The sequence below is a fragment of the Benincasa hispida genome, chromosome 8, assembly GCF_009727055.1.
Source record: "Benincasa hispida cultivar B227 chromosome 8, ASM972705v1, whole genome shotgun sequence".
Classification (NCBI taxonomy): domain Eukaryota; kingdom Viridiplantae; phylum Streptophyta; class Magnoliopsida; order Cucurbitales; family Cucurbitaceae; genus Benincasa; species Benincasa hispida.
Genome location: NC_052356.1, coordinates 40521247 through 40593335, shown reverse-complemented (window position 1 = coordinate 40593335; position 72089 = coordinate 40521247). Strand labels below are relative to the sequence as shown.

Here is a 72089-nt window from a genome sequence, read left to right as displayed (position 1 = left end):
CGACAACCAATTTCAGGTTTTGACAACCACCTCTGATGACAATTCTGGTGACCAAACTTCGAGGACCACCTTTGGGCGACCAACTCCGATGACCAATTTAGGCTTTGACAACCACCTCTGACAACAAACTCCGATGACCAACTCCAACAACCACCTTCGCAAGCTTCGATAACCACCTCCGACAAACTTCTTCAACAACTCTTGTTGAAAGACCGACTTGCTCAATAACTCTTATTGGTCTATCTGTAGCTTTTTTGAAATTTTACTCAATCCTAGTTTACTGCGAGATTGATGATCTTTCACGTGGTCTTCCTTTAAGAATGTAGTGTTTGTCGGCACAAATACTTTGTTATCTTGAGGATTATAAAATAAACCACCTTTTGTCTTTTTGGGGTATCCTCTGAATAGGCACAATTTTGAATGACGTTCCTGTTGGGTTTTATGCCCTAAAACTCGTAGATAGTAAGTGTTGTTAATTGACCATCATCAATAAAAAGTTATAGATGTTGATTCAATAAATATTAGTGTGTTGTATTTTATTTTGTCTTAATAACCATAAATCCAATAAACTAATATCCAAGATTGCCTTATGAGTCTTGAATTGTATGTGGAGACATACATGGATCAATGTTCAAGATACAATCTAAAGGGTCTATAGTATAGGGATAAGACTGGCTACCTTATCCTGGTAGCACTATGGATATGACCCACTTTGTATTTGATACAAACGCAATGATCTAACGCTTTCATATAGGTGACATGTGAGTGGGAGTATCCTATGCAATGAGTTTGTATAAGATCGGATAGCAAAATAGTAACCACTAGATGTAACACCATTGACTAGTTAAGTTTCTATTTCTCTAGGATGACCTAGGCTACTTAGTCTTAATCTTGAGTATATTATGAACTCTTGTTCACAAGAGATTGTCCTTTGATTTGTATGGTTGAGGTTGGCTAGTTCGCCAACTCAATATGTCTACCATTTTGGGGACAAGACCGAGTTGGGAACATAATAATACAAGATGGAATTTACTCCTTCCTGTCTTAAGGGTAAGTAGATGAGTGTTACCTTAAGTGGTGTCTCCGGGACTTTACCAAAGAGCCCTATACTCTCATTGGCCCGGGAGAGGTTTTCGTTTAAATAATTTAATTAATAATTAACACCAATCTCGATCATGAATCCTTATTCATGTGACCAATATTTAAATCATATTTAAATATTTTCATCTCTTCAAATTGTTTAATTCATAATTAAATAATAATGCTTATTTCCTAAGCCGAATTTGAACAATTTAAATTCTCTCATCACACTGTTCCAAGGTTGGTTCGATATGAGCTAGTAGGGGACCTAATGGACCTATAGATCATGAGATCCAACAAATCGAGATTAACCGGCTAAACTTTTTAACCTAGTTAACTAACATTCTTTAACAACCGAAACACTCTACTATAGCTCAATAGCTGCACTCTCCTCACTGTAGATATATTTTTGTCCACTTGATATAACCATGATTAGTAAGTTGATCCTTCATAGGTTGTTCGTAATTACAGCTGGGTCAAAATTACCATTTTACTCCTGTAACTACTTATTGTTCCTTAAGTCCCACTGATCCTCTAATGAACAATTGGTTTGTGGTCCAACCACCAAAGCGAGTCCCTCTCGAGCCAATGAGAGGGTGGAACCCTTTGTTCAAAATATAAAGTCAGCACTTAAAAGAACAATCTATCTATTATCCCTAGAATCAGGTAGGAGGGAATTCCATCTTACAGGACTACGTCCCTAGCCATCTACCTGGTCTTATCCCTAAAATGGAGGGCTTCTTGAATCGGCGAACTCGGGCACTCTCACTCATACAGATTAATGGATAATCCCGAATAAACAAGAGGTCATAGTTAGCTCAGAATTAAGATCAAGTTACTTAGGTCATCGTATTGAAATAGTCAATCTTAACACTAACAGCGTTATAAAGTAAAAGTGACTATTTCGCGGTTCGGTCTTATGCAAACTCATTTCATAGGACATATTCACTAGCATGTCTCCACATGAACGATTCAAGATCATATCGTTTGTATCAAATACAAAGTGGGCCGCATCCACAGTGTCCCTAGGATAGGGCTAGCCTTATCTGATACTATAGACCATTTTGGTTATTACTTGAACTTGATCTACTTTTATGTCTCCACATATAGTTCAAGTATTTATGCTAAAGTCAGAGGTTCTTAGTTTATTGGGTTAGGGTTTTTAAGTGCAATTCACATATTCAATAACATCTTTATTGAATAAACCTAAATAACAACTTTATTGTAAAATATAATTTATTTATTGTTTATAAACCACGAGTTTTAGGACATAAAATCCAACAACTCATATCTCTGGACAAACACCTGAGCTACAGTTATTTATGATGGTTTTCTATTTTGTTACTTTATTGGTTTTACAGATTTTTTTTTGTTAATCATTAGAGTTTTCCAAGAAGATAAAAAATAATAGTTATAGTGGGAGTAAATCTTAAAATTTGCTAAGATGATAAATTTTCGTTACAATGGGAAGTAAGATTTTCGTTTTGTCGGAGATTGTTAGGAAAAATGGAGAGAAAACTCCATCTCTTATTTCTTAACCCAATAAGCAAGATTTTTATTGGTCAACGAGGGAGGTATGATTTTTCTTAAAAGAAAAATTGGGTCGGTATTAAAAGGAAATAATGCAGAAATGAAGTTGACCCATTTCTATTCTAATTAACCTCTATAAGCAAGTACTCTCATTGGCCATTTGATAGGCATGTCATGATTGAAGGAAAACAATTGATGGTGGAACTCTCTATTTAATGAAGCAAAATTTTGAAGACATTTTGCAAGTGAGCCAAGGGTATTCTTTTGCCGCCGAAAAAGAATAGAAGGCCGAGAGCACCAGAACTTTTTATTCTTTAGCATTTTAGTGCGGCAATGAGCATATTTAAAGAAAATACATGATGTATTTTTCTTGTTGGATCGAAGATTTCTCTTATTATTTATTCTAAGTTATCGAGTTGTGGTATTAGATTCAAATAGTTCGTATTAGGTTATTTGGAAAGAGATTTGTAAGTGAGTTCGAGGGTTATTTACAATCTTCATCATAGTAGAACTTGCAGTTGTAGAAGAGCAGACGTAGTCCTGAGTTTGGGACGAACTAACATCTTTTTCATTGTCGTTCTCTTTTTTCCTTATCCTATCTATTTTCTATTTTATGATTGATTACTTATTTGGCTCTAATTTGTGAAGTGAGAGTTTGAGATATAATTCAGTTTATTTCGTATTTATTTATATCTCGCATAAATTTCCAACAGTTTGTCTATCCACATTTATTTATGTTTCACATTTCCTTATCCTATTTATTTACTATTTTATGATTGATTACTTATTTGGCTCTAACCTGTGAAATGGGAGTTTGAGATATAATTCAGTCTATTTCACATTTATTTATATCTCACATAAATTCCTAACGGTGGGTCCATTCATGCCTCCACGTCGGAACTGTACAAGAAGTCCCAAAGTTTCAAATTGGTGTTGTCCTCCATATTTTCCCCCCCATTTCAATATTGTTGCTTTCAAAATAGACAATCTGCAGATAGTTAGATCCCGAGGAAAATAAAACTAAACTAATTAGAAATTTAGGTTCCGTTTGGTAACCATTTGGTTTTTTATTTTTGTTTTTGAAAATTAAGCTTATTTCATCCACATTTTTTACAATAATTTACATCTTTCTTAAGTATCGTGGTTGAATTCTTAGCCAAATTCCAAAAACAAAACTAACCTTTTGAATGCTACTTTTTTTAGTTCTCAAAATTTGGATTGGTTTTTTAAACCATTAGTGAAAAGTAGATAACAACGGAAGAAATCTAAAGGTGGAAGTAGTGGCCATAAGTTTAATTTTCAAAAACAAAAACAAAAGAACAAAATGGTTATCAAGCGGAGCCTAAGAAATTAACAATTTTAAAAACGTCTGCAAAATTGTAAAAGCAGAGAAACTAGATATATCAAACAAATCCATATCCATTTTTTAAATTTTAAAATAAAACCCTAATTGTTTATCGAAAGTTCTTTAGGTTTCTTATTTTTATTTTCTCAAAATTATAAATTTAGTTTCCGAGCTTTTGAACTTTTAAAAATTTACCGATTTAGTAGACACAAAATTGAAAATTTATAATCTGTTTGATAATCATTTGAGACTCTTTTGGTAATAATGAGCTTCAATTGATAATCATTTCATTATTTTTTTTTGGTTTTTGAAATTAAGTTTTGCTCTCAATTCATACCATAACTTTCATTTTTTTAAGTAAAAATATTGAATTCTTAGCCATATTTAAAAAAAAAAAGACTTTAAACAAAATCCTTTGGTAACCATTTTGTTTTTTGTTTTTGTTTTTGAAAAATAAGGCTATTTCATCAATATTTTTTACAATGATGTATATCTTTCTTAAGTACAATGGTTAAATTAAAAAACAAAGATAATTTTTTGAAAACTACTTTTTTAGTTCTCAAAACTTCACACTTCGCTTGTTTTTTAAATCATTGTTGAAAAATAAATAACAGAAGTAGAAATTTGGATGTGGAAGTAGTGTCCATAGGCTTAATTTTTTTAAAAAAAATAAAAAACAAAATAGTTACCAAACGGAGCATTAGATTTTAAAAAATTAAAGTTATAAACTAATGATTGTATTAATTAAAACTAAAAAAAAAAAAAAATTGGGACATTAATCTCACTATCTTTGCTGCCCATTTTTTAATTACTTTTTTTTTTTTTTAAATTATCTACATGAAAAATGCATGATATAGGTATAGTTTATAGGGCCCACAATATAAAAAGTGCAACTGTGTATTAGCCTCACTATCTTTAGGCGTGTTTGGGGGTAAGAAGTGGGATTGTGAACTTAGCCCTGAAGTCTAATGGGAGGGTTTTTTTTTTTTTTTTTAAAAAAAAAGAAATATCTAAGAAGTTAATAAGACATAAAATTGATATTTTTTAATTGTAGGATTCACGAATCCATGAGTGGAATTCACAGCTCCAGATTTTTCAACTCCATGGCCAAGGTTATTTGACTCGAGAAGTTAGTGTAGTTAACTCCACTTCTTGTTTGTGAACGATTGTGGACCTCACAATAAAAAAAAAATCAATTTCATGTCTTATTAATTCTTTATACATGGTGCCCCAACTACTAAACAACTCTCGATGTGCTTTAACCATTTAGTTAGAGTACAATGAATCATTCAATCCTTATTCAGCATGTACTTAAATTGAAAAGTAATAACTAAAAAAGAAATCATCCGCTGTGTTGAACTAATAACTAAAAAAGAAATCATCTGCTGTGTTGAACTCTCACTTTGCCAAGAATGTAAATGGTTTATTACCCAATAAAGTAAATCCATATCTATTATTGGAAAAAATGGTACGAATGGCCCAATTTTTGGGTCCAAAATGTCAAATGACCCTCTACTGACATCATCACCATACCAAATTATGTAAATTGCCCTTACTTCTTCGTCTTCTTACCTTTTTACTGAGAACCCACCAAAACTAAAAACTCTTCATTTAGATTTCCCAAGGTTAATAGCTTCATATCGCTCATAAACTAAAAAATCTTTAGAATCCATCATTTCGGCTTGTAAACGATTCTACTATCGCTGAAAAATCAAATCTGATCGGTAAATCTTTCAATCTGTGCCTGAAAATGTCTTACACTGATCGGTAATGGGGCTTTGTGGGTGGGTTTAGAAATACTGTAAACATATGGGTTTTTTTTTCCAATGTGTTCTGTGGTTGAAAACGAGTAGAAAGAGTTTGTGAGCGAGATAAGTGAGAGTGAAATCGGTAGAGCGATACTAGAGAAAGCGACATCAGAAAGGGTGGGTCGTTTTGGGGTTTAGAAATATTGTGAACCTATGGTTTTTTTGTTTGTTTTCGATGTGTTATGTGGTTGAAGATGAGTAAAAAGAAAGAATGTGAGCGAGATAAGTGAGAGTTACTAGAGAGAGCGACACCAGAGAGAGCGATATCGGAGAGAGCAACACCGGAGAGAGCGATACCAGAGAGAGCAATACGGGAGAGAGTGATACTGGAGAGAGCGATACCGGAGAAAGCGACACCAGAAAGAGTGATACTGGCGAGAGCGAATCTATCGAGATTTAAATAGAATGTTGTTTACAATTTTTTTTTAAGGAGGGAGTGATTTAAGATGGAAACACGTTTCAGAATACCCGAAGCCGACCGATTTCCTAGTCAAGTAACGAGCTTGGCCCACATTGCTGATGCAAACAAGATTGTGAAGGAGAAGCTTACGCCAAGGCAGTTAGACATGTTCAAGAGAACAGTTTTTGGGTGATTTGTAGACGTTGACATGGTGTTTAACAACCCAATTATCCATCACATGTTGCTGAGAAAAGTGAAGAGGACGATATCAAACTCAATGTCATTTTCTGTTTGTGGAAAGGTTGTCACTTTTTCGAAAGATGACTTTTTGTTGATGACTGGTTTATGCCAATCCCCAATATGAGTTGATCAGAACCAGCAGTCCTCGTATGAACTTGCTATCAAGTATTTTGGTAATCGAGTGACGAATGACACCTTACATCTCCATCAACTTAAAGAAAAATACAAGGAGTTGGAGTTTGAAAATGATGAGGATACTGTGAAGATCATAGTAGTCTACTATATTGAGGTTGTAATGATGGGGAAAAACAAATAGAAAAATGCAGTGGACCTCAAACGTTTTAAGGACGTCCAAAACTTAGAGTACTACAATAGTCTTGATTGGGGTACCATTATTTGGGAGAGGACATTGGATGCCCTAAAGACTGCGTTGAATGATAAAAGCAGTCTATACAAGACGAGGGTCAAAGGAAATAAAAATTACATTATGAAGTACTTTCTACGTGGATTTCCACAAGCGTTCCAAGTAAATTTGCTTAACATAATAATCGTGTTGTTTGATTTAACATTACTATTGTTCTTAATATATTTTAAATTTTATTTAGGCATAGACGTATGAGATCCTAGCTGCATCAATGGCTGGGAACATTGCGGAGCGAAGGAGCAAGGTGGCTTTGCCCTACATATTATGATGGTCATGTTCCCACTAAGTATCCTTCAAAGTACTCGAGAGAGAGATATTCGAGTCTAACAATGTACGTTTACTCTATGCATAATATGTTTATCTGGTTGTTAAATTGACACTAACCAATTTATTAGGTTGTTAATGTAGATAAATATTAAAGAGGGTACAGTCATGTCAGATGCTGAGAGGGAGTTTCGGGATACCTCAATGGACAGACAACCTATATTTGATTTAGGTGCAGATGATGATAGTTCTGAAAGTGGCAATAGGTCGACTAATGATTGGGGTAGTCCTGAAAGTGAAAGTGACGGTGATGATCATCGTGGAAATGACAATGATGAAGTTGTCGGGGTGGAGGAAGGGGATGAACTTGAGCATTCCGAGCACGAGGATGTTGAATATGGAAGGGTGGAAGGGGGGACATACACACCTAGTGATGATATGTTCCATGATGTGATGGGAGACGTACACGATGAGAACAGTTGAACCAACTTGATGTCTATCTTGCGGACTCTTGTAGAGAACGACATGTGGATGAGGAGTGTCCTGAGTTTGCTCCCGCTGCAGGGAGGGAGCCAATCTTGATGATTCTATTTATTCGTACCTGCGGACCATTGATAGCTTACTATCGAGGTTGGATGGCCATATATCGGGTTTAGATAGTCGTGTATCTAGTATGGAGGAAAACATGACGGACATGAAAGGGCAATTGTCGGCCATCCTATCACTGTTGCAGTCTATGTGCAAGGTTTGCATTTACTATCATTTTATGTCTTTATGTGTTTGGTTTTTACGTGTTTGTGAACTTATCATTACTTTACTAATTGAAGGGTTCCACGATAAATGAGGACACGACAAGGTCACCCATCCCATATTGGGATCCCGATACCAATAATATGACTGCCTCTGACACTCTCATCTCCCCTCTACAGCTCGATACCACCACTTTACGTACTCTCATGCCCCATTTACAGCCCAATACCACCACAACATCACCAACTGACGTCCAACCTATAGAGGCTGATGTCCCACAAACAGAGCCCGACATGTCTGTCTTACTCACCATGCCACATACAAAGACTGACATGTCTGGCATCCCAGAGGCCGACACGTTTGGGATTGTTACGACTATAGAAGAAGTTACACTGGTGAGTAATTTATTGATCAATAATCTTTGTTTATATTTTTATATTTCCTGATGAGTAATCTTTTGTTATCTATTTATGTAGGAATCTCGAAGAATTAGTTGTAAGAAGAAACCTGTTGATAAATATACACCTTTAACTCAAGTAAAGATGAAAAGTGTAGTTAAGCATCCTCTCTCAAGTGTAGCTACGTCACTATCCAGAGAAATCGTCATATATAATGTAGCACATGATGTTCCACACAATATCCTTACAGAAATGATGGGTTGGATCTTGGATGACAATACGAACAATAAGGTTCGAGAGAACTCCTTTAAACCACTCGTCAAGCAATTCTTCAAGGAATTGATTACCCCGAGTTCATGGGTCGAGTGCGATGTAAGTTTCCTAGTCTTGACTTCTTTACATGTTGGCTATCTTGTACTTTTACTGGCATAATAATTTTTTGTGTAGACCATAAATACTTTATTTTATTTTATGAAAGAAAAATTTTATATTCGGCCTGACATGTGCATGCACAAGTTCACCATCTTGCCAATTGGTGTAACGGTAAATTTTGATATTTCTTTTCTTAACTTCTCATTATATTTTGTTACTTAACTTCTCATTTTATTTGAAAAAGTCACCTTAATGCTCGTGGTGGGATATTTAAACGAATAAAGAATAAGACACTTCTAGAGGCTACCCTAGCATGGGAAGATGAAGACACGTATAAGGATTATGTCACTGGTAAATTCGATGTCAAATGGGCAAATGTGGATTTCGTTTATACGGCAATGAATATCAGTGACCACTGGATTGTTCTTGCAATGGACATTAATAGAGGCCACATATTCATGTTCGATTCACTTCCGTCATACACACCAATGACAAAGCTGGTGAATTAGATAGAGCCATTGACTGTCACAGTATCATCCCTACTTCACTACTGCGACGTGGATCGTTCAAAACTGGACCTATCCACAACCCGTTGGAAAATCTCGCGACCTATGAACGTCGACATACAACACGAGTCGCTTGATTGTGGCATCTTTGCAATCAAATTACTAGAACACCTGGTGACTGGTGCTGATCCGTCTGTAATCACTCAGAAAAAGATGAGTGAATATAGGATGCAGTTAGCGTGTCAACTATGGGCAAACACTCCATGTTTTTTATGTGTATTGAACATGTATTTTTATGTATGTAAAAACATTTATTTTTTATGTATGTAAAAAAATTTATTTTTTTTATGTATAATGGAGCTACTGCTTTTTCATTGTATAATTGAACATGTATTTTTTATGTAAGTTCAAAGTTCAAAGTTCAATATCATAATTTTATCAGAACATGTATAATTGAGCTACTGCTCTTTTCATTGTATCAATGGTAGTAGAACATTATGTGGTTCAAGGTTCAAAGTTCAAACATTGAGAGAGCAAGATTTTGATAGAGAGTGAGATTGAGAGAGTATGAAGTTATTGTTTTTTGTTACATGTATGTAGGTTAAGAGAGTATGAAGATGGAGAGAGTATGAAGATCGCTATTATAGAAATACTCCAGCTTGTTATTGTTTTTGTTTACAAGATGAAAGTATGAAGTATGAAGTGTTACAAGTATGAAGTATGTTACAAGTATGTTACAATTATGACGTATGAAAAACTAATCAATGTTATTTATAACAAATGAAATGTTACAAGTTAGTTACAAACTAAACTAGATGAGGGGTGTTTGTGTCACGGTCTCTGGCATTTTCAGAACGTCTCACGGTTGTAAGCGGTTTAGTATAATTTTGGCGGCTATGCCCCCACACCGACCACATTTCATTTGTTTGCAAAATTTTCCTCTAGATGATATATAGGCACCGCATACGCAATCATTAGAGAGTCCACTGTATAAAATTGACTGCAAAGACTGTGGATGGGTATATTTCGTTCCTTGGCAGCAACAATTATATGCGAACACGGGATACCAAGTGAGTCGAATTCCTTACACGTGCATTTCTTCGTAGTTGAAGATTGACTACATACCATCCAACCAATTTATCTCGCACGTGTACCCGATAACAATCAATAGGCTCAACTCGGTATCGTCTGTCCTTATCTGTCTCACTTGCCAATCGGGTTTCACAGAAGTCAGAGTGCAATGTCGTTCAAGATGTCCAATAATTCCTCCGTTTGTAGAACCACGACTGGAGCATTCCTCTAACATGTTCAATCAAGCATACTATGGGCAATAATCGATACTCTTTAGTTAACGAATTGAAACACTCTGCACTGTTGGATGTCATGTTATCATATCTTCGTTTTATTTGGCAAACTCATGCCCACCTTTGAAGACCGATGTCTTCCAAATATGTCGTGACAACACCGTCTCGAAAACTACAGAGTTCATCCATTTTGTCTGAAACTCTATCATGCGAAATACCCTTGCTGCATCTCTAAATATCCCAACAACGGTGCTATCTTTAATGTTTGTAACCAGATTTTGTTCTATATGCCATGTGCACAATCCACGAAATGTCGTAGGAAAAAATGCACGAATAGCATTGCCGATAGATACCATCCGATCAGACACAAACACCAGATTATCGGGTTCTCTGATACTACATTTCAAGTTTAACATAAACCATTTCTATGATCGATCGGTTTCATTGTCCACTATTGCATATGTTAGTGGGTATAATTGATTGTTCTCGTCTATAGAAACCGCAACCAACATGGTGCCTTTGTATTTTCCTTTCAAGTGCGACCCATCAACAAAAATACAAGGCCGACAACTTGCGAAACCTCTAATACAAGGCCTTAATATCATAAACATATACTTGAAATGCATCTCATCTTCAAGTTCGATCTCAAAGACTGTACCCGGATTCTCTATTTTTAACACTTCTCCATAAGCATGTAGTATGGAGTATGAGTATTCTGGAGTACCTCTAGTGAGATCATACGCGGCTTCCCTTGCATGCCACGCTTTATCATAACTTTTTCACACCATAATCTCTCATCATATCCTCAACGATATGACAAGGTTTATAAATACGTCCTATTCTTGTGAACTTATCTTTAATGAGCTGACCAACAACCGTAGCAGTTGCTTGTCTATGGCCGTGATTTAGAATTCCAATGGAACATGTGTGCGAACTGCAGTACTTTGTGATCTTGAATATATCAAATCCTTCCATTTTGACTGCAAGAAGGCTCCACTTACATGTCTCTCCAATACATTTGACAGTGAATAAAGATTTGGTTGATTTCCTGACCTTAAATTCCAAATTTTTGTTGATGGACAGAATAGATAATCTCATTTTCAAGTTCTTTTTGGTAAAAAAATAATTGACCAACTTCAACGTCCTCTGTCCCAGATGAAGAGGTGCCAGGCATAATCAACTCTATCCTATGACTTGAAGACACAGATGGTGGAACCAAGCTGCTGTAGAACGACGCACATCTCCATGATTTTACGATCCATTTCATTCAATCATGCTGGTTGCTCATTCACATCCACTGAAGGACCACAATCCATATAATCGAATCTAGATGGTCTCTCATTACCAACAACTGAAGTACCGCCCAATTCTGAATTCAATCTTGCTGGATTAGTGCGGTTGCTGTCTAGTGATAATGTTGATGGTACAATGTTGGTAGACAATGAAATATCATCCTCTTCTCGACGAAGCTGATATGATTCCTCGTATTGTCTGTCCACAACCGTATCATCATAACTCACATTTTCAAACTCCATTCCAATATTTTCGTCCTAATTAGATTTCAACATTAAAACTATCTGAAGTTTACTAAGCTCTTCTCGCAAAAGAAGGAAGCGAACATCATCATCATTCCTTATGCATTGTGGAGGGGCTTCAAATTCAAGCTTATATTTAACTTTCAGTATAAGATCAAACTATGAAGAACTGACATTTGTAACCCTGTAAATGTGAGATTTAAGTTCTTCATACTTCAATGTATGAGGCACAATAATTCCTTTCAACTATCCCCCAATATACGAACTTTCATTCTCATCCCAATCACCTCAATATCGAATAAGTAGACACTTTTCTATCATCCTACAAAGCAAGAGAACATTTTTCATTAAGTTGTACAAGCATATGAAGTGTACTCTCACCCTCTCTCTTAATCTCACCCTCTCTCAAAATCTCACTCTCTCTCGTAATCTCGCTCTCTCTCTTACTTTTCCTCTTTCTTACTCTCTCCCAATACAAAATTTTGTAATGCTACATTTCCAGAAATAACACAACAAAAATAATTAAACAGACTCAAAATAATGGAACACTTTTCTGAAAAAGCTGTTTCGTTCTGAAAAAGCCTCGTCTTGGAAATCCCCCTTCGAAAAATCTCCGTTCAACAAAACGCCATCGAAAACCAGAGAAGTAATCACCTTTGAAATGAAGTTTAGAATTTAAAGAAATCATCATTGTATTGTGTTTAGGTATTATTGATTTGATTTGAGGCTTCCGTCGTGAAAATTGTTAAATCATTCGTACACTGACGAACAATCGCATCAAACTGGGAATTTCAAGCGAGAGCGAGGGCGTTTAATCAGACGAGAGCGAGATTTACCTCGTGTGGCTGGCGTAAGGGCAATTTATGTAATTTGATATGGCGATGATGTCAGTAGAGGGTCAATTGACATTATTTTTTAAAAATTGATCATTTGACATTTTGGACTCAAAAATTGGATCATCCGTACAAATTTTCCCTATTATTGGAGTTCCATCGGCCAAGGAAACCAACAAATCAACAAAGATTTTATCCACAATAGAAACGAAAATAGTGATCAATTGGTGAAATAATGTGATCAACTCTTCTTAAATAAAGAAGAAAATATAAAAGGGAGTTTAAAAAAAATTAGTATCTGACTTACAAAAGTATCAAAAAGGTCCAAAACTTTTAATTTAGTACTCAATAATTTCTTAGATTTTAAAATTTCATTGTCTAATAGATTCATGAACTATCCATTTTGTATTTAATAGATCATTAATATATTCAGTTTTTTTTTTTTAAAAAAAGAACAATTGATAGTTGATGTATTAGATATAAAATTCAATTTTATATCTAAAGGAATCCTAAAATTTCAATTTTTTGTTTAGTAGATAAATAATTTTTTTTTTAAAAAAATATGTTTAGTAGGTCAAGAATCTATTAGACAAAATCGAATGTTTAAGAATCTCTTTGACATTTTTTTTAAATTAAAAAATTTAATTGATATAAAATTAAAAGTTTTTTAAATTTATTAGCCAGTTTTTAAATTGAATAATTGGTTAGACACAAATTTAAAAATTCATGAATCTCGTAGAGACTTTTGAAAATTTAAAGATCAAATGGATACAAATCTAAGTATTTCACGGACTAAACTTGCTATTAATCCAGTAAGAATAATAAATTAAAAAAAAAAAACTGGAAAGTCGCCACTAGGACTCTACTAATTATGAAATTGATTCATTTAAGGTCAGGGGTATACATCAATTTTTTCCCATAGAATATAATAGTAGTTGCGAACATGAACATAATTCAATCAATACTAAGTATATACACTTTTATGGAGGTTTTTTTAATTTTAATTATAATAATAATAATTATTATTATTTTTTTTAAAAAAAAAAATAATAGTAATTGATGCATGCTTGATTAGGAGGACATTGAGAAGAAGATCTACGACATCGTACTCATGGGCAGAGAAGACAGAGGCAAAGGAAAGAATCTCGTTGATTGCATCCTCTTCAAATAATTTGTTCAACCCTCTATTTACAGCGAGGACTTCCAAATTTCAGTGAGGATCGTTTCAGTTTCTACTTCACATAATTTGTAAGCTATTTGCTTTTTAAATATGAGAAGATCAATGAGAGAGAAAAATAGTAAGATTTAAGATAAATCTAAATAAGAGTAGTTTATTTCTTAATTCTTGACGTATATTCGTAATTTTTTTTTTATTCATAATAAAGATTTTGATTTGATTTTATGAGGGAATGCTCCTCTCTTAAGGTTACAACGTATGATTTTGATATTTTATTTTATTTCAAATTTTCTGAATTAAATGGAATGTGTCAAAATATTTTCTTTTTCCTGAGAAAGTGTCAATATCTGTTTGGTAAAATTCATAATTATATTTGTTGAGATTTGGTAAATGAAAGTCTAAAATTTTGAAAACAACGCTTTGTATGTTTTTAGCATTTTCAGATATTAAATTTGAGATATGAAACCAAATTTTATTGGGCGAGAGACCTGAAATTTTTACAATAACGTTAAATCCGAAATTTGCAACTTTTATTTATTTATTTATTTCTAAAAAGAAAAGGTATGTTGCAAAAATAAGAGGTGATAGTGTAATTATCACTCAAACTTTCAATGATAAAAGTTGAACATTCAAATTTATATCATTATTAAAATTGGATCCTTAAATATGCATAGTGGTAGAAGTTGTAACGATTGTATAAATATGATGGTTCGCATCTTTTTATCCTTTGTGGGTCCAATTTTTACAATTATAAGGGTTCAATTTTAATATTTAGAAAAATGATAAAAACTACCCTGAACTATGAGATTGGTTATAATCGGACTCTTGAACTTTCATGGATCAAATTGAAAATTCATGAGTGTGATTGTGACCAACCCCATAATTCAGAGATGGTTCTTGTAATTTTCCAAAATATTAAAATTGGACTTGTAAAAAATTGACCAATTGAACCGATATAATGGTTCTTGCATTTAACATTATCTCAAATATCATGATCCAATTGGATCAAGTTACCTTATTCAACCCAATGGACTCAACGAACATGATATTATCGAGATTCGTTTATCTCTTCATTTTTAACTCGAGATAGTAATTAGCTCTAAATTGTACGAACAAAATAGCTCTAAATTTAATGATTTATATCCTTTTCCGTCTAAGAAAAAGAAAAAGCTTTGGGGCCGCCGCTTTCAGACAACGTCGTTCGCCTTCGCTGGGGGTAGGCGTCGTTTGTCCAGTCAACGCCGCTGATTCGAAGTCGTGGTTCTCGTTTCGTTCTGGAACTGCCGAATTGTTCCGCAGTGATCAGCCCGCTGATCCGAGTTTTTTGTTTGTTCTTGTTGATCAGTTCGTTCATTCGTTGGTATAGTCACCGCATTGATTCATTGTTCGTTCGTTCGTAAGCAGCCGCGCCTCGAGACAGATGATGAGTTCTTTTGGTAAACGGTGACGTTTTTAGTCGCGACTTTGGTACGTTCTGGATGGTGAGGTTATAGCAGAAACAGAGGTTTTTGCTAGGACTGATTTTGGATAGGCGTTTAGATCTGAGGTTCGGGCATTGATAGATTTGAGGTATTGTGGTGTGGGTTTAACCACGGTGAGAGCTGGTGACGATGGTGCATAAGCGGTCGCCTTTAAGACTGAAGGAGAAGAATGGAGGTCGAGTTGCTCGACAACCCTTTTGTCTGCTTAGACCGAAAATCGATTCGGGATTGGGTGCTCGTTCTTCGGAGGTGAAGTATTTTGGGTTGTCTGACAGTCGTTCTGAGGAGGGTGAAGGGTTCTGGTATGAGAAGTGTTGCCAAAGTAGGGCTGGGGAGGTTGACGGTAGGTGTTCTGGAGACGGTCGAAGGGTTGAAGAAGCCTTTGTCCTCTAACCTAGAATCGGAAGAAAATCGGGTTGTGAGAGATGAACCGGGTGGGCTGGGTTTTGGGTTAGTTGATAGGCAGGGGAGTTTAGGCTCGAGTGGAGTTGGGGTCCAGGATGTGAAGGGTGTGTCTGGGAGCCTTGAAGGTGTTGGGGGCCTAGAAGAAAACCGGGTTGTGAGGGGTGTTGGTTAGGCCTTGAGGGAGCTGGGGTGAGCGGGCCTGTTGGGAGTGGGCTGAGGCTGAGTGAAGGGAGTGGACTGAGGCAAGGGGAGCTGGGAAAAGGGTTGAAAGGCGTGGGGACTTTGGTGGATGGGCTGCGTGGTGCGGGCCGAAATTGGGAGGCTCGGGGGGCAGAAGTCAGGCCATGAGAAGGTTTCACAGGCTGGGCTTTTTGGAAACGAGGGTCGTTCGGTGGACACGCGAGATTTTCGTGAGCAGGAGGAGCCAGTTCTCAAAACCAATTTAGCTAGGGGTTTTGGTCCAAAGTCAGACCGGTTGGAGGAGCGGTGCGGTTCTGGTTTCGGCGTGAAAGGGGGAAATTCGTGGGCGACCCTTTTTTGGGTATATATTTGAGGGAAATTTAGAGTTCATTCTCCCATTGGTTGAAAAATGAAAAGTTATTGTTGAGCCTTCTCAGGAAGATTATTGATGAGGTGTTTGTTTGTGGGAGAAATCTTTGGTTGGCCAGTTTGTGGATGCCAAACTTTCGTATTCTGTTATTTGTCGACTTATTCAGAGAATTTGAAGATGTGTAGAGATGCCAACTATTACTTTTTGTGAGAAACGGTTTAATTATCTTTAAATTTCAAAAGGTAGAGTCATGGGATTGGGTGCTGGAGAATGGTCCGTGGAACTTGGGTAGCAAACCCATCTTATTACGACAGTGGTCTTGAGGTATTATTCCTGAAACCTTTTTTTTTTTTTTATTTTGTTCCTATCTGAATTAAACTGGAGCATGTTCCCCTGAAGTTGTGGATGGATAGAGGTTTAGTAGTGTTAGCTAGTGTCGTGGGTAAGCCTATCTCTTTTGATGTTGCAAAAAGAGAGCGACATCGGTTATCGTATGTGAGGGTTTGTGTTCAGGTGGATGGTGATTCGTTATTGCCCCCTTTAGTCATTGTTAGAATGCGGGGTCAGGAGTTTATTATTCCAGTAGTGTATGAGTAGAAACCTCGTAGGTGTGCTTGTTGTGGTTCCTTTGGGCATACTGAGGCTGTATGTGAGAAACAAGGTGTGACAAAGGTCAGAAGTTGTGTATTGTGGCGGTTAATGAGGGGTGTTTAGGGGAGAATGAGGGACTTAAGAGTGTGGGGGAGGGGCAGGATTTGGGTATTGGTGGGAGGGGAGTTAGCCCAGTTGATGGAAATAAGGGTGCGGGGAGTGATAACGAATTTACTATGGTTAATTTTCGTAGGCGTGATAGAGAAGGTGTAGAGCAAAAGAGTGGCAGTGGGTCACGGGGTTCGACGCTCTTAAGAAGCAGAGTAGTTTATGAGTCCCCTAGAATTACGGGGTTTGTAAAGCATGTTGATGAACGTAATCAGTTTGACGTTTTGTGTGATGAGGGGGGAGACTTGTTGGCATTGGCACTAGTGTAGGTAGATCCTGATTTGTTGTCTGTTATGGATGAGATGTTCGAGAGTTCGGGCAAAGGCCTAATGGGAGGTGGTAGGTGTAATTGCTTGCAAGGTTCATGATTTGGTGTTCTTGGAATGTTAGGGGGTTGAATGACCCTGTCAAGTGTAGGGTGGTGGTAGACTTTCTGGCTTCCTCCTCTGTTACTTTCTGTTGTTTGCTTGAGATGAAGGTTTGCCACGAGAACTTTGGTATGGTGATGGGTAGGTTTGGTGATACTTGGAGTTGTGTATGTAGCTATAGTTACGGGGAGTTGGGAGGATCTGGGTGATGTGGCGGAAGAGTGTCTATAATTTTTCTATAGATGTCAGTGAAGATCAGTTCATTTCTGGAACCTTAGTGGATATTATATCTAGTGCTAGAGTACATATTGGTGTTGTGTATGCCTCTAATCACGTGAGCGAGAGGAGGAACTTGTGGTCTCAATTGATTGATGTGTGTGCATCGTGGCAACTTCCTGGAGTTGTTTTGGGGGGATTTTAATGCTTTTCGTAGTAGTTCAGAGGATTTTGGTGGTTTCCCTAGCTTAAGGAGATGGAAGAGTTTGATAGGGCGTTACTAGAGGCAGATTGGTTGAGTTGGGTGTGACAGGTAACTGGTTTACTTGGATTAGTAGACTTTAGGGGAATGATATCTTGCGCTGGTTGGATCGATGATTGTCTAATGAGGCGTGGAAGGTAGCTTTTCCGTATTCGAAGGTTGGGGTTGGTCAATGAGGGATTTTTTATCATAGTCCTCTTCTGGTTTTTACAGGGGAGACAAGGAGTAAGTCGCCTCTTACGTTTCACTATTTTTCTCATTGGGTGGAGGCTGATGGTTTTATTGATACTATCAGGTCAGTGTGGAGAAGGTCTGAGGATGTGTCTCCTATGGTTAGCTTTGTGCGAAATTTGAAGGCAGTGAAGCAGGTTTTACGTGCATCGTTTGGTAGACGTATCTCTGTGTAGGTTGATGAGGTGTGGGTGGCTAGGCAGGTTATGGAGGCTGCTCAGACTGAGGTGGAAAGGGACCCTGATTCAGAGTCGATGTGTGCGGAGGCGGCTTGGGCCACTGAGTTGTTCTGGTTAGTGGCAAGATTGGAGGAGGTGTCACTCCGGCAGAAGGCTAGAGTTAGGTGGCTGGAGTTAGGTGATTTTACTGCCCGAATTGGGAATATTGTGCAGTTCAACTGGTCCGAGGAGGGAGTGGAGGCTCTTGGTCGCCCTGTGAGTCGGGATGAGATTCAGAAGGCTTTATTCTTGATGAAGTCTGGGAAGGATCTTGAGCCTGATGAGTTCTCGGTGGATTTTTACAGAGCTTCTTGGAGTGTGGTTAAGGATGATTTCTGTGATGTTGTGTTGAACCTTTTTAGACTTGTTACCTGCTTGGTGAAGTGAATTCTACTGCTATTACTCTTATCCCAAAGAGGCAGGGAGCTGAGCGTATGGAGAATTTTCGTCTTATTTCTTGTTGCAATATTGTGTATAAGTGTATCTCGAGGATCTTAGTTGAGAGATTGCAGTTGTGGTTGCCTGCTTTCATCAGTGGTAACCATTCTGCATTTGTTCCAGGTAGGTCACTTTTCGATAACATTTTATTGTGTCAGGAGCTTGTGGGGGACTATAAGGAGGGCAGAAGAAAGCCGCGTTGTGTATTGAAGGTAGTTCTTCAGAAGGCGTACGATTTTGTCAATTGAGATTTTCTGTTTGGTGTGTTGCTGGCTATAGGTACGCCCATTCCGTTTGTTAGTTGGGTGAAGGCTTGTGTTACTTCGCCTATGTTCTCTGTGATGATTAATAGTTCCTTTGAAGGTTTTTTTTCTGGTAGGAAGGGGTTGAGGCAGGGGGATCCATTGTCTCCTTTTTTGTTTGTGATGGTGATGTTGGTCTTGTCTAGGTTGTTTAATAAACATCCTGCATAGTTTAGGTTCCATGATCGATGTGAGCATGTGAGCCTGACTCATTTTTTTTTTGCAAACGATTTGATGATTTTCTATGCAGCTGAGAAAGATTCTTTGGAGTTTGTGAGGTAGGTCCTAGTAGATTTTGCAAGGCTATCTGGGTTAGTTGCAAATGTTGGAAAGAGTTCCATGTTTGTTGCGGGTGTGGAGTCTGGTGAGGCGGAGGAACTAGCTGCATTTATGGGTTTCTCTCTTGGTTCGCTGCCTGTTAGGTATTTTGGATTACCTCTATTGGCTGGTCGGTTGAGGGCTGTGGATTGTACGCCTTTGATACAGAGGATTACAGCTCGTATTAGAAGCTGGACAGCGCGATCCCTCTCCTTTGTTGAGAGGTTGCAGCTTGTTAGGTCTGTTTTACAGTCCTTTCAGGTGTTTCGATGTAACATCTTCCTATTACCTGTGTGTGTAACTCACGAGGTTGATCGTCTGTTACGTAGTTATTTATGAAAGGGTAGTGCGGTGAGTCAGGGTGGTGCACGGGTGGCATGGGATAAGGTGTGCTTGCCGTTGGGAGAAAGGGGGTTGGATGTGAAGCATGTGGCCTCATGGAACCAGGCTGCTATTATGAAGCTGCTCTGGCTTCTCTTAATTAAATCGGGATCATTATGGGTGGCGTGGCGTATGTTTCGCGTGGGCGGTCTTTGTGGGCTGTTCGAAGTGAGGTTGGGAGGTCTTGGTGCTTGAGAACTATCTTGCGAAGTAGAGATAGATTCAAGCATCTGGTTCATTTGATGGTCGGCATGGACGATCTTGTTTTGTTTAGTGGGATCTTTGGCTGTCGGGGGGTGTGATTTTGGATTCATATGGGTCTACGGTGGTTTATGATGCAGGGAGTAGTTTGGAGGCGCAGTTGTCGGAGTTCATGGATGGTGAGCGAGTTGGAAATGGCCTACAGTGTCTTGGGAGTTGCTTGAGATCTGAGATCTTATTTGGGCAGTGGGGCCTAGGGTGAGGGGGGAGGATTATTAGGTTTGGGTTCCGGATGCTAGTGGTTGGTTTTCTGTCGATAGTTCATGGGAGAGTTTGCGTCCTCATCGTCCTAGGGTGTCTTGAGCTGGTATTTTCTGGGCGGGGGTGGTATTCTGCGTTACTCCTTCTGTGCGTGGTTAGCTGTGAGGGATAGGTTGGGTACGCGGGATTGGTTGAGGAGCTGGGGTGTGTTATCAGAGGAGGTGTCTTCCGTGTGGGGGAGGTGTGGAGTTGCAAGATCATTTATTTTTTTAGTGTGGGTTTGAGAGAGAGGTGTGGTCTGGTGTGTTGCATCAGTTGGGTTCGTCTCATTGGGTGGCGGGTTGGAATGTCGAGTTGAGTTGGTTGTGCCGAGTGGGGTCGGGTAAGGAGGTGCATAGTAAGTTGTTCTGTGTATTCTGGTGTGCATCCATCTACTACATCTAGCAGGAGTATGATCGACGGCTGCATGAAGGTCGACCGAGGTCTGTGTCTGTTCTATTTTACTTTATGGTCTCTACGGTTCGTGCTCGAGCTGCTTCCTGGCAGGTTGATCTTCTTGGTCTTATCTAGTGTGTTTACGGTTGTTTCTTCTTTTTTAACTTGTCGTTGTTCTTTGTTTTACTGTTGTCCTTAGTTTGTGGGGCTTTGGTTTCTTTTCTCTAACTTTCTCCCTAGTGGTTCGGGGGTTTTATGTTTATGTTTTGGTTTTGTTATGGTCTTATCTTGTTGGCTTTGTTTTGATTTTGTTGCCCTGTCTTTGCTTGTGTTTTGTTGCTTTGATGCCTTGATATCGGATGGTGGGATCCCTTCTTGTTTTATAATAATATCACCTATTCTAAAAAAAATAATAATAATGATTTATAATTTCATCTAATTTGAGAACGTAATTTGACCGGTCAAACATTCCCTAGTTAATATTTTATCCATGCTAGCATATTTGGCAAAGTAATTTAACTATTTTCTTAACACTTCTCAACATTGCTTGCAGAGACCAAAAGGTTCGTGCCGAATTGCGTCGAATTGAAGCGCAGTCCACTGCCAAAAGCCGACGGTCTCCGAACGTCGAGGGGGCTGCTTCGAGTAACGCCGGTCAGTACTATGTGTCCATCAACAATATTTATTGTTACAAATCTTCAATGATTTCTCGTCAATTTTCGAATTTCCCCTTCCTCTTGTTCGTTCATTGATGATAAATTTTTTCTGTTATTCGAATAAAAACGGAGAAAAGTATACTATAGATTCTACAATTTTACCATTGAAGCATTCAATTCTCTGAAACTTTCTTTTCATGGTTGCAAATCTTGGAATTGACGAAAAACAGGAATCGCAGGGGATCGTTCAGACATTTCATCGAACAGTATGGCTTCACGAGGGGCAAACGCGGTGCTGTCGAGGGCTAATAGGATGAAGACGAAGTTGCAATCAACACTATCAGCGAGTTTTTTGGAAATCGAGGACGTTTCGCACCAACACGCTGGGCATGCGGCTGTGAAGGGCAGCGCTGGAGAGACTCATTTCAATGTGAAGATTGTGTCACCAAAATTTGAAGGGCAGAGCCTCGTGAAGCGCCATAGAATGGTGTATGAAGCGTTGGCTGAAGAGCTTCAGTCTGGATTACATGCAATTTCAATAGTGGCAAAGACTCCCCAAGAAACTGGAACAAAATGATCAGATTCGCCTCACAATGTGAGTTTTCAAATGATCTCTTAGTTTGGAATTGCAAGGATTTAGGCATGTATATGATGTTTTCTGCTATATTATATGCTACTGATCAACTTCAAGAGGTGAATTGAAGTTTTAAATGTCATGGAAAATCTTCTTGGCTTGTTAATTACAACTGGGAAGACACTGTAATGTAGGAGGATTCTGCTCAGAGGAAAAAGAATATATTTTCACTTAGTAGCTGCCTTAACTGTGCTACTTCTATCGAATTTGAATTGATTGGTTGTTTTAAAGTAGTTCTCATTGAACTGAATTGACTTTTTTTGGATCTAAAAATACACTATTTTGTTCTCATACTAAATGTGATGGTTCCTACCCCCCCAACCTAAAAAGAAAGGCTTATCTACCTTCATCTTAGTTTCAATGTAGTATTCTCTTTATGCATTTAATCTTTTCATTATATTACTTGGGTCTTTGATTAAAGTGTGATTGGCATGCCTGCATCAGTGAGGAGTAATAGAAATTCAACTTGACTAGTTATTTATAATTTTACTTTAAAAGGAATCTGTTGTATTCTAAAAAAGGACTGGTCTTAGCCTTCTTTCTACTAGAGCTTAATCTAAATTCATATTTTTCGACCACTGTTATTTGTCATCTTTCACGTCATTGACACAAACTCATTTTCCACACCTACAAATTACTTGTCGTATCGAGAACCTATTACTATCGAGTCTCGACTTATGACACTAAACCATCTTGTAAGGATCTAAATAAGGGTTCATATGTGATGCTCACAATTGGGAACCTACTACTCACTAACTCTCTATAAACATCTTGTAAGCATCTAAATAAGGATTCATGTGATTTGTCATCTCTCTTCATTGAAACAAAGTGTCGTGAAAATCATCTACAATAGCTTGTCATAGTGGGAATATGCTACTCCCTCCATTACGGTGCAGAAATATGTGATGGTCACAATTTAACTCATGTGCAAGCTAATCTTTTAAAGGCCAAATTTCATGGTTAGCACATGTGGATTATAATACTTTCATGCATCATCACTGAAAGAGATGATTTCCTCACGTTATTAAAAGTTTATTTAGCTCCTTTGGTATGGCTTGTAATGCCCGTCATCACATTACTAAATCATTCCTTTGCATACATATATCAAACATATCACTTTGTGCTCAAACATCAATTTGCTCCCACTTTAAGTCTCAAACCTTGGATTTTCTTCATAACGTGCAGAGGGTGCAAATTGGCTTAAACAATTGCGAAAAAAAGGAGTGGAGCCAAGAAAGGAGTGAACTTCCCTTTCAACTTGTCGTAATTTCTAAAATGCATGTATTGATATTTGAGATAATTTTCTTTCGAATTTATTATCCTAAAAATTGTAGAACTAAATACTTCGTGGCTCCTTACAAAAATTTCTAGCTCTGCCTTCATTATAAAGATAGATTGCGTTGATTCAGAATTTAGTTATTGACCTTTCAAGTGCCTTGTTTAGTTCCCTACCTTGAAGTAGGGGTGCAAGGGAAGAATTGAAAAACTAGGAAGGAAAAAAAAAAAAAAAAAAAACTGCTCAAACTGACCAAAGCCGCCACCGGTTTGGGGTAGAATTGATTTGGTTTGGCAATTTCAGTTTGCATTTAGAGAAAACCATTGTTATTCGGTCGGTTTGGTTTGGTCTTTTCAAAAAATTAAATCAAATTTTATATTAGAATTATATATCATTAAACATTAGCTATTGAATTGGCATGGTTGTTCGTTGTTATCCTTAGCAGCATGTGTTCGATGAAACACGATGTTAAATATATATTTGCTGATAATTTTACTAAACTTACATGCGACCCAACCCAATAATAACTTATTTGGGGCGTCTTGGCAGTAATACATGTTGAACATTGGTAGTTTGATCGATCTCCCATTCTCGCTTGAATTACCCAAAAAAAAATTAATAAATAAATAAAATAAAATAAAATTTGTTCCCATGGGTACTATTAAAAGTTTTATCCCATATGTTTTCTAATAACAAATTAGTCTTCTTCACGTATAAGAAATGTGAACAAAAAAATCAAACGAATCTGAAATATTCTTGGAAAATTGTAATAGATAGAAAAATCAGGGGAAAAAAATTTAAAAATAGAGTACCTTTTTAAAATATTTACAAATATAATAGATATTGACAAGTCAACTATTGAATTTTTCTTAAATTTCAGGTGTCCTTTGTTGTACGTACATCATCTTCTTTCCTCTCTATTTTTTTTTTCCTTTTTCCAATTATTGCAAGAGTCGAGTTGGAGCTGCACGCGGGTGAGGACGTTGGTGGTGGGTTGCAGGTGGAGGAATCGTCAAAGGTGGAGTCAATGAATTCCTTGTCAGAATCTCGAATTTGAAGCTCAGTTGAAACCTTTGCAATGACTTCTCCGAAGGTCTTCTCGTAGATGATGGCAGTGAATTCCTTATCGATCTCGTCGCCGGCGATGCTCCAAACAACAGGGTGAGTTGAGATGGCGTGTGGTAGCTTTCGTTGATTAAGGCAACGAAGAGGTGGATTGAGTTAGGTTTTAGCAAAGATAGAGAAGGATTTGAGCATGACGCTTTGAGGCAGTTATCATTGATAGTAACTATTAGTGGTAGCAACTAATAACACATTTTTCAAATTGAAAGCTATTATCACTAATAGCTCAGTGATGTTGCTAGTGATATTCACTTAGTAGCTATCAGTGATAGCAATTGATAACACATTTCTCAAATTAAAAGTTTATCACAGCTATAAGTGGTATTCAGTGATAGTAACTATCAGTGATAGCAACTGATAGAAACTCTCAGTGGCTAACACTAATCGTTGCCATCAATAATAGCATTTAATTTAAGAAAACCGGGAAGAAGTAGATGTGGGCTTTTTGGACTTTTATTAGTTTGTATTCTATATATGAATTTATTTTTCACTTATTATTTAAATTCTAATATTTATGGGTTGATGGCTATCTATGCAAGCATCCAACATTCTTAATCCAACCCCAATAGGACACATAACAAATCACAAATCTTTTCAAAAGATGAAATTTTAACTAAATATATATATTAATTTTACCGTTTAGATTATAGATTACGTCACTAATTCAAATATGATATTTTGCTCTATATATACATATATAGGCTTTTAATTGACAATACATTGGTGATATTTTTTTTTCCTGCTAATCTAAACAGAGAGCTCTCCATCAAAAGTTTAGACGTTCAAATTTCACTTTCCACTGATTATTTATTTGAAGAAAAAACTGCTTTTAAAATGTTTATAGGATCTAAACTATCAATTTTGTATATTTGAACTTTTTATTTTATTTCTAATAGGTCTTCGGCAAATTTAAATTTTTTTCAATTAATTGGTAATTTATATATAAAATTAAATTTTGTGTCTGTGAAATCCTAAAGTGTTGATTGGTTTATTTTTTATTTTTATTTTTTAAATAAGCATATTTTCTCTTAATTTCTAACAATACTTGTATCGGTAGAGTTGAATTCTTAGCTAAATTTTAAAAAAATAAAACAAGTTTTTTTCTTATTTTAGCTATTAGCACTTAGTTTGATTTTTTAAAATATTGATAAAAAGTAGATAACAGAGCAAGAATTTGAAAGTTGAAGGGGTATTGAAAGCTTAATTTTCAAAAATTAAAAACAAAAAACCAAATGGTTAACAAATATAACTTAAAATTTTAAATTTGTGCTTATTAGATTCATGATTTTTTTTAAAAAAAAAAAAAAAAAATTAAAGCTCAAGACTAAATTAGTAAATTTTCTAAGGTCAAATACCAAATAGACACAAATCGAGATTAAAGTTATTATTTAACCAAAAAATTAATAAATAAAAAAAAATTCATATATAGAAAAAAATGTCAAACTATTTATAGAAAGAGCAAAAAAAAAATATTAATAAGACTGACTTCTATCAGCATCTATCTGTGATAGACTTCTGTCAATTTCTATCATCCGTACTTCTATCAGCTTCTACAAAAAAAATATTAAAATTTTTTTATTTTGTATAATTAGTTTCCCTTATTTTCCTATTTCTTAAAATCCCTTTTATGAATCTAACCAGAGTAAATATTTATTATTATAATATTTATAATTTATATTTTAAAAAAAACCTTGTTAGTCCCTACATTCTGAATTTAGTTTCTATTTAGTCCATAGGTTTCAAAATGTTACACATTTAGTCCTTAAGTTTTGAGTTTGATTTTAATCTAGTCCCTAGGTTTTAAAATGCTACAATTTTATCCTGGACATTTGAATTTTGCTTCAATTTGGTCTTTATGTCTCGAGGTTTACACTTTTAATCTCAAATTTTTTTACTAAATACTCATTTCCGTCTTTTGGAGTTAATTTAAGTTAATAAATTAAAAAACGTTAAAAGAATTGTAATTAGTTAAGTTTTAATATTTTTATCACTTTTAAAATTAAATTTAAAATTGGGCTATTTTTAAATATAGAAAAATAAAACAAAATATTTACAAAATATAGCAAAATTTGAAAACTATCAATGATAGATGCTGATAGACAATGATAGACTTCTATCAGTGATATTGATAGACAGTGATATAAGTCTATCAGTGTCTATCAACGTCTATCATTGATAGTTCTAAAATATTGTTATATCTTGTAAATATTTTCAACAGTTTTACCATTTGAAATAATTTCCTTTTAAAATTTCACTTCTAATTATTTTTAATTAATCAATAGAAATTGACGTCAATGGTTGAAAGTAAGTATTTAATGAAAAATTGATATTAAAAATTGCAAAATCTTGAAATCCACAGACTAAATTGAAACAAAATTCAAATTTCAAGGGTAAAACTGTAACATTTTGAAACTTAGGGACTAAATTGAAACAAAACTCAAAAACTAAGGTCCCATTTGGTAGCCATTTTATTTTTTGTTTTTTGTTTTGAAAATTAAGCCTATGGACATTATTTTTACCTCCAAAATTTTTACTTTGTTATCTACTTTTCATCAACCATCTAAAAAACCAGGCCAAATTTTATGAACTAAAAAAAATAGCTTTCAAAAAGTTGCTCTTATTTTTAAAATTTAGTTAAGAATTAAACCATTGTCTTTAAGAAAGATGCAAATTATCATAAGAAATGTGGATGAAATAAACTTAATTTTCAAATCCAAAAATGAAAAATCAAATGGTTACCAAACGAGACCTAAATATGTAACATTTTAGAACAAATAGAAACTAGAGCCAAAAACTGATAAACAAGCTATATATAGAGGATTTCTCCTATATTATTCCACACACTGAAGAATGAGGCAATGGTGCCAATCTATACAAAATCTAGCCTTAATTAGGGGAAATAAAATAAATATAAAAGAATAATCAAAATACTAGAAATATACAGATGGTCACACCTAATTGGTAACAGGAATATTCCATTTAACAAATTCATAACCGATTGTGGTTTTGGTCCATTCCATTGCCTGAGATATTTTATGTCCTCCATGGCTCCTCTTTGGTGATTGGATGCTAAACTGGTGCTGTTTGACCTTTGACAATAACCATCGTGGTGTTGTCCCTTAAAAGGAACTGGTGAAGGTTTGTAGCGGAAGGGGATTGTTCCCAACTTTAAAATTTTCACAGAAACCTAATTTTACAGAACAAAACATTATGCATTATACAAAAAGTACAACATGCTTTTAGAAGAGAAAAATGAAATTAAGATTAGAAGAAACCCTTACCTTTGAAAAATAATCTTCTTCACAAAAAATCCCTTGATCTGGATCACGAACTCTTCGATTTGGATCTCAATCTCCAAAATCTGAAATCCAAATAGCCACCACCACAAGAGAACCTCTTGTATTCTCTGTTAGGGTTTGAGAATAAGCAGGAATGGTGGGCTCTACTGAAATTTTGAGAAGAGGGATGAGAGGATGAGAGGGTGAAAAGAACATTTTTTCTTCTCTTTATGTTCTTGGGATTTTTTATAGAGATCTCTCTAACTTTCAGAGAAAAGAGGAAGAAGATGATGAATCGTCAAACTGAATACATATGTATTGTACTGATTGAGAGAGAATTAAAGTGAGGGAGTTCTTTAATTAAATTAAAATTAAAATAATTATATATATATATATAAATAAATAAATAAATATAACACATTTTATATTGTATCAAATACAGTATAACCTATAGTTTCAATTTCTCTCAACAATGCATGGTATTTAATATTAATTACATTTATACTAAATTCAATTATATGAATTTCATCCATATAATTAATATTTGAATCATATTCAAATATTTAATTCCTCTCAAATAAATTTTATATTATAATGTAAAATACATTATATTAATTATATCACATATAATTAATTCCCTAAATTAATTTGAATATTCATATTAATCCAAAATTAATTTCAATAATCCCTGTTGAGCTACATAGGGGACCTTATAGACCTATAGTTTGAAGCTTCAATGGTACTTGGATAATTAATTAAACTTTTTAATTAAATTAACCAACATTCATTAATTGTCGGTCACTCTACTATAGATCGACAGCTGTACTTTTCACGCTACAGATATATTTATGTGACCATTGGATATAACTAGTCAACAGTGTGACGACCCTTCACAAATTGCTCATAAGTACATCTGGATCAAAATTACTGTTTTTCCCCTGTAGTTACATCTAACTTCTTAAGTACCACTGATCCCTCTAATGAACAATAAGTCATAGTCCAACTATGACCAAATCTCTCTTAGGCCAAGAGAGGGTGTGGTCACTCTGTTCAAGCCTCGGAATCAGTCCTTAAGGGAATAATTTATCTACTTACCCTGACATTAGGGAAGGAGTGAATTCTGTTTTGTGTAGCTGTATTCCTAGCTCCTCAATTAGATAAATCTCCAAAATGGTAGGCATATTGGGTCGGCGATCTGGCCACTCTCACCCATGCAAATCAAAGGACTACCTTCATATGCAGGAGTTCACAACTCACTCAAGATTCAGGTCATATCACCTATGGTCATCCTGCTGAAATATAAGTCTCTACTATTAACGACGTTATCTAATGAGACTAGTCATTTCGTGGTCCGGTCTTATACAAACTCTTTGTATAGGATACCCCCGCTCACATATCTCCACATGAATGATCAGGATCAGATCATTTATAGCACTTTACAACACTTGTAACATCTACAAAGCGGGTTGTATTCATAGTGTCACCAAGATAAGGTACCTAGTCTTATCTATCTACTACAGACCGTTTAGGTTATAACTTAAACATGATCCACCCGTATGTCTCTACATACATTTATATTACATAAATAACCTAGAATCTTAGTTTATTGGATTGAGAATTCAATAGAGATTTAGGACACCAATCCCAACATCTCTAATATCCCCCCCCAAACTTAGGGGAAGTTCAATTACTCCAAGTTTGGATCGAAGATTGAAAAACTATGTATGACTTAAGGTCTTGGTTAGAGAATCAGCAAGCTGATCAGTTATTGGTACATACCATATTAAGTTGTTCTTTAAGGACTTAATCTCTGATGAAATGTACATCGATTTTGATGTGTTTTGTACGGATATGAAACAGGGGATTTGTAGCCAAGGCTCGAGCACCAAGATTGTTACACCACAATATCGGTTTCATCTGAGACTTTGCCCCAAGTTCATCAAGTAGTTGTTGAATCCATATAACCTCTGAGGAAGCATGAACTAAAGCTTGATACTTGGATTCAGTACTCGACCTGGCCTGCCATATGTTGATTTGGACTTACGATCATCGATATTTGATGCCCAATCAACATTAGAGAAGGTTGTAACTTGGAGATCACCACTCAGCTAAAAGAGAAGTCCACAATTTTTAATACCTTGAATGTAATGAAATACACTTTTGGTGGCCTACCAATGAACGTCGATCGACATTTGTAGAAATTGACTTAAATGATTCACCACATAAGCAATGGCAGGATGAGTCTGAGTTAGATATTGCAAGGCACTGATGGTACTCACTTAGATAAATGGATTCTCTAGTGGAACCTTTTTAGAGTGAGAAAGATGTTTCCCTTGTACGTTCGGGGAGCACACGAGTTTGATGCCAGATGATTGGGTTTATGGAGCAGATCATCCACATATTTAGCTTGATTTAATAATAATAAAAAAAAAAAACCAGCCTCTAAGTAGTGCACTTGAATGCCCAATAAGTAATGAAGTCTCTCAAGTGCAAACTGTTTATCTAAATGACATACCACGCGATCAATCATTTCCGGACTGTTCCCCATTAATATTACATCATCAACACAGAAAAGTAAGTAAATTACGATAGTAGATGATCTAAAGATATAGAAAGATGTATTTGACCAAAAGTTTAAGAAGCCCCATTGCAGTAGGGCCACTTTCAGAGTATGTGTTTGTTGGGGATGATGCCCTAAAGTCTCGTGTTTTGTAGTTTGTAAATACTTTTGTACTAACGCTTGTGATGTATAATATATGATATTTTCTTCACTTCTTGACTTTGCACATGGGATGTTTTATTTGCTTTACCACAAACCAACAAACTAAAATCTCTGGTTGCCATTATGTAACTTAAGCATATATGCGGTGACATACAAGTGGATCATGTCTTAAGTGATAACTAAAATGATATGTAGTATATGGATATAGAAGGGAAACCTTATCCTGGTAACGTTACTAATAATAAGAAAGAGCCCTATCTAAGCTCTATCGTTGTAAAGCTACAGCTCTATGCAGCCTGCTTTGTAGAATAGTTACAAGTGTTGTGACTTGCTATAGATGGTCTGGTCCTGATCATTCGTGTGGGGACATACGAGCGGGGGCATTCTATACAAAGAGTTAGTATAAGACCTGACTACGAAGTGTTAACGTCTCGTTATATAACGCCGTTCATGACAGAGACTTCACTTCACTAGGATGACCATAGGTATAACCTCAATCCTGAGTGAGTTGAGAACTTTTTTCATTGAGGGCGGTCCTTTGATTTGCATGGGTGCGAGTGGCCAGGTCGCCGACTCAAACCTACCACTTTGGGGATTCGTCTGATTTAGGAACTGGGAACTCAGCTACACAAGATGGTATTCACTTCTTCCCCGAAGCATGGGCAAGTACATAGATTGCTCCCTTAAGGACTGATCCTGGTGCTTGAACGATGTGGTGCTACACACCTTCTCATGCCCGAGAGATGTCCACACATAGTAGGACTATATTGTATTGTTCATTAGAGGGATCAGTGGTGCTTAAGGATTAAGATGTAACTACAGGGGCAAAACGGTAAATTGGCCCAATTGTACTTATGAGCATATGTGAAGGTTATCGTACTGATGATTGTTATATTCGATGGACACAGAAATATATCTGTGGTAAAGAAGAATTTAGCTGTCGGTCTTTAGTAGAATGCTTGACAGTTAACAGATGGTGGATCTCGTAGCTAAAGAGTTTAGTTAGCTATTCGATACCGTTGGAGCTTTGAGCCATAGGTCCATAAGGTCCTCTTGGTAACTTACAAGTTGAAAATAAGTTTTTGGACCAGTTTGAAATGTTTAAATTGACAAGAGGAGTTCGATTATATATATGATATGATTGAACTAGTTAATTATATATGATATAATTGATTTTATGTATGATACATTATTTGGAGGAAATTGGATATAAATATGATTTATATCTAGTGGAGGAGAAAACACTATGGTTGATTATTATGATATTAAAAAATCTATAGGTTAATGAATATAATATTATTATATTAATTTTTTTAATTAATTGGACAGTTATGGGATAATTGGCCGACGTTTTCTCCGAAACCATGCGTTAATGGAAACTTCCAATTCGGTTTTCATGACTGAAGAATAAAATGAAAATTGTTTTCATTTTTCAAAGAATGCGTTTATTAGCTCACGAGGTATTAGCATCCTATCGCTTTTTGAATTGAGAGCCTATACGATAGCATATATTTTACTAGATGATCGCTTACATCTGCACGCGCTTCTTTTAAATGATCGCCCACATTTTACTAAATGATCGCTTAGCACCCGAGCTTTACTAAAGATCGTATAGACGATTGCTTACTTTTTCCTACACGATCGTGTACCTCGCCTAAACGATCAAGCACATTGTCTATACGATAGGCGCTGCCTTCTCCCACTTGCTTGATCATTGTATACGATCTCTTTTCCTCTCTCTCCCTCCCCCCTCCACCAAATCCGAATAGAGCCCACTCTTTAGATTCTTACTCCGAGAATATTAAGTGTTCCAAGTGGTGGTGTGTCCCCATTATTCGTCTGTTCGTCTGAAGCCATTCGTGGTAGACGATCGGAGTGGTGTTGAACGATAGCTTGACGTTCTAGCGAGAGCGAGAGCTTCCATTCGTGGAGAGAGTGAGTTTTGCCGAGAAGAAAGTCTTCAGCTGGTAAGTTCCTTATTCTCTTGTTTAATTTATCTTTAAGCATGTTGGTAATTTAGTAGTATAATGCATATCTGTTTGTGGGAATGTAAATGTGAAAATTCTATCACAATGTTTTGGAAAGATTCGCTTCCGCTCAAAGGTACTCTTGTATAAAAGCTCCTTTAGTGTCCATGATTGCAGTACTTGTTTAAGCCCATAGATAGCTTTTCGAAGTTTATAGACATAGTTTGGATATTTAGGATCAACAAATCCTTGTGATTGCATCATGTAAACATCCTCAGTGAGCATACCATTGAGAAACGCATTGTTAAAGTCCAGCTGCCTTAAAGTCTAGCCTTTAATCGCCATAATACTCAATACAAAATGGATAGTAGAGGCCTTAATGATGAGACAGAATGTTTCAAAGAAATCTATATCTAGATGTTGATGAAATCCTTTGGCAACCAATTGGTCTTTGTAACGCTGAATTGAGCCATCGACATTCCTTTTCAATTGAAAAACCCATTTATTCTCCACAACATTATAAGCTAACAAGGGAGGAACAATCTCCCAAGTCTTATTAGAGATAAGAGCGGAGTATTCGGCATTCATCGCTTCCTTCCACTATGGAGTTTTAAGAGCATCATTTACTATTGTATGTTAAGTTAATGTCCAATCTGGATTTGTCTTGGCAATCCATGCCTTCAGCTTAAATATTCCAACCTTTCCCCTGGTGATCATTGGATGAGTTGGTTGGGGTGTGGGTGGATTCACCTGATAAGATATTTGAGGTGAAGAGTTATGAACTATGGTTGGTGGAGAGACCTTGTCTACTGGATAGTGGTCATAGGATAGAGAGGGAGAAGAAGGTAGAAAAGTGAAATGAGGAAATTGTGATTGTATTGGGGGATGGGTTAATGTAGGTGGCCTAACCGTGTTACTGGGTTGATTATTGAGGGTCTATTGGGCTGAGGGAGTGGGCTGAATGTGGAGTGTGAGAGATTGGGTCTCTTTATAACAGGGAGTTTGGGTTAGGAATGGTAGATTATTTAGGCGGAAGCGAATCATCCAAATCCCATTTTGATTAAACATAAATATTTACAGTAATATAGGCAGATTATACACTTCAAATATAAATTATAGCATGCTTTTGAACTATAAAAAGGGTTTATAGATTATATCTTCAAAGAACTCTTCTTCAAGTAAATCCAACGAACGCGTCGAACAAGCACGAACACTCCAAACAGCGGCAAACAACAACGCAACTCTCGAACCAAAATAGAACACTACCACTTAGTTACCTTGATATTCTCGGTGTGAGAATCCAGGAGTGGTGGGTGCTGGCTATTTTGGTTAGAGTGTGTTTAGGAGTTGGAGGAGGAAGACGACCGAGGAAAATAACTCTATCGCATAGAAAAAAATTTCTCAATCGTTTAGAGAAGCAAGTCTATCACATAGACTCTCTTGAAAATCGTTTAGTCTTTCAATCGTGAATTCTTGTCTACTGGAATAATAAAATCATATTTTATTTTATTCTAAAAGCCACAAAAACTAATTAACTTCTCACTAAGGGTGGTTAGAGAAAAAAAAAAAAAAGAGAATTAATTATCAAATAATTAATAATTATAAATAAATATGATAACCAACTTATCATATTATCATATTATATTTATAACCTATAGTTTTAATATTGCATCATATATAATATATAAACCATAGTTATTTTTCTCTATTTTATGGCATTTAATATAGATCATATTTATATTAAATTTAACAACTATAAAACTCATTCATAGAAAATATATTTGAATCATATTCAAATATTTGTTCCTCCAATTAAACTATAAGGTATCACATACATTATGTCAATTATATCATATATAATTGAATTAATTTAATGATATCATATATAATTAAATTCTCTCTTATTAATTTGAACATTTCAAACTAACCTAAAAACTGATTCTCAGCTAAATCCTTTGAGCTACCCAGGGGACCTTATGAACTTGTAGCTTGAAGCTCCAACAATACGTGAATAAATAATTAAACTCTTTAATTACTTTATCCACTAAAGACCAACAACTGCACTTTTTTCACTACAGATATATTTCTGTGTCCATTGGATATAACCAACCAATAGTACAACAACCCTTCACAAAATGCTCGTAAGTACAGCTAGACCAAAATTACCGTTTTCCCCTATAGTTACATCTAACTCCTTAAGTACCACTGATCCCTATAATGAACAATAAATCATAGTCCAACTATGACCAAACCCCTCTCGGTCCAGGAGAGGGTGTGGCACCACATTGTTCAAGACCCAGAATCAACCTTTAAGAGAGCAATTTATCTACGCACCCCTGCTTTAGGAAATGAGTGAATTCCATCTTGTGTAATTAAGTTCTCAGCTCCTTAATCAGACAAATAATCAAAATGGTAGAGGACTATCTCTTTCCTCTCCTAGAGAACCTGGTGTTAACCATAACGCTAGTGACGTAACAAAGGTGAGGCGCAGTTGCACCAATTTCCTCAAACACAAGGGAGGGGGCACTGCTCTCAGCTTGTTGAGTCGGCAATCTAGCCATTCTCACCCATACAAATCAAAGGACAGGCAGGAGTTCACAACTCACTCAGGATTAAGGTCATGTTACCTATGGTTATCCTAGTGAAATGAAAGTCTCTATTATGAACGACGTTATATAATGAGACTAAACATTTCGTGATCCGGTCTTATACAAACTGCTTTATATAGAATATCTTCGCTCGTATGTCTAATACATGAATGATCAGGATCAAATCATTTGTAGCACTTTACAACATTTGTAACACCTACAAAGCGAGTCATACTCGTAGTGTCTTCAGGATAAGGTACCCAGCCTTATCCATATACTACTGATAACTTGTAGAAATACAAGTTATTTATGCTGCCTTATTTAGATATTGCGGCCAAAAGAGAGTAAAATTTCGTCAATTGTATGAAAATTAGCTAAGAAATACAATAATTATAAATCATCGCAAGTACACCCACTAAGACCATTAAGATGGTAGAAAATGATATTTCAAGTCTGTTTTGCAGGAAACCAAGTCACTGTATGCGCTCATGGCTCAACGAAAGACTAAATAATGCATCTCCGTCACATTGCGCCCGTCAAACCACAATGAAGAGATGATCAATGCAATGATGGCACAATGCGATAGTCGATCCAGGGCTGAATTTCAACTGCATGCAGTAATAAAAACAACACCGCATGCGAGCACTTGATCGAAAGATGTAGCTGAGCAATGCAAATGCGGAGGATTGTGACACGTGTACAACTAACCGTTGTGCATATTTGACGGTCAGATTTCATAACAGAAGGAATAATTATCTCACCATCTTCGAAATTTCCATAACAATAAGTGGGGTTCACAAAGTAAGAGTCAAAACTTTTCACCTATAAATACCCCCATAGATTTTAGAGAAGATATACTTGATATGGGCATACTGGATACGGATATACTTGATACGAGGGCTAATTGATGCTAGATTACTGAGAGAGAGGCTGAGCTGAGTACTGATCGGAAGAAATCCGAGAAGAGAAGAGACAAGGCCAAGAGGTGAGTCTCAATACGATTCTGCCAGATCCTCGCCGTGAAGCTCTGTGCTTAGATTCCTGCTACCGGTTGAGCAAACTTAAGAGGGAAGCTCATCCATTCGTTCACTCCATCCACATCGGTAAGCAAATCTCCATCCAGATCGGCGCCAAGACGTTGGCGCTTATTTGTATTTATTTCTAACTCTATTTCATCGGTTGTATTTCATTCTCTTAGTCTCATCATTCCAAATCATGTATCAGACGCTAAATAGTTTATTGAATGTCTCGATCATTTTTATTTCCACTTCTCTGTCTATTTTCGTTCTTCCATTAATCGTTTTCTTCATGAAGCTTTGTTAATCCCTTGGCAATTAATATGGATTAAACGAGTAACTTAATCTGTGCTAAAGAGATAAATGCGTTTAGATAAAGCATGCTAGACGACATCTTCACCTGTGAGAGCAGAAGTGAAGATGTCATTCTGATTTGTTGAGAGAAGGTTAGAAGAATGCGTTAACTAAATCGATTAGTACTTATAGAGATGGAAGCAACCTTGCGTTCATTACGTTCGTCCCTATTTCACCACAGAGATGTGGGAACGCGGCCAATCACTGAGAGGTGTACGCTAAGGGAAAAGGGGAACCGTACTTGTATCTTTAACGCAATTAAGGAACTTGCGCTGTTTATATTAATTATCTTTTCTGTTTCTGCTTCACACATAAGACTTGTAACCGTATTACACGATCTTTGTATAATCTTCACAGCCAGCCTCAACCTCAGTATCTTGTATCATGAAACCTTTATTTTGTATCATCATAGTTTAGGTTTGTTTTATCGCAATTTATCTTATTATCGCATCTTTACTGCTTTACTTTACTTTATCGCATGTTTAATTAATTGTACACAAAACTCTTTTATTAATTTGAAAAAAAACCCTGGTCGCATATATCTCAAATATAACGCAATTAACCTAAAACAATCCATGTGTTTGACCTCGGATCACACCGAGAAACTTGTGGTGAAATTATACTTGGTTTCAACACAAGGAAACTTGTGACAACGCACAACATACTACAAGAACATTTGTTAATAACGCATATCTAGAAGTAGTATCGCATATCATCGCATAAAATCTATGTCATCAAGTTTATGGCATGGACTTGCATCATAGTACAATTACTGCGTTACAAGTTTATGGCTTTGTTGTCGGGGATTAGTTAACGATTTATTGTTGAATATGTTTGTAGTATGTGCAGGACAGATCTCTTTGTACTGATTGTTTATCACGAAGTGCAGTCTGATGACTTATGAGTACTGGAGCGATCCAGAAATTCTAAGCTGACCCAGAGATCAGGTGTATTTTTCGCGCAAGAGCACAGCAGAATCAGATTAAGCGCCGGAATTTTAAGACCTACGGTTGCGGAGAATGCAAGGTTTAAGAAATGTGCAACACATTCTCCATACCTAGTGTGACTCCCGAAGGAATTAGATTGATCGCTTTTCGTACACACAGCGGGATGAGGCAAGGAGGTGAACAATGTCCTTGATGACATTGCGCAGGCAAGCTTGACTGCCTTCAAGGGATGCTATTGCGGTAATTCTGAAAACTTTTTCCAATCATCATCCCTATCTATGTTTACTTGCTTTCTTTATAGCTTTCTTTTACTGCTTTCTAAATTGCATTATTAGAATTAGCCTTTAATGCTTTCTGTATTTTCCTGCAATTTAATTCATTAGTGTCTTTCCATGTCATGTTTAATTCCTTTAATTTGTATGCATTAGTAGCATTGTTCTTTAATTTTTGTGAATGATTGGATGAAACATTAAACACCGCAAAGTATTTTTGACTTTGCGATTGTTGATGAATTAAAAAGAAAATTTAAAATTGGTATGTAACGCGTTGATGGGTGCATTGTGTGTTAACAAGAGACATCTTGCGTCCATTACACTCAACTACATTGCGTTGAGGGGTGTGTTGTGCGCGTGTGTGCCCTTTGCCCGTCCTTAGCAAAATGCACTATGTTGAGGTAGTGTTGCGTTGGTAGTAATACCATGCGCCCGATTCTCCATAAATGTGTTTAGTTAAGGGTTGTGTTGCGGGGACGCATGCGTTGTTGCCCGTCCTCAGCAAAAATGTATTTGCGTTAATGGAAGCACGATGTTAATTTTTAATCGTGCACCCATCTGAATCAGATTCAAAAGAGAATTCAATTCATTATTTTTCTAAGTTAATGATATTCTTTAATTCTTTGTACAAGTAGAAATTTTTGTATTGCGTTAATTTTTAATTCTTTGTATACTTTGTTAATATTCAATACATTGAGTAAATATTCTCTTCTTTTTGCCTGTGCCTTTTTCTTTATCATCCTTTGTCAATATTTGCAATATTCCGATCTTCTATTTCTGTATTCTTCATTACGCTGTCATGATGTATGATATGTTTATACTTAGAAACATTTCCCATACTTTGTAAATTCTGACTAACACTTAGTTAATTCTTAGTTTAGCAGTACTTTACCTTTTATCTTTCAAAATTCTGCTCAAACCTTCTTTTTGAAATTTTTTCTAAGTGTTTGTCTAGTCTATCCAAACAACGCAATGAGGACCTTGCGCATCTATGAATTTGGGGGTGGGGAAGGTCTGAGCAGATGAGATCAAGAATATGCGATCATTAAGAAAATGCGTTCATAAAAAAAAAATGCCAAACTCCAATGTCAGCGCAAGGGAAACCTAAAAAATATTCTCAACCTGATAAGAGTTAGTTGTGAAAGGAACTTGCTCGTAGTTGGATGTTCGCATGACACCCGTGGGAACAAACAAAAACGAAGGTGGGTTTCCAAGAACAACACATTATGAAAAGAAAAAAAAATGCAAAAGAAAATAAAAGAATGCAAGAGATAACTCCTCTGAAATTCATGAGTTAAAGTGGAAATTGGCACACAACCGTAGTTGGATGTTCGCATGACACTCGTGGGAACAAGCCAAAACGAAGAGTGTAACTATGACCAACAATCTCTAATAAATGATGCAAGATTTGACCACCGCATATAGATATATCAAGTTATTTTGACAAAGAAAAGATAAACATTCTATTTTTAAACTAAAAAAGCATATTTGAGCAAAAATAGGATAGGAATTGAGCATTATTACCTTAGTAGAAGATATGCTTGAGGACAAGCATATATCTAAATTTGGGGGTGTGATAACTTGTAGAAATACAAGTTATTTATACTGTTTTGTTTAGATATTGCGGCTAAAAGAAAGAAAAGTTGTGTCGATAGTATAGAAATTGACTAAGAAATGCGAGAATTATAAATTGTCGTCAATACACCCACTAACACCATTGCGATGGTAGAATAGAGTGTTTCAATTTCTGTTTTGCAGGAAATCAGTCATCCATGCGTTGAGCCAGAAAAGAAACAACGCGTCTACGTCGCATTGCACCTATCATTCAGGAATGAAGAGAAGATCAACGTAATGACGTTGCATGTGACAATCGATCAAGAGCTCCTTTATATAGAATATCCCCGCTCGTATGTCTAATATATGAATGATCAAGATCAGATCATTTGTAGCACTTTACAACATTTGTAACACCTACAAAGTGGGCCATACTCGTAGTGTCATCAGGATAAGGTACCTAGCCTTATCCATATACTACATATCATTTAGGTTATCACTTAAATATGATCCACCTATATGTCTCCACATACATGTTTAAGTTACAATGATAACCATGGATGTTAGTTTATTGGTTTGTGATTAATGCAACTAAAATATCATCTTTTTCATAAACAAAGTGAATAAAATATCAAATATTGTTAATCACCGAAATGTTTGTTGATACAAGCTTTACAAATTCTAGGACCCTATGAGATTTAGGGCATCAACCCCAACAGTGGGGGTACGCCTAGATCTGTAAGAGATGGAGTTGGGCTTTGGTTTGATCCAGATGCATAGGACAAGTCATTTTCATTAAACTTTACATGTCGAGATATGTAGAGTCGGCCGGTTGGGCTTAAACACTTATGTCTTTTGTGATTTGGATTGAGCCCAAGGTACACACATTTCTCCAAGCGAAGCTGAAACTTGTGTTCTTGATAGGGGCGTAATGCACGGATAACAAGCACACCCAAATACCTGAGATTAGAAAAATAAGTTTAGTATTGAACATTATTTGAGAAGGAGACTTGCCCTTTAGTGTTGGTGTAGGCAAGTCATTGATGATGCTTGTTGCTGTTTGAAAGGCATCTAACTAGAAAGAGAATGGTAAAGATGCTTAGGCTGGTAGTGTGAGCCCGAATTCAACTAAGTGGCGATGTTTTCTTTCAACCCGACCATTTTAGGCGGAGGTGTGTGGGCAGGACTTTCATGATATTATACCCATTGAATTATACATTTGATGAACACGTATATACTCCCCTCCATCGTTGGATTGTAACACTTTCATTATGGCATCAAACTATGTTTTTAACATCTGAACAAAGTGATTGAACACAGACACTGTTTCATTTTTCTGTTTTTGAGGGTATACCCACAGGTACCTATTGTGATCATCCAAGAAGGAGATATAATATCAAAATCCATTTGATGAATTTATGGGAGTAGGCCCAAACTTCCGTATGTATTAAATTAAATCTTTTCGAAGCATAGGAAGATGAGTTAGGAAATGGCAATGCATGGCCTTTTCCATATTGACACGATTCATAAAATTTGGATTCTTTATTAGACTTAGCAAAAAGATTACAGTGTTTAATAAGAAAATCTAAAAGTTTAAAGGATGGGCGTTCTAGCCTCTTATGCTATATAGTTTTTTACTCTACAACATTAACCCAAATTTCTGATAGGATAAGTTATGCAAGATCATTATTTTTATGCAGGGCTGGGTTCCCTCACGAATGTTACTCTTCATCACTTTAACTCCATTCAATCGGTAGAGACCATCACTGAGCTCCTTTCTCAGTAGAATGATGCATGTATGTTTTTCCTTTAAAAGACAATGATCACCATGAAACTTAATAAAAATTGTGTTATCTTGTGAAAGCTTAGAGACACTAATTATTTTTTTTTTTTGCAATATCGGGAACATACAACACATTTTCAAGTTGAAAACAGGTATTTCTATAAGAAAGACATGATTTTCCAGTATAAGATGAAGTCTATCACTATTACCAATAGTTACTAAATCAATACATCCATATTTCACAGGATTAACGATGTTATTGTAATCGGGCATCACATGATTGGTAGCTCCATTGTCAGCATACCAGTTGGAATCACTCACTGTTTCAGCCGTTGCAACAAAGGGATTTCCAAATTGAGTGGTAACAAAGGTAGAGGGATTGTTTGAGCTATTTCCAGGGGCTCCATTGTTTTGTTTTCCTTGGTTTGGAGTTGGAGAGTATTCCTTGTCAAACTGTGATAACACACCAAGGTTGTATGACCAAACTTTCCACATACCTAACAGTGAGGTCGATTGTTTCTTCATCCTCTGCCTCATCCACAATTACTAGTATTCCTATTAGAATAGTTGGTGTTCCTAGTATTCATATTCCAAAATTGGCCGCTAAATTGAGATTGATTGACGTTCTGATACGGTTGTGGCTTGATCAATGATTGTCCACGATTGATTGTTGCATTTACTACAACCAGTTGTGCAAATGAACTGCTACTTTTCACTGTGTTTTGATGCTCGAGACGTTTCTCATATGAGAGTAATTCAGACTGCATCAAGCCAGGATATCCTTGGTTTCCTTTGTATAACTACAACAGCAGGGTTAAATTCTTCATCCAAGCCAAAGAGAACTTGAGAGATCAGGGCTCTGGTGGTTACTGGACTACCAGCCTGTGCCAAATTTTCAGAGTGAGTTTTCATAATCCTTAGGTATTCACTCATCTTAGTGTTACCTTTCCATGTTTGCTAAAATACTTGTTGCAGATAATTTTCTTCGGCTCCCGATTAAACTCCAAAAAAGGTCTTAAATGTCTTGCCACAACTCTTTCGCATTTTCAAAGCCCATGAGTTGTACAACTACCTCTAGAGCCATTAAGTTATACAACCACCCTAACAGTTGCTGATCAACAGTGATCTAAGCCTCATACTGTGGATTGAGACTCTTTTCGATGGTGGTACTCACCGATCCACTAGATGCTAGGTCAAATCCTGAGGTGCCTTTAGTGTTTCTAGTTATTAAAGATGAGTGTCCATCAAGGGAAGATAAAAACATGGATAGATAAGGATTCATAATAGAGAGATGTCCTTCAAGTTTATAACTCCTTATGATAAGTAGGGCAAGTGTCTTTCATAGTAGGAAGTTCCCTCGATCGAGCTTGATGCTAGTAATCTAGTTGAGTAGTTGATTCATGGGTTGTAAAATTTCAAGGGTTCCGGACCGATGACACTTTCAGAGGGACTGGTGTTGGTCACTAAAGGCTCTGATACCAAGATAAACAAGCTATATATGGAGGCTTTTCTCTATATTATTTCACACACTGAAGAATAAGGCAATGGTGCCAATTTATACATCTAACCCTAATTAGAGGAAATAAAATAAATATAAAAGAATAATCAAATATACTAGAAATATACAGATGACCACACCTAATTGGTAACAGAAATATTCCATTTAACAAATTCATAACCGATTGTAGTTTTGGCCCATTCCATTGCTGAGATATTTTCTATCCTCGATGGCTTCTCTTTGGTGATTTTGACAATAATTACATCGTTGTCCATGATAAACTTAGGGATCAAAGAGATATTATTCAAAAAGAAAAAAGAAAGAAAGAAAAAAGAAAATGGTGGAAGGGGGACTGAAGATGGCCCGCCTACAGAGCAAATAGAGTTGGACAACACGCGAGGGTGAATGGATGAGTGGCAGTGGCAGCCTTACGCTTCAGCTTCAGGCCTTACCTTACCTGGCAGTTTCATATAAATATAATTTCAATGAAAACTGATATTCCCTTTTTGTTTCCCGCCAGCTACCTTCATACAATAGCATCGCTAAGATTAAGAACAGGTGGCGAAGCCTCAAATATGAACCCTCCCATTTTCATATTTCCTTTTGCATTTTTTGAGGACTTCCAACCGTTTCCCTCACAATCTGTGGAGCCAATCATTGCCGAACTCTTTTTCTTTCCTCCTTCATCGCCGTTCCCGAGAATTCTCTGTTTCGCGGAGCCACCAGAGGCGTAGGCCGACTTCTTAAGAATCCGCAGCGAATCCATCTTCGTATCGTAGCGGACCGTCAATTCCGACTCCAAACATGAACGAGAAGGCCTCCATCTCTAAGGAGCTCGAAGCCAAACATACTAAGGTTTTTCTTTCCATCTCTCTCTCTCTGTAACGTTTTGTTTCAAATCGATTTCGATTCAACATGTTTCTTCGCCATCATCTTGTTTCAGAAGGAGAAACTTTGCTGTTTTGCGTCCTAGTCGCTAAGAATTCTCATTGTAATGTTTGTGTTTGGAAATGCTATGATCAACTGTTTCGAACTGATACCGCAATTAAACCAGCTAAAAACTGTGATTGGATTGCGCGGTATCAACGAAACTCTTCTTTGCAATTTTTCGAGTTATTTAGCATTGAAATCCTTGGTTTACACCGTCGGGAAATGAATTTCAGTCGCTGATCTAATTCATTTCGTATCAATTTTATTTTCTTTTCGATTGACTTTGTTTTAGCCGCGTAAATGATTATTGTGCGCGTTAAATGCTTGTTTATACAGATTCTGGAAGGCCTTCTCAAGCTTCCGGAAAACAGGGAATGTGCTGACTGCCGGAGCAAGTATGCATTTAAAATATTATTATTACGAATTTTTTAATATGAAACTTTCATCCTTTAGTTCTAAATTGTAACTTTTGTCCTTCCTGTTCTTAGGCTTCTGATCAGTCATCTTTTGCGTATATACTTCCTGTTCTAAGCCTCTGAATATCTTCTCTGTTTCTGCTGCTCTTCAGAAAGAATATTTTTGTTGTCCTTTTTACAGAAAAGAAAAATGGCTATCGTCTAGTTCTTATGTGTAATCAACGTCTGAGTATCATGTCATGTTAATATCTATTTAACCAATGAATGTGAACATCGAATTCTTGGCAGTATCCTAGTCATACTACATCCCTTTGAATGTTCAATGCTCATAGACCTTTTCATTTTGGCTGTTGGTTTGGTTGAGAGTTTGCAATTTTAAGGCAATCATTGGATAACTGGTTTCGATGTGAGTCCATCTTAGGCAGTACACCATAAGGGAATGGCCCTAACAACTAGCTAAAAAGCCTGACAATGTAATAATAGAGAGCAGGAGAAGAATACGCATCTATGAATTACTTTCTGATGAATAAGATACAATAGAGCAAAGATATTTTGAAATTAATCTTTTCCATCATATGAAGTTCGAGTGGTGGCCAACTATTAGATATTTTTTTTAGGTTTAGCATCATATTAAAAGCAAGCGTTTTAAATTGTTGTGGTTTAATCATGCTCATTGTTGTCAAACGATTCCCATGAAAACCTGGTTTTAGAAATGGTTTTCTAAGAAAGTTTGTGCTTTGATATAACTTTTCGTACTTGATCTGAGTTCAAAATGTACTTTATTATTGTATACTTCATGTAATTTTTGCTTATAATGCACAGGGCTCCACGGTGGGCAAGTGTAAACCTTGGAATTTTTATATGTATGCAATGCTCGGGTATTCATCGGAGTCTTGGAGTACATATTTCAAAGGTTTCCCTCACTTTTTTTCCTACCATAAGTAGAAAAAGGATTTTTGCTACCTAATGAAGTTCCTTCTACGTGGTGGTCCTGTGACTACTAGTAGATCTCACTCTGAACTTTCCGGGGCTTGAACAATTTAGTTTGACGAGATTCTTCATAAAAAATATGACCCTCAAAATGATCTTACATTTAAACAATGAAAAAGGAAAGCGTAGAGCCAGAAACTTGCCAGCTAGCATGTATTAATCACTACCATTGGAGTGTCCCAGTATATTTGGAGGCAAGATTTGTAACCACCCTATTTGAGATTTTTTTGGTGGTTATTTAGGGGAAATCTCCTTGCACATTTATTTGATTGGAGATTACCAATTTGGTGAGAGACTTAATGGAACTGAGGACAAATTGGTTCATGAGTTTCATATTATTTGAATTTTTGCTAGCCCTTAATATTTGTCCACATCAATAAAGAAAGAAAAAGTTAATCAGAATTCTTTAGCCAATATGTTTAGTATGTTTAAGCAAATTTAGCGTTTCCTCTTTCCAACTGAAGCTTTAGTAAACCTGTCATATATACATGATGCCGATCTCTAGGCTTAAAAGTAAATTTGTTATCTAGTTCCAATTATCTGATATAATCAGTGTTATTGCCTGCAAACTACTTTGGAAGGTCCAAGTCATCTAATGATAGACCCAACAGATCTGTCAAGTTTTAGTTTTGCTTGTTATCTAATCTTAGGTTGAAATAGCATTAATGTTTACCAATACTGAGCACACAACTATTCTGTGGCGCACTATAATTATGAACGCAGTAAACTATTTGCATTGCCTCATGCATATGTGCTTGCATTTGCTGTTAAATGTTCTTAGCTTTAATTAAATTTGATTTAACTAGTCTTCTATATTCAATATTTTCTAAATCCTCGTTGTGTTGGATCTTTTTTTTTTTTTTTTTCCTTTTGACACTTGGAAATTTTCATTTGTGTGATAGGTACGGTCTACTACTCTCGATACATGGCTACCGGAACAGGTTGCTTTTATGCAGTGTAAGAATATTTGGCATTTGTTAAATTTGTCATTTCAGTAAGAAAAAATAAGTCAGGAACTTCATCAGACTGTTTTCAATGAAAATTGCTACCCATTTGGGTTGATGATTGATCCCCAAAGGAAAATCTCCTGTTCAGATATCTGACTGCCACCAAATTAAATTTTCTTTTTTATGAGCTACTTGAGGTTGATGGTCATTTACATATTATTTATTGGTCATTATATTATTATTTGTAGCCATGGGAAATGAGAGATCAAATTGTTACTGGGAAGCAGAACTACCACCAAATTTTGATAGGAGAGGGAATCAAATGTTCATTCGTGCCAAGTAATTGTTCTGCTTAAATTTAGAACAGTTTTTAAAGAAATTTGGATATGATTCATTCATTCTTGTTCTTTTCTATTTTATCTAACTTTATTGAGGAACTTCAAGGTATGAAGAGAAAAAGTGGGTTTCTAAGAACAGAACACACCCAACTCCACCATTAGGTGGAATGAGGAGTATTTATTGTGATTCGATTGAAACTGGACCCAAAAGCTCCATTTCAAAGAAGATGAGGAACTTTTCTCTTGATGAAGAAATTCTCACAAAGCACGTGGCAAAAGCAACTCCCACAGTAGCAAAAGCACGCGGGGTAAGTTCATTTCTAATCCTGTTGCATAGTATTCTTTATTCCTGTTTTCCTTTAAGTGAGATTTCTATACCTGGTATTAGATTGATGTGGAATGGAGTACACGTTTCGACTCTTCAGAGAAATTCAATTTTCCATTAGATTACCATCAGGTGTACATATCTCCATTATTGGGGAGGGAATCACAAAATCAGCACAATAAAGTTTGTGAATGATCTATTTTTAAAGATTTTAAACAAATAGCAATATGTAAAATAAATATATTTTAAAAAAAAAAGTTCTTGACATCTTAATGTGACACTTTTAAAAAATCACACAACGTCATAGAAAATTTGAAGTGTTAAAAAATTTTCAGGTTTGACAAGAAAATTTCTAGTGTCTTTTAGTTTCGCCTTAGTTTGTTTAATAACATGTAACTCTATTTTACTATAGTTGTGTGCAAGTTGTTTTAATCCTGCCATTCATGCAACATCCCTCTATGCCAGTCTTTCATATTAAACCTCAATGCACTTTATGATTATCCCATGCTTGCCTTATCTGATAAATAAGAAGCTATGGTTTTAAGTGTGTGATCATGTTGGTGCATATTTTCATGCAGAATTCTTTAGATATGAAGAACCATATGATTGCTTCAGCTCCTCCAAGAGGGCCTTCATTGGTGAAAGAAATTGATCCATCTACGAAAAATACAAATGGATCCCCAGATCTCTTAAAATATGTCCAAGATGCAAAACAGGACTGCTCTAGCGTAATTCCAGCTCGTTGGGCAACTTTCGACTGTAAGTACCCACTCTCAAAGTTCTCCTTTGCTTATAAATTACCCAACACTCTTAGAGGCTAATACTGATAACGATTTTGTTTTTAGTCTTTTATTTTTTAAATTTATGCATGTTTCCTCCCAATTTTCATACTATGATTTTCATTCTTTTTTTTACACTTGGATTCTTAGTCAAATTCTAAAAACAAGTATTTTAGATTTTTTTTTTTTTTTTTTTTGTTAAAATTTTCAAAACTTGACTTGGTTTTTTAAAACATTGCTTGAAAGTAGATAACAATATAAACTAACTTATTAATGAAAGTAGTGTTTATAAAAATCAAATGGTTATCATACAAAATCTTAAATTAGTCCAACTCTAAATCAAATTCGTGGATGCAGGACAACGAATCTCACACATTGTCTGCCTAGCTTGGTGATAAATTATCCATTTGTGGTGGTTAAATTTGGACGAAGCATATCTTGTCAACAAGGTTTGTTTCTTCCATAAAACTCCGGTCGTCTTTCAAGCACCAAAAGAAATAAATATGTTTATGATTTATTTATATTTCTTTGATTAAAGACCCATCACATGTATGATCACCTGTTCCACTTGGCCAAGTTGTTTAGAGGATAACTTTATTTTTTATCAATGGAGATCTCACTCCACATAAATCTCTTGACTTTGTTGAATATCTTGGAATTTTTCTTTTTTATTATTATTTTTTTATTTGGAGTACAATAATTGTAGGTCAGATGTTTAACCTTCAACCTCAAAGAAGAGAATACGTCTCAATTACGATCGAGCTAAACTTGCTTAAGTCTTTTTCCACAAGTACCATAAGAGCTCTTGTTATCGAAAATTTATTGGATAATCGTGTCATACAGTGGTCTACGTCTTTGATTTACCTTTGCTTTCTTCACAATAGCGCACCCTAAGAATCTCATGCTATTTCAATCTGACCACGGTTCATAACCTCTCCAGTTATTATTCCTTTTGCTCCTTACTCATTTAAATATCTATAAACTTTTTTATTATTAATTTTTGTAGAATAATTATACTCATTAAGGTGGTTTTTCAAAAATCATTTTAAATGCTTTTAAATACCTTTAGCACTTCCGAGATTATTCCTAAATGTACAACCAAACAAGATGAAGATCTCTAGCATTAATCTTCGCACCTCAACACAAGGGATGTAGTTAAAAAATTGCATCAATTTCTTTCTCTTTAAGCTATGCTCCACTACCGTTGGTTATAATCAATGCGTCATCTTTGCCTTTAAAATACATATGAAAGAAATCTATCTTTGGGATAAGAAAGCCTATTTTCCCCTACCAAACAGAACAAACAGGTTTTCTTCACCTTTTGAGAATTTATTTATTTTGTGTTAGAATTCTAATGTGGATGATATTTTGTTATTGCATAAAAAGCTTCTTTGAGACCTCTGCTTCATGCGGGTTTTTCGCTCATTCTTCCACGTCCTTCAGAAACGCGCTGTTTGTGAACCCTCCCCTTGTGTTGTAAAGGATATATTCGTTTTTCACCATTTTAATTAATTTTTTGTACGTAGATCACTTGGAAAGTAATATCTATTTTCTCTTCTATCATTATCTCAAAGCTAATTTTCCATTGCGATATTTACTTCACCATTCTTTGATTCTGTAAACCAAACATGAGAACTCGTTAATAGAATGGGTTTCATTGTTAGCCAAAATCATAAAAGTTTTACCGTCGCCTAAACAAAGCTAACATTTACATTTCAACATAATTTGAGTTTCGGGAGAACTAATCCCTTTTTAATTATCAAAATCTAAATAATACGAAGATAATATCATAAAATATAACAGGTAAACAGCACGAAAAAGTGAGAAAAGGTGAGAAAGGACTACTTAATAACCATAACTTAACATATTCGAATACAAAGTTGGCTTAAATTTAATCCCCATATTTTTTTTTTGGGATGGTAGCCCTCAATTCCGCAACAAAATTATGAAAAGCATTACCAAGAGGAATTAAGGCTGTTAAAGGGGTGGGGGGCAGGCAATTAAAAAAATCCATCCATCGGGGCGTTACATGGGAGCAGGGCGAGTAAAATGCCATGGGGAAAACAAAAGATTAGCAAAAACAAATACACGGAGAAAAATGGAACTCTTCCCAAACACTTAAAAATATGTAAGAAAAAAGAAAAGCTAAACAAAATCATCTTGAGAGCTCCTCTATCTAGGAGGCTTTACTCTCTTCTGCAGCAGCTTCGAAGGTCTGCCCTTCAACAAGGTCGGGAACATCGTCATCGTCATCCTCAGCATTGGCTGCTGCTGCTGCACCAGCACCTGCTCCAGGTGCTTGCTTCTGGAACTGCTCAGCCAACTTTCTCAAATTGTCCAAGTTATCGGGCCCTAAGACATTTACACGAAAACAAGTCATAATTAGCGCCGTGTTATTAAAGTTGTATCTCGGGCGGGAAAACAAAAATGCACTAGCATGTACTTACCCAATTGGTTGATGATTCCAGGAAGAATATCCTGCAATTCTGAGAGACGAAAGAAAAATATTAGAGCAGCATAGTCTAAACCTTCATTTGTTGCCCCACTTTTTATCAAAATTTCTGAAAACCAAACTAAGTTTTGAAACCTACAAAAAAAAAAAAAGGTTTTAAAAAGTGTTTCAATCGTGATAGATAAAATGTATCTTGCTACAAAAATACGTGTTTCACTTGTTTTCTAACAGGATATGGTGTCAGTCCTAAGTGAGAGGCCTCGAGTAATGTCTTCTGCCTCAGCAAAGATATTAGACTTTTCGACCATGAGACTAGCTTTAGGTAAGAACGCATCTATTCAACAAATAAAGGGTGCTCGTTCACGCAGCATACATTAAAAATATGGTCAGACCAGGTGTCACAATTGTCAATGTTACAATCCAAATAAATATAAAAAATGGCATAATTTAGCAAAGGCGAAACTATTATCCCCAAACTTTTCAGTGTCAAACAGAACTACATGCCACCCATTTAAAATGATAGCTTTGTGCCAAGATCTTCACTAATATATTTTATCACCCCAGCCTCAGAGATATTCCTATGCTGGACCTAGTGAAACACTTAAGGACAAATTTCAAATTCCAAGCCATCAGTATGCTGATTTGCATTAAATCTTTGACATATAATCCTCAGCAAGTTGTTATAAAGAGAAAAAAAAAAAAAAGAATGAAAGATTCAAAACCAATTTGAATTTTCTACCGAGAACTATTGAAGAAGTTCCAAGGCTGTTTGTAACATGCTTCAATATAGGAGCATATTTAATACAAACCTTACAGTACTAGAATCCCGTAGAGTGTACTCATCATGTTTAATTCCCAAATACATACTATGGGGGTCGACCTGCCTGCATGGGTGGGGCGTGGGGGTACCCCTGTGTCACCGTGTCCAAAAAATTCCCAAACACATACTTGAAGGTTTGTATACAATCAACAGTTACTAGTCAAAACAGCTTCAAACATTTCACTGTCCAGCTTTCCTCATCAAAGAACAAAACTATGTCGACGAAAATTGAGTGGTGGTTTTTTCAAAGCATTTACAAACAGCACCTTAGGTATACTTTTGATAATTAATATTGAGCTCACTGATTTAAAAATGGTTTGAAATACAGAGTAATGATTGAAATAAAAGGCAGACACTATTGAATATACAATCGAATAAGAAAAGTTACCTTAATGACAGTGTAGTTAGAAGACAACTCTACAATGTTGTTTGCATTTAAGGACTATTCTTTCGTTTTAAAAATTATATGACCAACTTTGCAAGAAAAAAATTGTTTCAGCTTTAGATTACTACAAGAATGCCATATAATTTAGAGCAAGAGGTCAGTTAAATGTTTTATTATATTCAAAAGTGGTGAGAGTGAGAAACGTACTTTTCGTTTGAGGAGAACCACTAACAACCCATGTGTTTGCCGCAATAGAAGCCTGAACTGAAGTAGATAACAAGAAACTACTAAATGAGTTACATATCAAGATATTGCTGGTAAAAAAACCAAGGGTTTATAGTTGAGTGGCTTTACCTTTCGGGTTAGTAAATTGAATAACTACATCATCCTTGAAAATGTTGACTTCCTCAATTGCAGGAATTGCATTAACTCCTATTCTCTTCAAGGTACTTTGAAGCCGTTTATCGTCTGTGGTAGTTGTCTTGTGAACAGCCTTCTTCTTCCTTTAATTGACAAAAAACAAAAAGAAAACTAAAAATTGAGAAAGCAGAAGACTGGCCTTTTAAAAAAGGAGGATGAAAATGATGTTCTAACGACACATGCAAAACAGAAAGCATGCCAAAATATTGAGAAAACAATCTGCTAAACTGAAAGATGCAACACTCAAACAAACATGATATTTATGTTTGTGTATTCATCCATTAGTAAATTAAATAAGACGATTTTAATTTAAAAAATATATATTGAAAAAAAAAAAAAAAGAAGAATTATGTATGTTGACAACAGTAAACCATGAACTTTAAATCAGAAATTGAAAATTAACTACTATCTAGAGAAAACCCTTCTGGTTATAAAAAAAGCACTCAATCAAAATTGATAGTGCGATAAATGAGAGAATTGAGAAAAGCAGAACAGGATGGGGGAAAGGATATCAAGTTTCTTTCTCCTTTCAGATCAAGTCCTACTCTACACATTTGGATTATATTATTGTACGTATCAGGGTTCAAATAAATAATTTACCAACAATAAACTACAGTCAAGAACATCCAGGTCACTTTTATAAGAGGAGTTCCATTTTCCAGTTAAATTAACATATGACTTCCTAAATAAATCAAGCAACAAATAATTGCTTTTCAAGTGTTTCATCTCATCATAGCTTCACTCTTCTTACACATTTTGAAACTTTCAAAAGATAAAATGGTAACCAACCTTCTCACGCTTCCTTTACCACCAGTGCGAACTGCACCAGCCATCTTCTGGAGCTTTGTATGATCCATCTGCACAACATAGGAACAAGGATAAGATTTATGAGATTGTTCCTTTTATAGGAAACGAGAAGGATAAGATTTATGAGAATTGAAAACTTGAAAAGTGATTAAGGACTCGACTCAGACTTGTATTATTAGAGCAATTGAAAAGAATTAATGCGTCAACGAAGAAAAGAAAGGTGAAACAGATAAACACATACACGTGCTTGGCCACATTTTTTAATAACTATAAATCAAACAAAAAATCTCATTCGAAAGATCATTTAACAACTACAATAACTGAAAGGAAAACAGCACTGCAAACATTATCAAGGCTCGGCTTATCCGAAAAATTATTTCGACAGTAAAAAATTATCCATTCATCACGTTATCATAACCTTCAAAAAGAATATTATAAGATTGAGACCGACTGAAAAATATTCGTGAAATGTAAGCTCGTGCTCAGTAGAGTAACTACGGCTACACTAAATCGTCTAACCTAGGCTGTTCCATAGTTTACTTCTGAACTTAAAATCGAAGAACGCAATTACAGATAGTAGAGATTTAATCACGATCTGTAAACTTGTCAAGAAATCCAATAACACAAACAAGTTTCAACATACAAAAAATGAAACTCAATGACGATATGTTTCAAAGACATAAATACATATCAAATCGATAAACACGACACCTCAAAAGAAGTAAAAATAAAATCCGGCTAGAAAATGAAAACACGCCACAGTAGAACCCTCGGGGGAAGAAGTTCATCGTCGAAGATAAAACCGAGCAATCCGAAAATAGTAAGAACCAGAGAGAATCGAGAGAGCGATGAGAAATGAAGCTAAAATGGAAGGAAGAGTTACCTTGAAGATGATTTGAAGTTTTTTGAGTCTGAATGCTTTGAAGCGGTAGACGATAGCCTCGGTCTGGGACGGCGCAATGCTTTGTATATTAGGGCGCGACGAATATGGTGATATTTAAGAGGCTGATCCAACGGTTGTGATTTAACCTCACCTCGAGTAGTGGAAAATCCAAAAATATATACTATTAATTCACTATTGGTTAAAAAAAGAAAGAAAAATGAAATGTCTCCTGTCAAAACGTACTTTCAATCCTTTTCAAACCAAAAATAACAATAACAAAATATATTCTTACCAAAATTTAATTAAATTAGTCGTGAAATCTAAAAATATTATTTGAAAAAACCCCCCAAGTGCTAGTGAACAAGAGTCTTAAAATTGTTATAAATCATCAAAAGGTTATAATTACAAAAAATTTGGTGTAATTAGAACACGACCAAAAGGCCGTATGTTGAATAGTAGTAAAAAAAACCAAAAGAAGCAATCTTTAATAAGAGATTTGAACTTGACCTTTTAATACAATTTATGTTGATTTTTTTATATAGAATAACATATGTTAATAAGTTGAATTATTTCTGATTATAATTATTAACTCTTAATTAGATAAACATAAATCTCCTTTCTCATATAGCATTATAATGATAGGTAGAAGATGGAGTGTTGATTCAACCCTTCAATTGAAAACAAAGGTATTTTGAGCTATATGACTAATAAAAGTTATTAATGTTCTTCTTTTAGAAAAGTAAAAATTGTTAGTGAGTTAATTATTGTTAAAATTGATTTTTACTAATAAGAGTAATGATTATTAATTTAATTGTAATAAATTTTCTACACTCTAGATGACTACTCAAACTTGATGAAGTGGACTGTCAAATAAAAGAACTAACAAACAAATTACATGTTACCCTAAAATTTGAATATAAAATATATTTTCTATTTTTCAATTTTGAAACGTGGTTACGTTACTCTAGAGTCTAGAGTACATCTTGAAATATGATACTTCAACCATTTGATTTGAATGATACATATGGTGGATATTTGAATATTTGACCTTCTTTTTTTATTGAGAATGCATGATTTATGTCAATTGAATTATGCACAAGTTAGCAAAAATTTGAGATTTAAAATTGTGTTTTAAGGTTGATAGCATATCATAATAGAGGGTTTCAAACATCTCAAATTGAGAGTATACCTCTTAACATTTATTGAGTATGTATTGACGGTCAAGAATGACTAATATGGCAAAAGAAAAGAAAATGAAAACAAAAATTTATTACCGTTTGAAATTAATTCCAAGAATTGTTTTTTTTATTATTAATCCCAAGAACCAATCTCAATTTAATTCTAAAATAGTTTTAAGATTAATTTCAAAACGGCTTTTTTTTCTTAAAAAAAAGAACGGATCTTATCTTTCCTTTAAAAGGATCCCAATTATTGGAAAAAATATGTGAAAAAATCGATCATTTCTCTTATTTGTTTCTTTTTGTGGTATGAGCATAGTTTTCAATGATCTCATTCCTTTCTCCAACGAGTGCACACTTGAACTTGGAAGGTGTATTAACCTTAGGGATCAACCAGAAGGAATTGAATTTCTAGCAAAAGCACGTGAACGTCGTGCCATTGACAGAAAATTTTGAAAAACTCAAAACACAGACAAATAAACCATAGAAACTAGGATAAACATTCATAATTATACAACATGCTTTACTAGGGAGGAAGAGGAAGAGAAGAACTTACCTTTATAGATCTCTTCTCATGTATTTCCTCTTCACGGATTACGAACAAAAAACTTCTCTACAGGAATAGAAAACTCTTCCCTTGAATCGGAATGATCACGTACACAGCAAGTCACGTACTTGAGGACACGCTCACTTGGATTCATAATGAAATTGTGAGATCTCTTTTGTGTTTTAGAAGAGGGAAGGAATATATTGCAAAAAGATTTTTTGGAGCAATCTTTTGAGAGAGTTATGTATTCTCACATCCATTCAATATCTTCTCTGTCTTTTGATTATAGATATGAGGGTGGGGAGTTACAATAACTCCCCACCCACGTGACACAAAATAACTCATCTATAATGGAGAATTAAAATTAATTAAATTAAATTAAAAATATAATATAAAAATAATTAATTAACTAACCATTAATTAATTAATCATACATTATGCATTTTAATCATTTTAATATTTTAATCATATTAAAATGCATCTCTCTCATTAACATTTAATATGAATCTCATTCACTTTAATTTTAACCTATAATATTTACATGAATCTCGTTCAAATATATTATTCACATATATAATTTTAATTATAAATCATATTTATAATTAACTATGTACTATAATATATTAATATACATTATACTTTATATTAATCATATCGATATGATTAATACATTTACTTTCCTTAAATAATTTGAACAATTCGAATTATTCCAAAATCATTTATTCCTTGTTTTATCTTTATTGAGTTAGCTAGGAGACCTTATGGATCTACAGATTAGAAGCTTTGATGATAGAAAATTAATTAATTAAACTCTTTAATTAAATTAATCAACATTCGTTAACTGCAGGTCAATTCACTAAAGACCCATAACTGCACTTTTTTACACCGTAGATATTTTTTTGTGTCCATGGATATAACCAATCAACAGTAAGTCGACCGTTCACGAATTGCTTGTCATTATAGTCGGGTCAAATTATTGTTTTACCATTGTAGTTACATTTAGCTCCTTAAGTACCACTGATCCCTCTAATGAACAAACAATCTATAGTCCAACTATAAACTAATCCCTATTAGACCAGTAAGAGAGTGAAGTCTCATTGTTCAAAACCCAGAATCAGCTAGGGAGCAATTCATGTACTTACCCTAAAAACGAGAAAGAGTGAATTCCATCTTGTGTAGTTGTGTTCCCAGTTCCTTACTCAGACAAATCCTCAAAATGGTAGGCTTGTTGAGTTGGCGAATCTGGCCTTCTCATCCATACAGATTAATGATCGTACTCATAGACAAGAATTCACAACTCACTCAAGATTGAGGTCGTGTCACCTATGGTCATCCTATTGAAATTTGAAATGTTAATCTCTTCAAGTAATGGCGTTATAAAGATAGATTAATCATTTTGCGGTCATGTCTTATACAAACTCAGTGTATTGGATACCTCCACTCACATGTCTCCACATGAACGATTAGAATTACATCATTTGTAACACTTTACAACTATTGTAACAATTACAAAGTAGGGCGTATTTGTAGTGTCACCAGGATAAGGTACCCAATCTTATCCATATACAACAAACAATTTAGGTTATTACTTAAACATGATCCACTTGTATGTCAACCACATACATGTTTAAGTTACATAAAATAACTTTAGATCTTTGTTTATTAGATTGGGTTAATACAAACTATATGTCAAATAAAATAACTTCTTATTTTATTAAATAAATAATTCGCGTACAAAAGTTTACAAACTATGAGACCCACAAGATATCAGACACCAACCCCAACAATTTCTCACTTGTCTTAAAGCTAGTGGGGTGTACAATACAAAGTATAAAACAAGTGAAGTACACAATACAATAAATTAGGACATATACTATACCTAATAACATCTCCCACTTGCCCTAAATAAGATGATGCATGTCCCGTAGACCCAGACTTTCCAAGTGACCTTAAAAAAAAATTTAGTCGTGAGAGTCTTTGTAAATGGATCAACAACATTGTGCTCCGAAGTGATCTTCGTGACAATCACGTCTTCTCTGTTGGGAATGTCCTAAAACTCACACTTCATAATCATAGAAACATATTCTATTTATCAATAAAAGTATTACTGAATAAAAGTGTGATTGAAATTGCATTATGTAATAAAAATCTAATAAATAAATCCATGGCGACAGTATGAATATAGTAACTTTTTTGTAGAGACATAAAAGGGGATCAAGTTATAGTATATAGCCAAAAAGGCCTATAAGTATATGAATGAGATTGGGTACTTCGTCTTGAGGACACTATGGATGCGACCTACTTACTGATACAAACGACATGATCCCAAAATTATTCATATGGAGACATGCGAGTAGGAGCATCCTATACAAAAGAGTTTTGTATAAGACAAGACCACGAAATAGTCACTTTTTCTTTATAATGATCGTTTACTGTTAAAACTGACTATTTCAATTCAATGACCTAGGGTAACTCGATCTTAATCCTGAGCTAACTATGAACTCATGTTTATTCGAGATTATCCTTTGATCTGCATAGGTGAGAGTAGTTCAACAACACTGCTCAACAAGCCTCCCATTTTGGGGATAAGACTGGATAGATAGCTGGGGACATAGTATTATAAGATGGAATTCACTCCTACCCGTTTTAGGGTTAACAAATAGGTTTTCCTTAAGTACTGATTCCTAGTCTTGAACAAAAGGGCCCCACTCTCTCATGGCCAAGAGGGACATGATTTATTAGTTAGACTATAAACCAATTGTTTAATAAAGGATCAATGGGAACTTAAGGAGCAAGATGTATTTATAGGGATAAAATGGTATTTTTTACCTAACTGTAAATACAAACAACCTGTGAAGGATTAACTTACTGATTATGGTTAAATCAAGTGGACAAAAATATATCTATAGTGAGGAGAGTGCAACCATCGAGCTATAGTGGTATGTTTTGGTGGTTAACGAATATTGATTAACTCGGGTTAAAGAGTTTAACCAATTAATCTCAAATCGTTGGAGCTTGATCTGTAGGTCCATAAGGTCCCTCTACTAGCTCGTAAAACATTACACATTGGATTAGAAAATTAAGTGAATTTGAAGTGCTCAAAATTCGAAATTTGGGTTTTGAATTTGAAAGGTTCAAATTCAATTTTAGGGTTTGGATAATTATATTCGATATAATTAAACGTTTGATTTTATCAAAATTAAATGTATTTAGAGAGTTTAAATTATTTAAATATTGATTACATGAATAGGATTCATGTTTAAATTATGTGTTTTATTAATTTAATATTTGATATTAAATTAAAATTTTAATTAATTAATTAAATTTGTTTAATTAATTTTTTAAATTTAATAAATTCAGTTATTAGAAACTGAGTTTATTATTTAAATTAATTTTAGTTAATTTAAATAAAATTTTAATTTTAATTCTTGAGTGGAAAAACCCCGCATTGAGGGTTTTATAAGTGAAGTTTTTCAATTTTTGACACCTAGGTCACTCACTTAGTGTAATTTGAAGTGTCACATTGCTGAATAAGTGAGTGCTTGTATGATTGAGCTTGATAAAAGCTTCATTTTCTAAAATTATTCATTTATGCATTTGAAAATTTGAGAAATTTCTACAGAAAAACTCTTGAACTCTAAAACTCTCTCCAATCCCTTGTTCAATCTATCTCAATTAAGAGTTTCCACCACCCAATCCAAGGTTGAGAATAGTAGATAAGACTCTCTTGGTAATCTACTAGAGTTTTGGAGATCAATTTCATGGAGTTCGGCAAGCATTTGAAGTGTTTCTACAAAGGTATACACCCATGAAATCCTCTTTTTATAAAATTGTTTTTAGCATGCTTTTAAACTCAAATTAAGTGTAACTGGAGTGCTTATTGATTCTATTAGCTTCCGAATTTTGCATGATTTTCCTATCATTCTCGATGCACAATCTCCCGGATAAGATGATATTTGCGCTTAATATGCTTTCCTTTTGTTAATAAAGGGTGACGGGATTTGACATATCAGGAACAACTTTCAGGTCTGTTAAAAACTTCCTGAGCCAGACAGCTTCCTTAGCAATTTCATAAGTAGCTATGTACCATGCCTCTATAGTAGAGTCAGCAATATGTACCATGCCTCTATAGTAGAGTCAGCAATGCAACCTTACTTTGTGCTTCGCTAGACTACAACTCCTTCGTTAAGAGTGAATATTGATCCTGATGTAGATTTCATGGAATCCCTATCAGTCTAAAAATTAGAGTCAATGTATCTTATAAGGATCAAATCCTTAGCATCATACACAAGCATGTAATCCCTCGTTCTCCAAAGATACTTGAGAATGGTCTTAACTACGGCTCAGTAATCAAATCCTAGATTGGATTGATATCTACCGACAATCCCTACTGCATAGCAAATGTCAAGCCTTGTACACAACATGTCATACATAAGGTTGGCTATAGCCGATGCAAAGAGAATTGGTCTCATTTCCTCAACCTCTTGAGGAGTCTTAGGACATTGTTCCTTAGACAATATAATTTCATGTTAGAAAGGCAATAAACTCCTATTGGAATTGTGCATCGAATATTTGATAAGCATCTTGTTAATATGTGGTGCTTGAGATGAGGCCAACATTTTGTTCTTATGAACCCTGAGGATCTGGATCCCTAGAACAAACTACGCCTCACCCAAAATTTTTATTTGGATTAGGGCAGCTAGTTATTTCTTTACATCTGTTAGTAAACCTACATCATTCCCGGTTAGTAGGATATCATTCACATACAGCACTAAGAAAGCTACTGAATTGTTGATAATTTTCTTATAGACACAAGGTTCAACATTCTGGTCAAAGCCATAAGATTTGATCACAGTATCAAATCTTATATTTTAAGATCGAGATGTTTGTTTCAATCCATAAATGGACCGATTAAGCTTGAAAACCATTTGCTATTAACCTTGTTTAATGAATCATTCTAGTTGCTGCATGTAAATTGTCTCTTCAAGATTACCATTCAAAAAAGGCAATCTTGATATCCATTTGTCATATCTCATAGTCATAATATGTGGCAATGAACAAGAGAATCCAAATAAACTTAAGCATGGGAACAGGTGAGAAAGTTTCTTCATAGTCCACTCCCTCAACCTAGGTATAACTCTTTGCCACTAGTCTAGCCTTAAAGATTTGCACTTTACCATCTACACCTATTTTCCTCTTGTAGATCCATTTGTAACCTATAGATTTTACCCCATCAGGTTGATCTACAAGATCCCAGATAAAATTGAAGCACATAGACTCCATTTTAGATCCATGACCTTAACCCATTTATCCTTGTCCATATCATTCATTGCCCAGTTATTGGACAATGGACCCTCAACGTCGTCATCTGATATGATGGCTAGGGTTTTTGTTAAACTCATATAGCGAGCAGGTTGGTTCGGAACCCTCCTACTAAGTCGAGGCATCCTCAACTCTTGAGGAGGATGTGCTTGACTAGATGAACCAACATCAACAACTCTTGTTGATGTACTAGCCTCTTTAACAACTCTTGTTGAAGTTTTAGTATTTTCATTGGAAAGCTCATTTAACACGACTTTACTATGTGGCTCATGCTTTCTGATGTGGTCCTCTTCTAAAAATGTAGTATTTGTTGATACAAATACTATGTATATATATTTAGGATCAAATAAGTAATCACCTCTCGTTTCCTTGGGATAGCTTATAAATAGACATAATTTTGAATGCAGTTCTATTTTCTTTAGATTTTTCTCAAGTACATATGTTGGATAACTCCAAATATTGAAGTGTCATAAACCACCTTTACGACCTATCTATAATTCCAAAGGAGCTTCAAAAGCACTTTTGGATGGAACATTTTTCAAAATATACATTGCAGTCATTACTGCATAACCCCAAAATGAATCAGGTAACTGAGCATAACTCATCATAGACCAAACCACGTCAAACAAGGTTCTATTTCTCCTTTCTGATACATCATTTATTGAGGTGTGCTAGGTACTAAGAGTTGAGATAAAATTTCATGTTCTATCATAAAGTTATGGAATCTTAAATCCACACACTCTCAATCTCGATCTGATCAAAGTGTTTTAATGGTTTTACCTAATGAATTCTCAACCTCAGCCTTATACTCTTTAAATCTTTCAAGAGCTTTAGACTTGTGTTGCATTAGGCAATGATACTCATAACTTGTATAATCATTTATGAAGAAAATGAAGTATTCATACCCTTCTTTTGCCTGAACATTCATCTGACCACAAAGGTCCGAATATACAAGTTCTAAGGGCTCTTTAGCTCTATAATCTTTTCCAGTTAAAGGTATTTTTGTCATTTTGCCTTCAAGGCATGACTCACATACAGGTAAAGAGTTTTCTTCTAACTTGCTTTGGGTCAAATGAGCATTCTGAAGAAATTCCAGTTAAGTTATACTATTACTATGGTCTATAAAAAAGACTATTCTTTCATTTCAGTTTTATCCCTCTTGCTACGAACTAAATTCATTCTGAACTTCATTTTTCAAAAAACTTCAATTGGTACACGCAAGAAATAGGCCAATTCGGCAGCCTTTTGCTCAATTTCTCGTGGGGTCAGATTCTGATCGGTACGAGTCAAGGGAATGGCCCCTTGGCCTCTTATTTCCATATAAAGAACACGACGTGCATAAATACCCTCTTTAACTTCTATTCTGATGGACTGAATGTCTTTCATAAGGAATGGGAGGAAGATTCGATGATTTTTTCCAGGAAACCCCCAACGAAAAATAGATACTATTTCTTCTTTTCTATCGAATCGATCATAACCGCTACCTACATTCCACAAAATTGTGCACCACAAATAGGAGCTAATAAAGAGACCGGCAATCCCATAGAAAGACATTACGATCCCCTGTGGAAAAAAATTTATTTGCTGAGACGGAAATAAAGATATCAAATCCCTACCAAGATAACTGGAAGTTCCAACCAATAAAAACCCTAATGAACCTAAAAAAAAGATAAAAGCCCAGCAGAAATTGCTGATTTTTCGAGAGCCTCTTATAAATTCTATCCATATACATTCTGATCGCCAATTCATACTAGATCTCGTTGCATTTTATTGGAATTGATAGAATAACAAAAATCTGTTTGACTTTTTTTTGTTTTCGAAGTAACTCTAATCAACTAGCACTATTTTGATGTGATGTTATTATTTTAGATCGAATTCCTTTTTTTACAATTCCATAATATCGTAATTTTTTTTCCCTATTACTCTTACTCCCTAGATAGTATATACCTTCCTTATTTTTAGATTATTGGGATGTTCGCCCATTAAAGTGGTACGTGAGCTGGGTTCAGAACGTCGTGAGACAGTTCGGTCCATATCCGGTGTGGGCGTCGTCCGTCCCAACGTCTATACAAAGGATTACATATGGGAAATATTGAAACCGTCCTTTCGAGTAGTATCGCTGTTGTATTTTTTGCAGCTTTTGTTGTTGCTGGAACTATGTGGTATGGTTCAGCAACTACCCCGATTGAATTATTTGGGCCCACTCGTTATCAATGGGATCAGGGATACTTCCAACAAGAAATATATCAAAGAGTTAGGGTCGGGTTAGCCGAAATCAAAGTTTATCAGAAGCTTGGTCTAAAATTCCTGAAAAATTAGCTTTTTATGATTATTCCGGGGAACATCTTTCTTAGTCACAGGGTCCGGGGAAAGAATAGGAAAGGTGATTTCACTATATTTCTGACCAGAAATAATCTTCCCCATTTCTGATAGTATAGGTGAGTCCAGTCCACTGTGTGTCAAAGAAAGGAAGAATCAGTGTGATCCTAATTTAGAACAACGAATTGATACCCACTCGAACTGTCACTGAGTGGAGAATATGCATGAATTACAAGAAACTGAACACAACAACCAAGAAGGATTATTTCCCATTATCATTTATTTATCAGATGCTTGACAGACTAGCAAGAAATGACTTCTTTTGTTTCTTGGACAGATATTTGAGATATAACCAGATAATGATAGCACTAAAAAACCAAGAAAAAATCACATTCACATGGCCCTATGGGAAAGTTGCCTTTCAGCACATGCACTTTGGGTTGTGCAATGCACCTGACCTTCTAAAAGTGCATGATGACCATTTTTCTGACTGTCTAGATGAATCAATTGAGATATTCATGGATAATTTCTCAGTATTTGGAAAATCCTATGCGTCATGCCTAGCTAACCTCGAGCTAGTGCTGCAAAGATGTGAAGATTACTTAATATTAAATTGGGAAAAATTTCATTTTATGGGAAATGAGGGGATTGTGCTTGGGCACAACTCACAAGGTATCTAAATATGGCTTAGAGGTTAATAGAGCCAAATGTGAAGACATTGAGAAGTTTCCTAGGTTACGACGACTTTTATCTCAAATTTGTAAAGGACTTGCATCCACTGAGCATGTTACTTGAAGTAAATAGACCTTTTATTTTTTACGATAACTGTTTACAGGCATTTGAAACACTGAAGCAAGCATTTGTCACAACATCTATCTTAAACGCACCTAATTGATCACTTCCCTTTGAATTAATGTGTGATGCAAGTGTCTACGTGATGGGTGTTGCTCGAGTTCAACTCAAAGATAAAATTCTTCACCTCATTGCATGTGCCAGAAAAACTCTCAATGAAGTACAAGGAAATTACACAACCACTGAGAAAAAATTGATGGTAGTGGTGTTTGCTGTAGAAAAGTTCAGAGCCTACTTATTGGGGTCAAAAGTCATCATTCATATCGACCACTCTGCGATTAAATACTTGATGACTAAAAAGGATGCAAAACCCTGACTGATCAGGTGGATTTTGTTAGAGTAGGAGTTTGATACGGAGATTGTAGATAGAAAAGGAACTGAAAACAAAGTAGCTGATCATTTATCCTGCCTTGAGAATACTAAAGTTGACCGCATGCAACCAAAAGTCAATGCATGCTTTCCTGGTGAAGCAATGTTGAAGATTGATGACTTTCCACCATGGTATGCAGACATAGTAAATTTATTGGTATAAAAATAATTTTCTGAAGAGTATAATGCGCAGTAGAAAAGAAAGTTGATGCACAAGTGAAAATTCTATTATTGGGATGAGCCTCATCTATACAAATGCATATCTGACCATATCTTCAAACAATGTGTCCCTGAGACTGCATACTACCGCATACTATCCCAATGTCATGAATCACCTTTTGGAGGCCACTTTGAAGAGGAACGAACGGCTGCTAAGGTCCTTCAGTGTGGATACTACTGGCCCACATTGTTCAAGGATGCTAGAGAATTTGTGGTGAAATCCAACGGTTGTTAATGCATCAATAATATCTCAAGGAGAAATGAAATTCCACTTACTGCAATTTTAGACGAGCTATTTGACATATGAGACATAGGTTTTATGGGCCCAGTCCCGCCTTCATGTGGCCACAACTACATTTTGGTAGTCGTAGATTATGTGTCAAAATGGGTCGAAGCAATCTCCTTTGCCACCAATGATGCGATGACTGTGTCTAAATTTCTTCAAAAGCACATCTCTATCTTTCGCACCCTTTGGGTGATCATAAGTGATGAAGGTATGCACTTCATTAATCGTATCATCAACAAATTACCGATAAAGTATAGTGTATATCACAAGGTGGCGACGACATATCATCTGCAAAAAAATGGGCAAGCTGAAATTTTCAACCACGAGATCAAGACTATTCTTGAGGACGTTGTCAACACAAGTCGCAAGGATTGAGTGCAGAAGCTAGATGAAGCACTTTGGGCCTAAACCACATATAAGACACCTATTGGGATGTTTCCTTATGCGTTGATATTTGAAAAAGCCTATCATTTGTCATTAGAGCTTTAGCAAGCCCATTGGGCCACCAAGAAGTTAAACCTTGATCTAAATGCAGCTGAAGACGCGAGAAAACTACAATTGACTGGGATGAATGGAGACTTCAAACGTATGCAAATGCAAAAATACACAAAAAAAAAAATGAAGCGCTAGCATGATCAAACGCAACAGTAAGAAAACTTTTTTTGTAGGCCAAGAAATTTTCTATTCAACTTTCGATTGCGTTGATTTCTAGGTAAATTGAAATCAAGATGGTCAGGACCTTTTGTTATCAAGGAATCTTCCCTTATAGAGCTATTGAACTAAGAAACGAAAATGACACAAATGCATTCAAAGTTAATGGACAAAGAATCAAATCGTATTATGGAGGCGACACTGACAACGAGAAAGTCTCCATTGATCTTGGAAAACAAGAATGAAGGAGAATGGATGGTCTCTATGACGGCAATGATAACATCTCACTAAGGACGCGTCCTAACTTTTTGCCTTTACTTTACTGCTTTGCTTTTTTAGTTTCATGTTTTTTTAATTTTTTGAATTGCTTGAGTTTTGTGAAATTTGATTGTTTTTTAATCGGTTGTGATAAGTTGTGATTGGTATGTTTAAACTTAGAATTTTTGGAAAAAGCGAATGAGAGTTGCGTTGAGTGTGAGGTACGTTGACTGGTATCTCAGCGCAGATTTCAAATTGAAGCTGCCACCAGTTCTCACGATTTGACGTTTATTGTCTTCTTCTTTCGAAAAGAATCACTTGTCGTCGATCTCATATCAACAAGCACCCAAAAACTTTCTTAAAACATATACTTATATATGTGTCTTGCTTAAAGACCTAAAGCTAATTAATGGGCCAAAGCCCAACTTTCTTTTTCACGCTAGCAAGTAAAAAAAAAGGTTGACAAGACAAACAACAAATTTAAAGTTTCCTTTGGAAAAATAGCAAAAAAGTTTCAAAATTATAAAAATAGCAAAACGAATTTATATAATAACAAATACTAATTAGTAAATGATAAAACTACCCTAAAACAACAAAATTAAGTGCAAATGAAAATGCAGAGATATACTGCTTCAAAAATAACACGAGTACCACAAATACACTCTACCTAGACATTCTAGAACCACAAATACATAGTATCTAAACATTCCATAAGCAAAATTAAAAATCACCCAATATGGTCTAGGGAAGATGAGAGCAGTCAATGAGGGTCATTAGAAACTTATGAATGTATACAGCAATGGACTTCCTCCAAGGTGAGAAAGAGCAAAGTTGATTTTACCAATAAAGTTGTTGTTGGCAAGTGAATATGATAAGGAATTGCAACTTCATGATGATATGACTATTGGAAGTGTGATTGCGTTTGACACCAAACCAATTGTAGGGAGTCTCATCATCTTCCTTCCATGTGACCATTTTGCTCATTGGATCTTGAAAGTCAACTTTAAACACTATCAATCCCAGAACATCATTGTTGAAACTAATGTTCAAAGTAGAAACAAAAACAGAAAACATGTGTGCAAGCGGAAAAAGGTCGGCAACCTGGTGAGGGTGGTCGTTAAAAGCTAGCCAAGATGATGGAATTCAAGAAAGAGTTGTTGAACCAACGATCGAAGACATGAGATTGCAAAGGAGAAAATGAGATTTTTGGGCAGCTAAGTGAAGAAGATGGAGAAGATAAGATTTAGAGTTTTTTGTTATCTTCTTTTAATAAATAATAATAATAATAATAATAATAAACTGATATATATATATATATANCAAATTAATTTGATAACAATATGTATAAAATAATAATAAAAAAATTAGATACAATTGAATTTGTAACAAACATATAAACAAATCAAAAGTTAGTTGGATAAAATCAAATTTGATAATAAAAAATAAATTCAAATATAAATTGGAGAGAAAAAACCGTAAATTTTTGTTTATTCCAATTAAAAAAAATCGATAAGTAGTTAGATAAAATCTAATTTGATAATAAAATATAAATTCAAATATAATTCAGGGAGAAAAATGAGGAAGGGAGTTCGTTTATTTACAATTACATTTCATAATTCTATTTTCACGAACTTCAATAATTATACTGTATTTATAACTTTATCACCACAAAAACCTATGTAAAAGCATGACTCGTTGTAGAGGCATAGAAAAAACAACAAGATTGCAAAAATGAATACTTATTTGTTTGTAAAAAAAATTAACGATATAATAATATAATAAGATGATAATATTAAAATGTAATTAAAAAATACAAAAAATGATCAAATTTAAATGAAATATACCGTTTATTAGATGATAATACGTATAAAATATTCCGTAAAATCCTAATTAAAATTAAAAAAAAATAATCCGAATTTAAAATAATAAATAAATAATATAATCTAAAGATGTATTATAAATTAAAATTCAAGTGGTAATAAACAAATTTAATATTGATTAATTCTGAATATTTTCAAAAAGTGGTTAAATCAATAACTAATTTGAATCAATTAGGGGAGAACAATAGGAAGAGATTGGTTTAATTTAAATCAATTCATGAAGTAGTTATCAAAATCTATTTTTTATATTAAAAATAAATTTAAATTTCAAAAGAGGAAAAAATGAGAAAGAGATTGGTTTATTTTAAATCAAATCCTAATTGTAAAGTTATAGCAAAAATAGATAGTTTTAAATGGATGGCAGTGTATGGAGCAACAATCCAACCTATTCTTGTGCAATAACGTAGGACCATTTTTTTTAGCAAGTGATATTTCTTTTCTCAGTTAAAATAATATAAAAAAAATAGCACATACAACTAATTTATTAAAAATATGGGAAATATACAACTAATTCATTAAAAATGTATGTATACAATTATGAAAAACAATATAGAGATTTGAATAAAATATATGGATAAAAGAAGTTTTAATAATATATGGATATTTAAAATATAAATTTGGTAGAAAAATCCGGATATTTTTATTAAGGTGAGATAAATTTAAAAAGTTGTTAAATCTAAAATAATAATAAAATATAGAGATTATGTTATAGCAAAATTAGGAGGGTAGTTATCCTTAACAAATATCAAGGATTACTTGTATATATACATCGACCCTGTTTTCTATTTTGGAATTACCTAGATAAACAATATCCGAAAGGACAAATCAGAAATTTAGAAATTTGTGACCATGTGCATGCCAATTTTTATTTCTAGATGAAACCTCAGATTCCACCATACATTCCAATTTTCCAAAAAAAAAAAAAATCTCTCTACAGTGGAACTCATCATCTTGCATGAGGTACGAGCAAGCTATGTAAAACTATCTTCCAGACATAAAAAACAGTCACGTACTGGCATAACGGAACCAAAAGCTAATACCACTTGTTGAGGATAACGAGCCACCACATATCTCTACAATGGTATGATATTATCTACTTTAGGACATAAATCCTTATGGTTTTATTTTTGGTTTCACCCCAAAAGTCTCAATCAATAAAGATAATTGTCCTCACTTATGTTTATATACCATGATCACTTCCTTCTTTAACCAATGTGAGATTTTGTTCGCACCCTAGCAACCACCATTAACGCCACCCTGAAAATGACTCTGTTTCATTTCAACCCTTCTTTTACAGCGATGAATTTCTCTAAAGTTGAAGCCTAAAGAAAGAAAGCAAATATTTAGATCTAGATTTCGAGAGGACAGCCGCAACTCAGACTGATTATTCCATTCCCACCACCAACTTTCGTTGGACAAAGTCAACAAACAAATATTAAGTGATTTTTTTAAAAAATCTAAATTATATATCGAACAAACCTTTATATTTATAAACTATGAGAGGCTGGAATCATTAGAGAAGAGAAAAGAGAAAGAGGGGATGAGAGAGAACGAGAGAAGGGAGAGACTAAAGAAGAGAGAGGTAACAAATATATAAAAAATACATATATATATATATATTTTTTCTAAATAATCTTACCACATCATTTATTTATTTAATTTTATATTTAATTTTAATTGATTTATTAGTTAAATCACTTCTTAAACTTATTCTTTAAAATTTAAAATTTAGAGATTAGAATGGTCAATTTGAAATATTAAGAACTAAAGCACACCTCGACGACCAAAAGATATTTTTCTCTTGTGAATTACACGCTTCAATATTTTGCTTGAAATATCTTCTTAATTAGTAGATTGCAGTTTCTAAATTAACTTTTAAAAAATTTTGTGGAAATTTCAATTTACACCATTAAATTTTAGTAGTTATGTCAATTAAAATTTAAACTAATAATTATATCAATTTAAATTATAAACTTTAGTTATCAATTAACATTTTTCTTCAAAGTTAACTCAAACAATATCGTGCAAACATATAATTGTTTTAATTAAACTTTTAATTTATCATAATTTGTTATAACTTATAAGTAAATCAATTTAGATTCTTCATTAATATTACATTTCGAAATCACGTGTAAAATTCTTTAAATGTTGAATTAATAAAATATATTATTAAAATTGTTGCATTGACAATTTTTAAAATTAAAAAATTAATTGAATCTAAATTAATTCATTTATAAAAGTTTGGAGGTTTAATTGATAACATTATAAGTTTCACATGATGTTATTCAAATATAACATAATGATAGGTGTAAATTTACCTCATTTACAAAATTTCAAGGTTTAAATTATACAATTATTAGTTCAAAGTCTAAATTTACACAATCCAAAAATTCAGGATGTAAATTGATATTTTCTAAAAAAAAAAAAAAAAAAAAAAGGGTTTGCAGACCTCAAATATTTCAACTCACTTGTACTGAAATTAATATAGAACAAAAACGTACAAGCACAACCCCAGCTCAAATTTAACCCAACCGTTACATCTCCTTCCTTTCTAATGTACAAACTACAACGATCATTCCTTTAAACAAGAAGTGGCAAAACCAAACATTACCTAAAGAGGCAGAGGAATGCGAAGGCTACTTCTGGTAGAACATTATTAGACCTGTCAAGTTCCAATATTAAGAACACGATAATGCCATTGAGCCACAGAAACGTGCAGCAGTTCGTGGAGAAAGACAAGATTCAAGACACGAGTTCATCTTGCAAAAGAATCTCATAGATATCGGTCCGCAGATTGAGCTCTTTATCGCGCATAACTTCTTGAAGATCCGAAAGCTCTTTCGCACTCAAAACAGTGTTGAGTTTGAGAAAACCATCAAGCCACAACTTTTTTGACCTTCAAAACGTAAAACGGTTAGACAGAGTGTTGGTGTTCATCTGAAGCATGTATATATCAGTACATCATTGACAGTGAATCAAAAACAAAAGAAACTGGGGCCAGAATGATACTTTAGCTGGCATAAATAACAAGAAATTTGCTCTTACCATGGGCAGGAATGAATAGCTCGGAAGAAAACTCGCCGGGCCGAAGAAGGATCACATGCTGTGTTCAGCTCATATGAAATGTAGCAGCGCCAGAGAAGAACAGAATGACGTAAGTTTTCATTTTCCAGTGCCTTCTCAAACAGTCTACGGATTCGATGAAGAGAACCCCCATAACCCATCTCGAAGGATAATGCAAAAATCCAAAGAATCAGAGAAGGTTGCCTGAGAGTATTACATGCAAATTTGTCAAACCTAGAGACCCCAAATCTATGTGTAATGCTCACAATTAAACAGCAAAAAGAAAGAAAAAAGAAAAAAAAAGGTCAATAACAATAATATGTTGATTATTTCCTTTATTGTGAAATTTTATACTGTACTTATTGTATTATATTTGCTATATTTTATTCTTTTCTTATTTGTAATTATTTTATTCTTTTTTATTTGTAATTGGGTATTTCTTCTATTTAAGAAACCCTTTTCTCCTAAGATTAATAAGAGAAAAGAATAATGGTTTTTAGCATGGTATCATAGCAACAAAATTTTTGAAACCCTAAAACCCTCCAAAAAAAAAACTCCTATTTTTTTTTTTCTTTTTGAAACCCTAGAAAAAACCCAGTCTTCTGTCGACCGGTTGCCACTGTCCATCAGTTATAATTTTCCTAGTAGCTGGTTTGTTTAAGCCTTTGTGTTTTTTTTTTTTTTTTCCAGATCTACTGATTTTGTATTCTGGGTTTCCTTTTTTCAACGATATGTCGGACACTAAGGTACCCATCATTCGAGTTTGCGACCATTGCAATAAACCTCGACAAACATGTGAAACTTGTTGGAAACTTCATGGAAAACCTGCGAATTGGAAAAGTTCTAAGCAACATGCCTTTAATGCTAATGTTGTTGACTCCAGCCCGTTTAACAAAAAACAAATTGATCAAATTCTGAAGCTGCTACAGACCAATTCATCATCTGGTAATCCTAATGTTTCCTTGGCACAATCAGGTACTTGTCCTCAAGCTCTCTCTTGCCTTAATTCATCTCCATGGATTATAGACTTTGGAGTTTCTGGTCATATGACCAGTTTCTCTTATTTATTTGAATCATATTCTCCTGTGTATTGCAATGAAAAAATTCGCATTGTCGATGGCAGCTTCACTTCTATTGCAGGAAAAGGAACTATTCCTTTGACTACAAAACTTATATTACGTTCTGTCCTTCATGTTCCAAAATTAGCCTGTAATTTGTTGTCTATTAGTAAACTCTCTAAGGATGCTAACTGTCGTGTTATTTTTGTGAAACTCATTGTATCTTTCAAGATCAGGAATCGGGGGGACGATTGGACGTGCTAGGATGATTGATGGTCTCTATTACTTTGATGAAGTTTCTGCTAGTCATAAAAAAGTTTAGGGCTTGAGTAGTGTTTGTTCTCCTTCTGTTAAAGAAACTATCATGCTTTGGCATCGTAGATTAGGGCATCCAAATTTCTTTTATTTAAAGTATTTGTTTCCTGATTTATTTAAAGGATTTGATTGTTCAGTTTTTCAATGTGAAAGTTGCATTTTTGCCAAACATCATCGATTTACCTATTTTCCTAAACCGAACAAGGTTTCATCACCTTTTTCCTTAATTCATACTGATGTTTGGGGTCTGTCTAAAGTCTTAACTCATAGTGGTAAGCGTTGGTTTGTTACCTTTATTTGTTCAGTTTTACAATATGATAGAGACTCAATTTCAAACTAAAATTCGAATTCTTCACTCTAATAATGGCATTGAATATTTCAATGAACAATTAACCAATTTTTTGCAAGAAAAGGGCATTTTCCATCAAGCTACGTGTCGTGACACGCCTCAGCAGAATGGCGTTGCTGAGCGAAAGAATTGACACTTACTTGAAGTTGCTCATGCTCTTATGTTCTCTATGAATGTTCCAAAATATTTGTGGGGTGATGCCGTTCTTACAACTGCATATCTGATCAATCGTATGCCGTCTAAGGTTTTGAATTTTAAAACTCCTCTTAATCACTTCAATGAGTTTTTTCCTAATAACCGGTTGTCTCCTGATTTACCAATTAAATTATTTGGGTGTACTGCTTATGTCCATACTTCTCCTCTTTCTCTAACTAAGCTTGATCCTCGAGCCACTAAATGCATTTTTGTAGGCTATGTTTCTCATAAGAAAGCTTACAAATGCTTTGATCCTTTGACCCACAGTATTTTTGAG

At 34.9% G+C, this 72089-nt stretch overlaps 3 protein-coding genes and 1 long non-coding RNA gene across 7 annotated transcripts in view; 2 read left to right on the top strand and 2 right to left on the bottom strand.

Annotated features, from left to right (window-relative positions):
- Positions 1-21310: 21310 nt before the first annotated feature.
- Positions 21311-23475, top strand: LOC120082719. Of its 2 annotated transcripts, XR_005483251.1 has the most exons (3): positions 21311-21446; positions 21679-22043; positions 23268-23475. It is a non-coding gene; the product is annotated as an uncharacterized LOC120082719 (long non-coding RNA). The 2 variants fall into 2 exon arrangements; XR_005483250.1 differs by lacking the exon at positions 23268-23475 and having other exon boundaries at positions 21679-22355.
- Positions 23476-42823: 19348 nt separating this feature from the next.
- On the top strand, positions 42824-47869 carry LOC120082758 (probable ADP-ribosylation factor GTPase-activating protein AGD15). Its single transcript, XM_039038045.1, has 8 exons — positions 42824-43314; positions 43726-43784; positions 44628-44718; positions 45698-45752; positions 45991-46081; positions 46187-46388; positions 46984-47164; positions 47542-47869. Coding segments are annotated over exons 1-8 (732 nt in total). The 5' UTR covers positions 42824-43263; the 3' UTR covers positions 47544-47869.
- A 1136-nt stretch (positions 47870-49005) lies between these two features.
- On the bottom strand, positions 49006-53044 carry LOC120083457 (nascent polypeptide-associated complex subunit beta-like). Its single transcript, XM_039039226.1, has 6 exons — positions 52952-53044; positions 52051-52118; positions 51196-51344; positions 51049-51105; positions 49632-49670; positions 49006-49536 (listed from the first exon to the last, which is right to left on the bottom strand). The coding sequence occupies exons 2-6, from the start codon at positions 52116-52118 to the stop codon at positions 49361-49363; spliced, it is 489 nt and encodes a 162-aa protein (XP_038895154.1). The 5' UTR covers positions 52952-53044; the 3' UTR covers positions 49006-49360.
- Positions 53045-69287: 16243 nt separating this feature from the next.
- The window catches only part of LOC120082867 (nuclear exosome regulator NRDE2), a 14917-nt gene continuing 12115 nt past the window's right edge, over positions 69288-72089 (bottom strand). For all 3 annotated transcript variants that reach the window (XM_039038221.1, XM_039038222.1, XM_039038223.1), the window contains exons 9-10: positions 69878-70099; positions 69288-69728 (exon numbers count right to left, since the gene is read on the bottom strand). In XM_039038221.1, the coding sequence (XP_038894149.1) occupies positions 69575-69728; positions 69878-70099 (376 nt within the window). In that variant the 3' untranslated portion in view covers positions 69288-69574. The remainder of the gene's footprint in view (positions 69729-69877; positions 70100-72089) is intronic.

Excerpts from the sequence above, each read along its gene's own strand:
- LOC120082758 (XM_039038045.1), top strand. The coding sequence starts at position 43,264 with ATGAACGAGAAGGCCTCCATCTCTAAGGAGCTCGAAGCCAAACATACT. Across the intron at positions 43,785-44,627 it reads TGTGCTGACTGCCGGAGCAA|GGCTCCACGGTGGGCAAGTG; the intron begins GTATGCATTTAA and ends TATAATGCACAG. Across the intron at positions 46,082-46,186 it reads CAAATGTTCATTCGTGCCAA|GTATGAAGAGAAAAAGTGGG; the intron begins GTAATTGTTCTG and ends AGGAACTTCAAG.
- LOC120083457 (XM_039039226.1), bottom strand. The coding sequence starts at position 52,118 with ATGGATCATACAAAGCTCCAGAAGATGGCTGGTGCAGTTCGCACTGGT. Across the intron at positions 51,106-51,195 it reads TCAATTTACTAACCCGAAAG|TTCAGGCTTCTATTGCGGCA; the intron begins GTAAAGCCACTC and ends TATCTACTTCAG. Across the intron at positions 49,537-49,631 it reads TGGAATCATCAACCAATTGG|GGCCCGATAACTTGGACAAT; the intron begins GTAAGTACATGC and ends TAAATGTCTTAG.